Raw genomic sequence first — 72,089 nt, 5'->3', positions numbered from 1 at the left:
CGTTATATCGAACAACAACGCTATTTGTGTAAAATACTTCGTTCTTCGGGGTCATCTGCAGGCGACGTAAACTGACTTGAACAGGTGTCTAGAGGAAATGTGGTCTAGTGGTTTCGGAAATATAGGCAAGCGAATTGGCTGCACTGTATAAATGACCAAATACGCCCGAGTTGCATAGCACCTATGCAGAAGTGACTGTCCACGATCAATAAGAAAGGTATTTTTTTAAAAACCCGTAATAAAGCCGTAGCCAAGTTGTTTCTCTAAAACAAAAGTATGGACTGCCACTCGCCTAACAAGTGCTGCACGTGAACTGTTCAATCAAGCTCATTTCATGACTTGGCTCATTCTTTCATATAAATTAGTGGAAAAAAATCGCTGACCTTTAAATACCGGAAGAGTGCAACAACCAATGGAAATTCCTTAAAGCCAGCAAAGCTTTCTATGCTCATAAAATATTTTGTTAGAATTTTGAAAGGAATTTGTTTTTTTTTATGAGAAACTATTATTTTCCGTCATTTGTCATTGAAGAGGACAACGACGCAACGCGCGATATTTGCGTCCCCATACTTGACAAAGGAGCGATGTTGCATTCTCTGTTAAATTGAGCCCTAAGCCCCCCCCCTTCCCCCGCCTTCGCACAACAAAGGCTAAGGATAAAAGAAATGTTCACAGCATTCTCTTCCTGTAAAAGCGACAGTGAGGCCGCGTCCACATTTTCGTGTGAAAGCGAAGCATTTCTTCATATCGTCAAAGCGTTATCCCTCATGGTTAAGTTTCGGTTCATTCTTCACTTATATGAAGCCGTAGAATGTATGAGGTCGATATGAAGGTTGGGAACGATGAAACCAAAGCGCTTATTTTTAGATAGGATCCAAAGAGTGAATTTGTCTCCATTGTTGAAGCTTCGAGCTGTGCATGTGCTATACTCTACTTGCTACCCTATTCCCGTGATAGCTGGCAGTTATTCATTTCTCAGGGTTTCATAAAATGTCAAAGTTTTCGTTTCTTTGTTTACTTATACATGTTAGCACATAAAGGCCTGCGCATCATACTTGAAACATTGTTTTTTTTACCGGAATGTTCACATAAACCACGATATGCTAAGACGAAGTTGGTGGGAGCGTTCTTTATATCTAGAAGCGAAATTTTCATCTGTGTAACTCCGCAAACATATATAAATTAATAACTCTGTGCAAATTCAATATCACAAATTTGGAGATGGCACCCCTTAGAGCACCTAAAGCGACGAAGTTTGATTAAATATTTAGCAGTATAGATAAATTTCCATACAATGTTTCCGAGCGTAAAGTTCCTTTCACATATATTGGTTAATTTCAGTGATGTATATTAAACCAATTTTTCATACTTTAAATGTAATAATAATTACAGTTTGCTATGTTGCGACATCACTTTTTGTTGCTCAGTTACAGAGTAGCAAACACAATTACTTCGTTTTTCGAAACTTCTTACAATTTTTAATAAAAACTGCATACCAAAGTATGGAGTCCACTTCCCACTGCAACTTGATTTTAACACTTTCTTTTTATATCGTGACACCTCATCAAATTGGGTGGACTGATTTCTGAAAAAAAAAACAATTGCTCCATTCCCATTTATTTAGATGTTAGCCTCTGAGCTGAAGCTGCCTCTTGAAGCGACCATTTTCTAAATGTTCTCTGAACCATCCCTTCAGGCCACCTGAAATAAAATAAGCACGTATTACGGGGGCATATTGAGCATAGAGCTGTCAACGTCTCTATCAATTCTGCCGTCATGCGCATTGCAGGTCCTCCAAACCTGCATGTGAATTTAATGCCGACTTACATAATCACATGTTTCCAATAGAAAATGTTAGTGTCTGCTCGAGCCCGCGGCCATAAGAAACACGACCCAGCCGCATTACGGAAAACTGTCGCGTGTTCGAACAACAGAAACACAGAGAAAGGACGTAGCGCAAGTTACGTTCATAGAGTGGGGAGGTGGTTCTGTTGGAGCAGAAATGGGCATTAATCTGTGTAGTTTTTTTCTTAAACTTTATAGACACATTATACATCCAAAAAACTGCGTCAATCCTTCTTTGATGCAGTTACAAAAACTGGAATCGTACCGTACGTCTATTTATAAAAATGCTGGCTCTATCGTAGTCGAAAGTAGATGTAAGCATAAAATGGCTACCGGGAATGCAGATCGGTTAGATATGATACTAGAGACATTCTTAAAATGGGTGTAGTGCATGCTCGCAACAGCACCACCCCACCACACCACACCAAACCGCATCACGCCATACCGTGTACTGGTCGATACACTCTTCGTAAAGTCCTGCATACCGTCCTCCGTATAAGCGTTATGTTCTTGGCTCAGGCCAGAACACCGCATATGAGCGCCCTTTCAATCGAACTCATACGCCACAAAACGCGGCCGACTGGGTGCTCACGGCTGTATGCGGCCAAGGAACAAACGCAACGTTCATATGCGGCCCTGCAAATTTGGCGCCCAAAAAGCGCGCCAACGCGTTGAGAGAGTGCTACGAAGCAAAAACGCAAAAAGGGGTGAGACAGATCCTGTGAGGGAGAAAGATAAGCGAAAGGCAAAATGAGAGAACGAATAGACTAAGAAAGAAGTCTACGCTTCTGTGCGTTGCTATGATGGCGGAGGAGGAGATAAGACTACGCCAGCCGGGAAGGATCACCAACATGGCGTGAGCCGGCAGACTTGTCAATTGTCGGCGGCAATTATTATCATATCATTGAACTGGCGACGCTATGCGACGGTTTTCATGTTGTGATGTCATCTGCCCGCGCCGATGAACAATGTCGGAAATCTTAGTAATGTTCAATTCTACCGATGTTACCTTAAATTCCAAGGACCCGGTGCCACTTAGACAACTCGTGGTAGTGCGACGGCTACGTTGGACCGACGGCCATCTGCGCTGGATCCTCGCGCCCCGGGATTGCGTGCTGTACAGCTGCGAATCATTGTTAATTCCGTAGGTTGATTTTTGCTAACCATGCTACTAAATGCTTCATTTCTTCCATTATAGTATTATGAGCCAGCAGCTAAGAGTATCGATAATTTAAACATCCCAACGTGTAGTACCAATGCGGACACATGCAAGGAAGTTTTGGCGTGGGAACTAGCTATAACTGCAGGCGTAGTTTCTTTGCGGTTTCGTCAAATTGAATTATGGCTTGCCATATTTTTTCACACATGTCCTTTCCTTAAAATTTCATAAAGGCTTGTGTTTTATTGCGCCGGTGCTAATCGCCAGTAGCGTTGTAACCCTGCGAAAAACTTGCCCAAAATGGCTGTTGGTTGCAGTGTGCAAGGATCACGGTCTTTCGGAGCAGCACACGAAGAAACAGCTGTTATTTTGCCACCACTTTCGTGGGGGAAGGAGTAGGAAAATGACAAGTGTTTACATTATTGCTCACATGCGGATGATGTTGAAGCACCTGCACGCGCTCTAATATCATTACATGTAGACACACATTCAACAGCCCTCTCACTCATTCATGCTGATTTCACACGAGTGGGAAGTCACTGAGTTAGTTGAGCCGAGTGTAGAAGAACACAAGCACAACTGAATACCACTAATTGCAAGGGACATAAATGAGTGTCCCCGAGTGCCAGCTATGTGGACCATTAAATGTGACCTGCAAGTTTGAAGAAATATGAATGTGAAATCAACCTGCCCAAATAAATAAATAAAGCCCAAACACATTCAGTTGATATTGAAGAGGACAAGTATATGTGAGAGAAGTGGTTCTTGTGGGGAAAGGAGGAAAGGCTGGCACTATCTTCTACAACCCTTGCGGGAACACGGCTCAGCGCCAGCAGGGGGATGGATATGGGAGTGAAGGAGATAGAAGGAGGGAGAAAGAAAGAGAGTCGCCATGGCAGCAGCGGAGCAGCCCGGCCGGGAAGGCCCAGTGGCTTCGAACGGAGGAGTGGGAAGAGGATGTCTTACTGTCGTGAACATGGGAGCCCAAGGTGGGAGAACTCCTGCAGAAGTCGGCCGCGGTGCTGCAGGTGAGCAGGGCAGGCCAGCAGAAGGTGCTCCAGAGTCTCTGGGTCACCGCAGGAGGCACAGGCTGGTGAGGTGGCTTTCCCAAAGCGGTGCGTGTGAGCTGCCGTCCAGTAGCAGCCAACCTGCAGTCGCAGAAGCAACAAGAATACATCCTCTTCCCCAGTCGTAATCAGCTACCAGCCTTCCAAAGTGTCGTCGAGTATCTCGACTCGTTGGGGCTCTCGGCGAGACTAGGAAATTTCTTCCAAGAAGAATAGCCGTTACCGCCTGGGGCGTCCTGATCCGCCACAACTTCGATTTTGCTGGGCCACCTCCTATGTTCTAGCACCAGTCCACAAGTGTATGTGAAATGTGTTTGTGGAGAACGTGGAGACGTAACCAAGCATATTTTGCTCAGTTTAGTTCCTTGTTAAGAGCAATAGGTGCGTACGTCTATTGTCATGGCTTGAATACTTTGGTTACACTACTTATGCGCCCATTGTATTCAGATAAAGTAGGGGTGGACTTTGGTGCTAATATTGCCAGTGAAACTTCGAATAGAGAGCTCTCACTGGAAAGGTTCTACGCATTCGCATGTTGCTCGCAATCTCTTATGAGATATGCATATTTGAAGTGTGATATAGAATGCTCAGCTTTCGGTAGTAAATCATCGACACCTATTTTTATAATCTTGGCATGGATAGCTGGGCGTGTTGGTTGAGCATGATCTGATGTAAAAGGCACAAAGACGACACACACACACACACACACACACACACACACTTAGGGCGCCTTTTGTACTTCCAACAATGCTTAATCAGGAAAAAAACGTCAGGTAATGCGATTCCTTTTGCGACAATGACGTTTATGCTACACCCATGCACCTACGACGTGCCTCAATGATATTTTTATTCTCAATCACTAATCAATTTGTCACGGCTTCTGCCCCCAGTGTAGGTGTGAAAATTTGGCTTACATTTGCAATCTCAACAATGAATTGCGGGGCGGCCCACTCTCTCATTTCTAAAGTTGTTTTGATGTTGCCTAGGCCAATCATTCAGGTAGTGCTTGCTTTGGCCCACATACTTTCTACCCCCCGACAATGGAATTTCATAAACAACTCCTACCTGACAATCGACGTATTGATTTTCATTATTTGTGGCACAGGCCCGTGCCTTGCGAAAAAACGGGGTTCGTCTTTATTGAGAGCTTTGAAAGCTTGCAGGGGCCAGGAAACACCGTTTTTAAGTTAGCTCGCTTGGAGATTTTGGCTCGCTTGGCGATCTTGGCGAATGATGTGACATGTGGTGCATGTAAGGCATGACGGCTACCTTTCCTTTTTGACGAGGTGGCTCCTGGTCCAGTTGGCGGGTTCGCGTCTTCATCAGGATTTTTGTTCTGCTATAGAAACTAGCACAAGTTGTGGGTAACCTGCCTCTTCTAGTGATTAAATCTGCTTAAGAAAACTCTCCGCAGCTCAATACGGACAGGACTTCTTGAAAACGTGCAGCAGGCACATGTTATTGATGTAGTGTTTGACTAGGTTGACTAGATTAACTAGACCAGCTTGACTAGACTGCCCGTCGTTACCTTCGCGCCTTTCACATCAGATCAGTTTTATAACGCTGACACGGGCTTTTGGAGGAAGAAACAGGAAGATAGTTAGGCTAGCCAGCGTAAATAGAAGCGAACTACACTGTGCTGGGGAAATGATATAAAGGGAATGAAAGAAAACACGAGAGATGATATTTAAAGGAAAAGGAAAATAACGTGTGCACATCAATGCGATACAGGTCACTTTAGGTACAGTCCGCAAGTCAAGCAGCAGGGCAACGCTAGGGTGTTGAACACAGCCTCGACACTGGTTCTCTCCCGCAACAAGGTGCGCTATCACAGCTCACTGAGTTTGGTTTTCTAGCCACAACACTTTGAGGGCAGTCACATAAGCGATCTCGGATCGTTATCTCGCAGCCTCAGAAGTTTACTGTTAACATGGCGACCTGTTTAGTGCAAGATCACTAGTATATTGGCATAGAACCATTGCGCAAAACGTAGCCCTAACAGGGCCGAAGCGAAACAGCTTCTAAAATTGTACCAAAGTTTGTGTTTCCTTCAAGGTTTCCTTCAAGATCGCCTAGAACTCCAGCATTCATCAGCACAAATAACACTGAACATATATGAAGAATATATGATGTGTTTGTGATGACAAAGCACTGATGTCAAAATGAAACATGTATTCGAAAAGCCTATTTCTGTCTCATTGGCAATGTATGCATAAAAATTTCACTTGTATCTCTCTGCGTTCACCCAAACAGTGCGACAGGCATACGGAGTGTCCTTTCTATTACAAAAGATTTTTTATGTCGCTCGGCTCCTAGAAACGTTATTGAAATCAAATACATACATTTTCTTGCAGCACTTTCATTCTTTGTTTTTTCATGCTAGTCATGGAAAACAGTCTATTCATTAACTGCGAGCACTTCGATAAGCTCCTGATTAGATAAAGTATCTATAGAAAATGGAAGCTTACATTAAGTTTGGGACGTTTACATTTCATTAAGTTTGGGTTCTGTTGCTGATATTGTACTTATCTGCTGTTTTCATACTTTTAGTTAGTAAGAAAACTTTTGCTTTAACTAACGAGAAAGCGATGAACTGAGATGTCCTAATTTCGTTGGTCACATTTGCATGAAGTTAATGCAACTTCATGCTTTACGATTCATTCACGTTTTAAAAGCAATAGGCCCAAACACTGCATATCTGCCTTTGTATTTCCTGTCGCAATTTTCTTTTACTTTTGATAGTCAGAGCTTCGTATGTAAGTGGTCATTCTGCGTAAAGAACCAACAGTGAATCTATACAGCGCATTTTGTCGTGATTTGAATAAGCCTTTTCCTTTGAAAAATATGCTGTGTATCTAAATCTGCATAAACATGTCTGCCTGAATGAACAGCCTGCTTTCAGATGGCCTACACAGATAAAGTGGGCATTGCGCAAATGCATACTTCAGGTGGTAGGAGTATATCTTATACTTTTAATAACTGCCTATATAGGGTGCAGTCGATATAAAAACAGGCAGGGACATTGAACTAATGTACACGATACCTCAATTCAAATTCAATCTCTCGTTGAATATAAGCATGAAAGCGTGCAGTCCGTCTCACCTGCTTGCAACCACTTCCTGGCACGCCTTACATTTCCTGACACTCGGCACAATAGCGCCGTGCGCGCTTAATACAGCGCGTCGACTTTATTACAGTCTGCACCCATCTTTTTTTTATTTTTTTATATATATTGACCTAATTAAGATAATTTGAGCATGAATACGGCTCGTCCTCCGCACGGAAAACTGATTGCACTCCAGATAGCAGAAAGTTCTCATTACGTTGGTACTGAGCACACAAATGCAGAACGAGACAAAATAGGCAAATTGCGGTTATTCCAGGCTCATTTTGAGTAGGAGCGATCGAATTGCAAGACTAAGAAGGGTGCCGAAGACAGCTTCGATACGCCGGCAAAATCGCGCCTCGTGATACATTTTCAAACAGCTGAATCGTTCTTTTGAGCACAGTCGCCCCGGTAACCAGGTGGCTTTTGCGCTTCGGCACCGCTTGTAGCATTCTGATGGAAATTCAAAAAATGCTTGTCTCATCCTTTGTGGGGACGTGAAATATCCCCAGGTGGCCACAATTGTTCGGGAGCTCTTTATTACTGCTTCCCTCATAATTCACAGCAGTCTTGGTGTGCAAATTCCCAATATATATTTTTTTTACCACGCCTCGATTTCTTTCCTACGCCTCGACGCCACTATTCGCAACGTCTGGTGCGCCGGCAGGTAAACAGCTGAAAACAAACTAGCAGGTTCAGAGCAGCAATGAATGCTTCGGATATATGCAATACATTTACAGTAGGCTCACGAACGGAGACACTGACTCGCCTTGCTGCTTCAAAATAAACATTGAATCGATAAATGCAACGGCAGAGGCATAAAGGCACGGGTCGGGAGCATTTTTCTCGTACTCACAAAGGCTATATCTGTCAGTCCAACTTACGGGGCATCTCTTTTGCGGCCAGCGGAAGTGAATAGAGATATTTGCTGGTTCAACAAACTGACACGTGACGGCAAAATCGCGCCCGCTTATTCGAAGTCTCAGAATAGCGGAGCCTTATTGCCGTTATAACGTCGAGGCAGCGCATATTGGAAAAAAATATAGTTACCTATGGTTACAGTTGCGCAAGTTGGTGGCAGATCCTATTTCACAGAATATTGTGAGCGAGGTTGCAAGTTTCCCAGATAACGCCAAGTTATCGATTAAACAACGACTACAGTGAAGAATCCGCCGTATAGCGAATAAAGACAAAACATTTGAGAACAACATTCGCCTCGCAAAGCAGTTTTCCTTTTCGTGCAACTCCCATGCTCGCTCATTTTACCCTTTTTAGTCTTTCCGCCGCACATGACAGCTGTACAAAGCGCTAGTAGTCTACTGCTACTGATTTAAACGCATATCTAGTATCACCAAACACATAAGCATCGGCAACAATTAGCCAACCTACACGTATGCCACACACCATCGTCGACGGTGAATAATCGACATAAAACGGCAGATTGAGAAGCACCATTTATTTACAAATACAATTCGAATCCTCGGCGTCAGCGTAGTAATGTGGTGTAGAAGTTAGTGTTCGGCTGTCAAACGATATACCCAGGCTCAATTCCCAGTGTGTCCTTGTTTGTGTAATGTGCGTTACTGTGTTTGGGCGATGAGCGTTACCAATTCGTTGGTAACACACATCACACAAATAATTTGCTATAATGTGGTTCTAAAATATATGTATGAATCCTCGTGCAAGACTTCTCTGGCGGCAGCTGTCTATAAAAAAGTATTTCTTTTCATGAACATTGAACGCGTAATCTTGAGCCGCATATTTCCGCCTCCTAGTAAGCCGGACAGACTTGGTTTGACATACCGCTTAAATATTTGTCCGTATGCGCGACGTTTTCCGAGCGGCCCTTCTCTGCAACGGATGGGGTCGCGTGAATGTGGGCCGCATAAAATAGGCCGCACACGCAGTAGGCCGCTTGGAGTGAACTATTTATAAGCATTTATCTACTTTCCGCGTTATATGCGCTGCTTTAAGCCGGTATTGACCAGGAGTGCATGGACGCAATAGTTTCCTGTTACATACAGAACCTCGTTGCCAGCCCCCTCTTTGTCAAACAGCCATCCGCGGTGTGCCGGACGCTACCGGCTTGGACGCTGCAGGACGCTGCAGGACGCTACCGGCGCTGGCGTTGCGCCGGACGCGCCGCGGACCTCACGGACCGCTGGCGTTGAAAAGAACAAAGCCAACTCTCTCTCAGCGCCAAAAGCTGACAATCATGTGAATGGTGCCCTAGCTGTATCTGCCTTTTGAATGTCGTTATTGCAAATGGCAAATAAGGTTGCAGCGTACTAGAAGTTACAGCTTGAGTGATATTGTCCACAAACATTTGAAAGAACTCGGAAGTGATATTTTTGTAACGTCTTTGGGAAGTAACTGCAGCACGTAATGCAGTCTTGAATGGTTGCCCGGATGATCGCGTTTTGTTCTCGCCACTGGCGCGGGTGTTCTCATTTGATTTCCAAGTTAACGGCCGCGGTATTTGACAGAAGGCCAGTTGAAAGTCGCCGACAACTGTACCTAAAATTATTTCATGCTTATTTAATCGTCTAGCAAAATTATTTCCTAAACATATTAGTAGAACAGTGCAGCGCACACATCCTTTAGCGTATCATAAGTATTAGCAAATGATTTGTCAGGAACTTTGGAGTGAAAAGTCACATCTACAAATTTAGAAAGCTGCGCGAACCTGCTACCGCGGGATATATTTTGATGAATTTCAGAGAAAGTATTAATGGGTAGTTTTTGGTTATCTTCTGTAAAATTATGGATGAAGGCGCGATACTAAACAGCTTTATATCTCCATGTGCTGAACAATAGGTATTCTGTAGGTATTATTTTGCCTCATTTTATATACACGAAATGCAGACAGGAAGCAGCCTCCAGGTCTGTGATCTGGTCTGTGAACCTTTTGTTTGAGACATAACTTACTCCTGGTGCGGAAGAAAGTATTGAATACCGCATAAAGCTTTCGTAAGCGCGTAATAGAGTCCAGTGAGCCCTGCCAAAATCTATTTTTTTATTTATTTGGCACTTATGCCGTCTTAATTTTAAAGTGAGACGCCATTCAAACTTTTAATCAAATCCGAAGCACCAAATCTCGTCGGGCACTACACTTCAAGAATTCCCAGAAGCGAGGAACGACTTTCAAGTGGGAAAAAACGCGGTGCTTTACAATATGACGAACCATTCGCGGACCCTTTACTTCCATCGAAGGCTGTCGCAATTTTCCCTCGAGCGACAATTCGTGAAACAAGATTGCTCGACCATAGGATGAAGAGAAGTGCAAACTGTGTCGAACAAAATACGATCCCAGCAGCTTTTATTGGTTTTACTTTTTATCTTGTGCGCTTTTCAAGAAATATACACATAACCTGAATCTTTTCATTGAGGAAACTCGTAATATTAGAATAACTTCTAAAAGGGCGAGAACCGAAAGAGCATGCCGCATGAAACCGCATTAAGCGACACCGTCGCTGGGTTTTTTTAGAGAACAATCTGTGTAGCCAGAATAGCAGGGAGGAAAAGCAAAGAGGAAAAGTCTGTTGAAACATGAAGACTTTGCTACTAGATACCTTAAAAAAGCAATGAAACAATACAAAATAAGAAGATGAATGGTTTGGCACTGATGCACATAGATATCGAGCGTTAGAAACATTGATGAGAATTGAGGAGTTTTCCACATAGAATTTTACTTAGTACAGTAACATTCATGTATTTGTCATAGCTGTCAGTTCATTTAATATTTAAGTTTATCACGTACAAAAAATGCATTAGGCGTACAGGGTTCGAAGGTTCATTACCACGCCAAGTAGTCCTCTTAATGCCATTTTATCGAACATTGTCACATTTCTTTAATTTAAACAATGGCAGAACGTTAAATTTGCGGTCACTGTTTATTATATGTTGATGGGTGGCACGTTAGTGCCATGTGGAGTGGAATAGCCAAGTCGTGGTAGTCATTAGCATCACTACCACTACTCGTTGCAGCCTTGTGCTAGAAAAATTTATTGCTTCTGTATGCCTGAATACCTTGCGGCATATTTTCCCAAAACGTGGTCTGCCATTAGCATCCCTGTTCATTTTCTTTCCGTTTGTTTTGTTAAAAAGAATTACCGCCTGCTGCAATTCTTGTTACTCACAAACAATTTAAGCGAAGAGCTAAGGTTTTACTGGCCGAATTCACCATCTCATTATAATGGATGCCGTAGTAGCATGCTACAGATTAAATTTGGGCAGCCTGGGGTTCAGAACGTGTACGGAAGTTTAAGTACGCCACATGTTTCACGTTTCGTGCCCACGAAATTGCGACCGCCGTGAGCTGCGATGACTCACCCCATGAATGCTTTCTCGAAGCCAACTTTGTGGAATACCGTAGTAATTTTGCAATAAATTTGCAACTACTTCGCAGTTAAAACGACAACAACGCTGCGGAAGAGTACGGAAGTAATAAAAGAACGAGAACTGCTCGTACGAGAGGGCTGGACACCGCAGCGTGGGTGCCGCATTTACCAGCGTACTAACAGGCAGTGTTGTTAGAGCCACCTTGGCGATGTGCTATGGGCGTTTCAGTTCCAGCCAGGTGTTCACTGATGTCGCCCCTCCACAATGGCCTTCCTCGGTGTGCCCGTCGACGCATGGATCTTTCCAGATCTATACCTGCGACAACTTTCCGTCTTCGGCTGATCGACTTCATGCGGAGCCGTTTCGCTGATGCCAGCAGCTTTCTAGTGCCGCCGCTTGGGATAATTCAACTACAGGTTGCCTGGGTGCATGTCTGGACTAAGCCGTCTTTTTGTTTCTGCCAACCTTAGCCTCTTTGCCTCGTCTGGAATGGCTACCAAGGTCCATTAAAAAACGCCGCCAAGCTTGGAACAAAAAGCGTGCCAAAACTTATCTCCAAAGATATCAGTTAGTGACGCACGATTGGAGCGCGACTAGCTGAGGCGGGGACAAACACTGAAACTAGAAAACCTATGGGAAAAAATTTTTCGAAAATTCTTAACCAGAATACTGTCATAGGGGTAAATATTCCGCTTTAAGTAGTTTTGCTGTACTAAAACAAGAAATGTAACTTTTTTCTATTTCGAAATTTATTAGTTCGTTCTTGGTGACCCTTGCCAACAAGTGATTCTGGCGCAAGACTTGCCAAGGGTGTGCAAACCAGCTACTATGTCGCGCGGAATGGCGTTGGTCCCTTGAACGCGGCGGTTTCAACCGAGTTTTTTTTTATTTCCTTGCATGTTTGTTCGAAGTGTGACGTTCGCTCCCCTTCAAATTTTACGTGACCTAGCCCACTGCATTCATTCGTGAAAGGTATGAGTGCAGGTTTTTTTGTTTACGCGCAAGCTCACGCTGCGGTATCTGACGCGCTTTTCTCGTCGTGACGATAAATGAGGAACGCTCCGCAAAAAACCAATGCACTATGTTCGTTTACTGTCTGTAACACAGACTCTGAGTGTCCGACGGGCAGCAGAATTAAGAAGTCAAATGTTTCCTAAATGATATTGTGGGGCAATGTTGCCTTGTCTGATAAGTTCTGCGTATGAATAGATGGTGTCGCAAGGAATTACGAATTATTCTGTGAATAAGATCCGAATATTTTGCTATACATTACGACTGTCTGCTTGCCGTAGTACTTTTAAAGAATGGAAACATGTTTTGTTTGGCCAGTGATATTGGATGCATTATTCTAGAAGAATCAAAGACAAGTTGCTTTTGAAACCTCTGTGGCAGTGTCATTTATTTCCACCCTATTCGCTCACTTTCCTAAGGAAGCTACTCGAGCAACTGCCGGCAATGACAGCCTAAATATGTTCACATATACGAAATACACCACTCCTATAGTTAAATGTCATGCTGACGTTTGAGGCGAGGCAAATCGCAATCTCGTTTCAGGCTCTAAAGAAAATTAACGGCCGGCGTAGGGGTGGAAGTGCCGGACGCTAAAGAAATTCAAACATTCGCGCCAAGCAGGATAATATTTTGACGTCACTGCCATTTCCACTTGTGACATCACTTTTTTTTTGCTTGCTGTTATTTTCCCCCATGATACGTAGATGTCGACAGTTGCAACGAGCCGCCATTCTTTTTTTACATGTGGGCTCCTAAGAAAGCTTCGCTACCAATTTACCTATACCTTACAGCTACAGCTGTACAGAAGCGCCAGTCAGCAGCGATCCACTTGGGCCTCGACACCTTAGCAAGGATGTCGCACTTACTACCGCTGTTGTTACAGGTTAATTACCTGAAAGCAGCGCCTCTCTATTAGGTCTGGTAATTAATGCCTTATCGCGGCATCTTGCTCAGCGCAGTTGATTGATCTATTGAACCGAGGATTTCTTTTCTTTAATCGCTTGGGCTGTTGTTTATCAGGTCTACTGTTTATGCGTTCCGGCGATCTTGAAAGTAATGAAGCTCCCATGCACAAGGCAGAGGCAGACGTCATTCCTTAAGCCACGGGAAAAAAATCTAAACTTGAGACCGGCAGGCTAAATTAGTTGCCAAATTTATATTAATTAAGGCCACCTGTGCAGCCACCGAAAATAAAATTCACCTTTTGAAAGGCAGAAGTGCAGCTCTGAAAACCGGAGGCAGCAGATCCACACAGCAATCATCTGTAGCTGACACAACTATAACTAATTTGCGCAGTGCTACTAACCAGTTGTCTAACAATTTATCTAGATGTCATAGCACTGAAAATCGGATGCGACGCTGTGACCTTTTTTTTTCGGGGGGAGGGGGGGTGGAGATTGCAGACGCCCCAAACGAAGATTGGGTACCATCAGAAGAAAACATAAACGGTCTGCTCAAAAAGGTTCAAGTTACTGTGAAAAACAAACAATTGAACAAGTGCAAAGAATAGGAAGGTGCAGTGACAATAAACGAATGCACTAATAGCAAAATTGGCGTTTTCAAGGACAAAAAACTTATTCCGTCAGCAAGCAAATTCGAGGGAATGTCATTTCCTTTAAATGAAGATTTCTTCCACGTTACGCGGAAGCTAAAAGGCAGCTTATTGCATTCGGGAACACACAGAAAAGAAAGTTCAAACAAACGGTTGACAGGCTGCGCACACCCAACAAGTCGTATATAGTTGGTATCGCTGCTAACTCAGTTATTCCTTCCAGTAGATGGCTCAAGGGTAACACGCGGGAAAAAGCCATGACTGGTCCAACTCCAATCCTGCCTTTCCTCCGGTATCATTAATGTACACTAACATTCAAAGCCTTCTGCGTCAACACCACCAGCTTTCTTTCTTTCTTGAAGGCAGCAAAGCTGACATTGTAGCATTAACTGAAACTTTGTTGCATCGGAATATCTCCGATAAAAGAAATATTTGAGTCTGTTCACGACTATACCATTTACAGGTGTAACCGTAAAGATAAAAAAGGTGGCGGCGTCCTTCTAGGAGTACAAACATCACCTTGCGTCTTATGTAAGTACATTAAACTCTAACATGGAATTTTTTTCCGCTGCAAGCATGTCCTCATCCTCGCGAATATTTGTTATCGTCTGTTAGGGAGCTCCAAATTTTACTAATTCATGTATGAACGCGTTGAAGTTCAACATGGTTTCAGTGACGAAGCTTCACCTATCATATGCCATTTATGTTCTGGGAGACTTCAATTTCCATCTGATCGATTGGGTAAACCAACTTCATCGTGCAGTCCTTCAACCAAATTTATTAATTTAACCTTAATGTATTAACCTAGTTTAGGTTGTTTCGCAGCCTACATGGGGTAATATTACCTGAAAGCTGACCAAACTGTGTCTGCGAAGGTTTTAGTGATCATTACTTACTGCAATCAAGCCATAACGTACCCTCATCTTGTACAGATTTTACTCTAAAAAATACGCGATTGACCTAAGGCTAATTACAACGTTTGAATTCCAGTTTAGATGTATTCGTTTCTCACTTCTCTCGCTTTCATTTCATAGTCGGTCAGCTGAAGAGAACTGGATACTCTTAATGAATACTATGAATGAATTGGTTCACCAGTACGTCACTCTCATTAAATAACTAAACTCTGACCCACTGTTCACCACATCACCTACGCTTGCTGCGAAACAAGAAGAAATGCTTGCGCACACAAGGCCGTCTGGACACATACAAGGGAAGCTTAAAAATTGCCTTTTCTGCCCTGTCTTCAGCTCAAGATAAATAATTTACTCATGACTGCCGTCTCTTCTGAAATATAATCCCAGAAAGCTGAGGCACATTGCAAGCCCAGATAAGACTGCGATCATATTTCTTTACAAAACAACAATAACACTCCCCTTTGAGACATTCACAGTGCTTCTATTTTGAATGCTCACTTTTCTTCTATATTTGCCACAGACGATCATTACGATATACCCCATGTACTGCAACAAAACTACCAATATTTGTTACCTACATAAAGAACAGTTGAAGGTGTCGCATGCCTGATAAATAACCTCAGGCTAACCACACAATGTGGCGTCGAAAACATTATTTCTAAAATTTTCAACAACAGCGACATAGTGTGTAGTAAGATTCTGTCTCACATCTTTAGGTAATCATTAGAGACTATCGTGCTGCCCTTCGACTGGAAGATAGCAAAGGTTACACCTATATTTAGGATAGATACTAAATGCGCACCGGGAGGATACCGCTCAATATCATTAACATCTATATCCTGCAAACTGCTAGAGCAAGTAATTGCATGAAGTGCCTTTAGCGACCACGAAGCCAACAATTTTTTCTTTACTAACCAACAGGGGTTTCAGAGAAACTCCTCATTCAAAATATTCGAATTCACTGATTTACGCACTAAAATGGAACACGATCTACACATTGATTGTGCTTTCCTAGATTTATCGAAAACGTTCTACCTTGTTGCACATTGCTGTTTGATTTTGAAATAATCTTACCTTGCATTAGGTTTTCTTACACTAATATGTATTTGTAATTTCTTAACTACGGGTCAGAATTTGTCAACAGCTAGAATTCTGTCGTCTCTCACACGTTGCTTCAGGTGTACCACAAAGCAGCGTTCTTGGGCTGTTACTATTTCTAATGTACATTAGTGACTTACCGAATAATATTTGCTCGCGCGTGTGCATTTTTGCGCACAACTGCACTTTTTAACGTTTCATCAAGGGAGCGGATGATCACACAATCCTCGAAAATAATCCAGAATTTATTTGTCTGTGGTGTAACACTTGGATAATGAAGCTAAGCGCTTCCAAATAAAAAAAATATCTTTTTGGTGCAAGTGCTCGAACACGACGAAAAACAACATTTGTTCATCTATTGCATAGATATCTAACAGCTGTTTGCAAGCATTGAAACAGACTAATAGAGCAGACAATTCACACTTAGTAAGATATATAATATGAAGTACACAATGAACACGAATGTTCGTAGATGTCAGTCTTGCTGAACAATAAGAAAATTTCAAGGTAACACAGTGCAAAGGATACAACACTGACACATTAAAGACCTGTGGATTAACAAGAGACTAAACATTAAGGATTGTAAGAGAATTTTATAACTTGTGCATAGCCTTGAAGTAAAAAATTACTGGAGGATAAATTATTGAGATATAACATGATATAATAACGACGTGATCGGACACCGCAGCCTGTGTAGCAAAGAGGTATCACGTAACCTTCGATAGGGCTGAGGTTGCGAGCAGGAATGTAAAAAAATCCTGCAGTTATTTCTTTAAAACTGTGCTTTAATACAGTTTCGAATAACAATGAATTTAAAATGAAAAACCGAAGCATTTCAAGGAAGTGTGAGCTCCGATAAAATATCCTAAATAAAGAGCGTTCTGCTCATCATCATCATCATCAGCCTGGTTACGCCCACTGCCGGGCAAAGGCCTCTCCCATACTTCTCCAACTACCCCGGTCATGTACTAATTGTGGCCATGTAGTCCCTGCAAACTTCTTAATGTCATCCGCCCACCTAACCTTCGGCCACCCCCTGCTACGTTTCCCTTCCCTTGGAATCCAGTCCGTAACCCTTAATGACCATCGGTTATCTTCACTCCTCATTGCATGTCCTGCCCATGCCCATTTCTTTTTCTTGATTTCAACTAAGATGTTATTAACTCGCGTTTGTTCCCTAACCAAATCTGCTTTTTCCTTATCCCTTAACGTTACACCCATCATTCTTCTTTCCATAGCTCGTTGCGTCGTCCTCAATTGAAGCAGAACCCTTTTCGTCAGCGTCCATGTTTCTGCCCAATACGTGAGTACTGCTAAGACACAGCTGTTATAGACTTATCTCTTGAGGGATAGTGGCAACCTGCTGTTCATGATTTTAGAATGCCTGCCAAAAGCACCCCAGCCCATTCTTATTCTTCTGGTTATTTCAGTCTCATGATCCGGATCCGCGGTCACTACCTGCCCTAAGTAGATGTATTCCCTTACCACTTCCAGTGCTTCGCTACCTATCGTAAACTGCTGTTCTCTTCCGAGACTGTTAAACAATACTTTAGTTTTCTGCTGATTAATTTTCAGACCCACCCTTCTGCTTTGCCTCTCCAGGTCAGTGAGCATGCATTGCAATTGGTCTCCTGAGTTACTAAGCAAGGCAATATCATCAGCGAATCGCAAGTTGCTAAGGTATTCTCCATCAACTTTTATCCCCAATTCTTCCCACTCCAGGCCTCTGAATACCTCCTGTAAACATGCTGTGAATAGCATTGGAGATATCGTATCTGCCTGTCTGACGCCTTTCTTTATAGGGATTTTGTTGCTTTCTTTGTGGAGGACTACGGTGGCTGTGGAGCCGCTATAAATATCTTTCAGTATATTTACATATGGCTCATCTACACCGTGATTCCGTAATGCATACATGACTGCTGAGGTTTCGACTGAATCAAACCCTTTTTCGTAATCAATGAAAGCTATATATAAGGGTTGATTATATTCCGTACATTTGTCTATCACCTGATTGATAGTGTGAATATGGTCTATTGTTGAGTAGCCTTTACAGAATCCTGCCTGGTCCTTTGGTTGACAGAAGTCTAAGGTGTTCCTGACTGTATTTGCGATTATCTTAGTAAATGCTTTGTAGGCAACGGACAGTAAGCTGACCGGTCTATAATTTTTCAAGTCTTTGGCGTCCCCTTTCTTATGGATGAGGATTATGTTAGCGTTCTTCCTAGATTCCGGCCCGCTCGAGGTTATGAGGCATTGTGTATATAGGGTGGCCAGTCTTTCTAGAACAATGTTCCTACCATCTTTCAACAAATCTGCTCTTACCTGATCCTCCCCCAGCTACCTTCCTCCTTTGCATAACTGCCAAGTTGTTCTTTACTTCTTTCGGCATTACTTGTGGGATTTCAAATTCCTCTAGACTATTTTCTCTCACGTTATCGTCGTGGGTAATGCTGGTACTGTATAAATCTCTATAGAACACTCCAGCCACCTGAACTATCTGATTCCTATTAGTAACGATATTGCCGGCTGTGTCTCTTAACGCACACATCTGATTCTTGCCTATTCCTAGTTTCTTCTTCACTGCTTTTAGGCTTCCTCCGTTCCTGAGAGCATGTTCAATTCTATTCATAGTATAGTTCCTTATGTCAGCTGTCTTACGCTTGTTGATTAACTGAGAAAGTTCTGCCAGGTATATTCTAGCTGTAGTGTTAGAGGCTTTCATACATTGGCATTTCTTGATCAGATCTTTCGTCTGCTGCGATAGCTTACTGGTATCCTGTCTAACGGAGTTACCACAGAATTCTATTGCACACTCCTTAATGATGCCCATAAGGTTGTCGTTCATTGCTTCAACGCTAAGGTCCTCTTCCTGAGTTAAAGCCGATTACCTGTTCTGTAGCTTGATCCGGAATTCCTCTAGTTTCCCTCTTACCGCTAACTTATTGATTGGCTTCTGATATACCAGTTTATTCCGTTCCCTCCTCAATTCTAGGCTAATTCGATTTCTTACCATCCTATGGTCACTGCACCGCACCTTGCCGAGCACGTCCACATCTTGTATGATGCCAGGGTTAGCGCAGAGTATGAAGTCTATTTCATTTCTAGTCTTGCCATTTGGGCTTTTCCATGTCCACTTTCGGCTAACCCGCTTGCGGAAGAAGGTATTCATTATCCGCAAATTATTCTGTTCTGCAAATTCTACTAATAACTCTCCCCTGCTATTCCTAGAGCCTATGCCATATTCCGCCACTGACTTGTCTCCAGCCTGCTTCTTGCCTACCTTGGCATTGAAGTCGCCCATCAGTATGGTGTGTTTTGTTTTCACTCTACCCATCGCCGATTCCACGTCTTCATAGAAGCTTTCGACTTCCTGGTCATCATGACTGGATGTCGGGGCGTAGACCTGTACAACCTTCAATTTGTACCTTTTATTAAGTTTCACCGCAAGACCTGTCACCCTCTCGTTAATGCTATAGAATTCCTGTATGTTATCCTTCATAATCAGGAATCCGACTCCAAGTTCTCGTCTCTCCGCTAAGCCCCGATGGCACAGCACGTGTGCGCTTTTTAGCAATGTATATGCTTCTTTTGTCCTCCTAACCTCACTGCGCCCTATTATATCCCATTTACTACCCTCTAATTTCTCCAATAACACTGCTAGACTCGCCTCACTAGATAAAGTTCTAACGTTAAACGTTGTCAGGTTCAAATTCCAATAAGGAACGTAAAATAGAATTCAGTGTGTTCAGCTATCTAAGTGAACACTCACCAGAGATTGTTCTTCCGCATCAGAGAAAACACATGGCAGGAACAATTGTTTTGTCAAGAAGTGAAACATTGCCAGATCTAATATCGTAAACTGAGTTCTCTACGATGTTTAGGAAGAACATGTGCTAAATGTGAATTCCAAGAGAATTGACTCTGAAAAAAAATAAACACAAGTATTTTATCGTGGAGGTATATTCAACAGGGTTGCCGGAACATGAAGAAAAGGAGGAAGAGTGAAGGAGAATAAGTAACCTAAGTTTACCAATTTTAAATGGTTTTAAAAGCAGATTATTTTTTCCGTTGAGGTGGTCACGGGTACTACATTTAATTCCCGCCAGTCCGTCAAATGAATGGGTACATTTTGAATGACAAAGATGACGTCTGAAATTTGGTCTTCACCGCGTAAACTGAAAGTATCATGTGCTTATAGCAATACGTAAGTGGAAATAGCACTGGAAAGGTCATTAACAAAAGCACAATACAGCAACATCCTAAGTATTGAACCTCGTGGTTCACCGGCTTTTGCCAAGCAAATACGACTTTGGTGTTCTCTTATGGAAGAAAACATGGTCTGCCTTTGAGGAGGCTTTCCAGAGGCCTCAGAAATTGTCCGCGGAGACATGACAATAAAAGCATACAGTTTTCAGTAATATATATGGAAGGGCTACAGAATCGAATTGCACAATGAAAGTTCACAGGGCACAGCACGTGAAAGTGTCGCACAGTACTCGTTCCTATTGCTTATGCTTTCTGTGAAGAATAATATTCGCGCTATATATACTGGAGTACTATGATTTTACAGATAGCACTCTTCTAAGTATTGCTTGCCATTTTATTTAATTTTGCTTACCACTCCTCTCTAAATCTCGATGGGGGCGAAATGCGAAAACACCCGTGTACTTAGATTTAGGTGCACGTTAAGTACCCCAGGTGGTAAAAATTTCCGGAGTCGTCCACTACGGCGCGCCTCATAACCAGAAAGTGGTTTCGGCACGTAAAACCAACGAATTTAATTTTTTTTCCTCTCTAAATCGCCCCTTGGGCTAAAATGACCTACCTAAAACAAGCAAGAAAACATTGCAACTGGCATGCTCCTTTTTTCATGAGCTCGCTCCAGCTACCACACAGCTATAGCGTAAACGTGCCTTGGATTTGTGATTTGGCAATCGAGAGCAATTCGCCTCCACAGCTGCTCTTCTTGTGTCGAATGGCGTCGTTGACATTATCAGATGGCTTCCCTCCTTAGTCGGGAACTCTCTAAGAGATTACAGCGTCGTCTCGGCTGCTGAATCAGTGAAGCAAAGAGGATTACCGAGCTATAGGGTTTTCCCAAAGGCGGTGGCAACGTTCCAGATTCAACTCACGCACGTCATCCTATCTTCACTGTAACTTCCGCGCCTGCGAAGGAAAGTCCCTAATCCGAGTTGGCGAGCATTCGGCGCCGAGAGAACCACAAACCTGCAATTGCGAGACTATCTCCTCTGGCTTACGTGCCACCGAATTCAGAGACGCATTTACGACATTGAGACAGCAACGAAAGTCTATGGTTTCCCACTTGCCCTTCTTGGGTATGCGAAAAATGGCTACTTTAGCACTATATCATTTGCCGTTATACTTCTTGCGTATATACGTGTATCTCATGGGGACAAAAGCCAAAAGATGGGTAGTTGCATTATTTTCGTGAATTGTGCATTGACGGTTAATCGTTCTCTTACGTTGAAGCAACCACGACATATCGTAGCAATACGCGCTAGCGCTTAATATTGTGCCAGCTTCTTGAAAAAGTGGCACAGCACTCCAAAGAAAAAGACAAAAGTGATGCATGAGCAAGAAGATAGTCGCAGAGTCCCATCCAGTTTGCAGCTTTACACAGGTGAAAAAATATACAAGAGTATTGAGGCAAGCGAGTTTGAAACTTTCTATTTCGGCGCTGTGCAAAAAAGAAAAAAAACTATAAAGTTAGACATTGAAAAGCAAGATACATGATTGCAGCAGCCAACAGATAGATGCGAATTATGTAGTAGGGTTTGTGTCCTCCAATCGCCCAAAATTTGAACTGCAGAAAAGCGTGAGCGAGTTAAAAATAATATCGCGTTTTTTGATTGCTTAACGAAACTAAGGTAAAGTAGCCAAAATAGCTTTGCTAGTACAGCCCACTCACATATCTAATACCCATAGAAGAATTGTATATTTCCAGAGCATAAAATTGGCTTGCTTGTCGTAGCCAAGGACATATTGACTACGACAAGCACTGTATGATAATAAGGTTTTGGTTGAGCATGCCTGAAGAACGCGATTACACAGCCTAGTAGTGCTCTAGAGCTTCTCAAATAAAACAAAAAAATATCCGATCAGTAAGCAGTAAGTGTGAGTGAAATGCGTTAGCATAACTTCGGAACTCTATCTCGGATTCACAATCTAAAACGCGTTCGCCACGCTGCAAGTGTAATTCAGGAGCTCATTGGACACATGTCCTGCCTCTTCGACGAGTGTAGTGAAACAGATGCTAGTCCTGAAGAGTCCGTCAGTATATATATATATATATATATATATATATATATATATATATATATAGGTTGTGCTTCCTATCATGCCTAGTGTTTTTAAAAAGTATGAGCCATTCTATAGCAAGATATCCAAGTCCACATTGTTTGCAGCCGCGAGTAAATTCTTTTCGTTGACGCCATTCAAGTTTCAAGTTACTATTAAATTGAAATTCGCTACGTTTTATTTACTGCTATGAATTGCATACTGTCAAAGAAGAATTTGTAGAAACTGGAAAGAACCGGCATGTTTTCAGCCAGGTACTTTTTGGCCGTTGATTGTTTTTGTTTGACTAAAAAAGAAAGCACGCGAAAAATGAATCATATCACGCGACTAACCCTCCGCCCGCGTGAAAAAGCAGCTCCCTCCAACAAGCTCCGCAGGAGTTAGTGCGAAATCTGTCGCACCGCTGCCGTGACAACCCGACAGCTTGGTATTGCAAAGGGACGAGCGCCGGCACCTCTGCTGTTTTGTAGCTTGTTTGAGGCCGGGTGTTGCTTTTTCATGATGGCGGGTTGTTGGTCATGTTATATTTTTCATTTTTCGCAGGCTTTTTTTGTTAGGCTCGAAAATAAACGGGCGAGAAGTACCTGACTAAAAACATACTACGTTCATTCTTCTTTCAATTTTCTAACAAAATTTATTTGGCTCCACATCTGGAACGATAACTTAAAATTTCGAAATTACAAGTATGAACTTGTACAACATAAATTCGTCTAGTTCAAAATCGCGATGCATGGTAGCTGGGAAACGCTATGTCTTCTATCTATCTATCTATCTATCTATCTATCTATCTATCTATCTATCTATCTATCTATCTATCTATCTATCTATCTATCTATCTATCTATCTATCTATCTGTCTGTCTGTCTGTCTGTCTGTCTGTCTGTCTGTCTGTCTGTCTGTCTGTCTGTCTGTCTGTCTGTCTGTCTGTCTGTCTGTCTGTCTGTCTGTCTGTCTGTCTGTCTGTCTGTCTATCTATCTATCTATCTATCTATCTATCTATCTATGCATAGTTAAATGCTATTCTAAGTTATACCACTATATCTTTATGTCTACCACGTGACCAGATTTGCACACTTCGCACACCTACACTTTCCGCCACTTTGACACTCCTAATGCTAACGCATTAAGAAAAAAAGTTGCACTTTAGCCCTAAAGCAAAAGTATCATTTGCGGTAGAAAAGTATTTCACAGCAATACGAAGTAAGGAAAGCAGTTGCATCAGTGGCATTCACGTACTCGCTAAATTAGCAAGCACGGTGGCAGACGCGCACAGGCAAACATAAACACGCCTCATTGAATGACCGCGAACACTCGCTGTCAAAACGCTGGCGTAAGAGTGGCAGCAGCCATGAGCGAATTGAGCTTCGTGGAGCCTGTCGCTTCAAGGCGAACTAAACAGTAAGAACACAGAGCACACGAAGCTATCAGCCGTGGGCGCACCTATACCACAGATATGTTAGCTGCTCTACCCCGCGTGTGAACGGGAATTGCGTCGATGTGCCAGTTTCATTAGTGGCGCCTGGAAGCTCATACCTCTGAGAAGAAAGGAAAAGCTAAACCCAGCTTCCATGGTAACCGTTTTGCTCATGTGTAGGGGCATGAGGCCATCCAGCTTGTTTGCTACGCTCTCGACAAGCGCTCGATTTTCTCGGCAAGCGCAAGTGGACACGAACACGACTTACGTTTCCGTTTGCAACCTATTTGGCTTAAGCAGCTGTCACTTTCAGCCTCTTTCTTCTTGCAATGACAGTGCGTACTTGCATGTGACGTTGGACACGTATTAAGGGCTGGTATTGCATCCATGTTTCTTAAAGGTTTACCTTATTTCGTCCGAAATACGCGAGCTAGCAGGCCGTAGCCCGCCGTTATTGCGCTTAGGCAGGACACTAATGGGCCTAAAATGCGCTTTATTTCGCGTTTTTATTGGCAACTTTTCCACTCCAACAAATACAGAAGACCAAACAACACTGCAGTGCTGAGTATCTCGGACCTACGGTACAAACTGCAAATTCTAAACGAGCATTAGTAAATTACGTAAGAACGCATCTTATACCTTGTGAAAATTAGAATTCCTTCATTCCGTCTGCAGGTGACAATGCTACAAAAGCAAATCGTTTGCCGCAAAGGTGGGCTTGATTGTTTCCGAAAAAAATCATGAGTAGGCAAGATCAGTTAAAAGCAGGAAGACAGAACGTATCGCATAACCCGACACAAACGAGGCAGGGATCCGTGCCGGGGCTGTAACCTGGAAAAATGGTGACAATAAGGTATATGCTTACACAGAGCAATATTGCTGGAACAAATATCACCATTCCATCCAGAAAACAGCGATTTCAATTCGTGTAGATCTATCCTGAACATATTTGGTTGTGGGATGCTAGAGATGTGGGTCAAGATGTTAATATCCCAATTAAGTTCTAATTTTAACTGCTACTCAATAGAAGTAACGAGTTTGACAATTCTGTTTGCTGCACAGTTGTCTGAAAAGACCAGTTATCAGTTTATTACAGCTAATTTATCTTAATCAATGAATTTGTCATTCGCTTGTAAAGGAGGCACTGATGGGATTATTCCAGTTTTTACCAGCTCACTGTCTTCCTCTTCCTGCTGAATGCCATTGCAGGAAGACTAGCTTCCAATAGTTGCAACCATTTGCTACTTTAGTAGAATTTGTGTTGCACAGGGGGAACAAAATGTTGCTGGGACGCTGGAGCAGGTGGCACGCCAACCGCCTAAGTAAGCACCTTTTACGCGCTGGGCGACAGTGCGACTTGCTGGGAAAGTAAATTTCCTCGTTCTCAGCAAAATGAGCACGGCTGGTTAGTTCCCAGTTAGAAAACTCGAACACCGCGCATCGCAAATGCATATGTAACAAAGAGGCAAAAACAATCAAGCTGTCTGTTTGTCTGTTTGACGACGCACAAAATTGTTCGCTTCAGAAAACAAACAGCGAGCAGCGCACTAGCAAACGAAGGAGAAAAAGCAGCGCTTGCCGTGCAGTTTTGTGCCGGCACAGTGCTTTTTCAATAGGCTTCCGCATGTCTCGAAGCTCCAGTCGGTTTGCAATGTCGAACCAACCACTGAAACCACTCTTTTACTGAAACACCTCGTCTGTGCAGCCCAGCATCCAACAACTTCAACAAACATAAATTATCGATTTTTGTTCCTCAAGAGAACGGCGAGCAGTCACCGCGATACGGCGACGCGCTATTCCGGTCGGCTGGTCATCTGGCACTCACTTGACTCAGAAGCTGCTGGTGATGGCTAGCTTCAATGTTTCTACACATCACCGACAAATGTGGCTTGCCCGTAGACAATTCCATTCACCTTATAGCCGTTTGAATAACGTTAGCGGCCGTTCGTTCCCAACGGCTGCATAAAAAACGTCCTAAACTTTGTCCCCGAAGCGGAAACACGTCGCCTTGATGTCCATCGCCGTGTAGGCTCACCAGAATGCCTTGCGGTCTTTCTTCTCTTTCCTTTACGTTGTTGGAACACTCCGCAGCTAATACCCCCCACTATGGCCAATGCAGGAACGAAATTTTGTATCGCACAGTAGATAGCAAGATGTGCACATGTGCAGATGGCCCCAAGAGCAGACGAACAAAACAACATCCGAAGCGATAACAGCCAAAGCGCCTCCCACTGGCGCAATGAATGCAGCGACTAAACACAAATAAGCTACCCATAGAAGCAAAAATAGCAGCAAACAAACTTCAATTCCACACAGAATAATGGAATTTTATTTTTTCATCCATGGGCTCGAAAGATGGAGCCAAGTGTTCGAAATGTATTTCATTGGGGTTTGCCCACCAAAAACATGATGACAAATTTCCAGAACCGAAACAAGCCAAGCTATCCACCCTTGGCCTAGTATCTGTCGGGATCGTAGATCGCGTTCAAGATAGGGCACGGCTATATGTGCTAAAACGAAACGTTTTTAAGCACAAGTGTGTTCATGAACGAAAACTGGCTGAGGTTTAACTCTTGTAAACCTAGTTATCAGCAGCGAAAGGTCGGTTCGGCTTGGTTTTGCAAACAATGTACGTAATGCTTCAATAAAGTTAGGCCAGTCTCTCGCACGTTACACACGCTTCTGAATAGGTTTTCCGTGAAGTCGCGGTGAAATCCGGCCGTCACCGTCGAGCTTGCCGCCAGCTGAAGGGTGTGGTTCGTCAAACGTTCTTTGTGGGGGCCGCGGCTTGTGTTCACCGCGTTGTCTCCTTCTCCTTGTTATTCGTGTTGCTGAACTTGGTAATCGCGCTTGGTAATCCTCGCTAACCTGGCTTCTCTTTTGCTCCGGCATTTCAGCAGGCAACTTTGCCTTTGCTTGAGATTTCGCAATCTGCCGTCTAGCTATATCTATCTACTGGATGATTGGATTCAACCTGTACCTTGCACTGAACCGCATGCACAGACGGCCCAGCCAGCGCGCCATCCATGGCGAGACTGAGCGACCAAGCGTTAGCGAAGCAGCTGGTAAAGTAATCCAACGGTATCCGTGCGCGGGCGATCGTCGCTAGACGCCGGGTTCGTCGGAGCGCGTTGGCCGCGGCCACTTATATTGGCTGCACCCGCGCGTCAAACTATCGGTAGAACGCTGTTGTACTCGCCAGTGTGAAGTAACGTGTGTGTGTGACCTCACACTATGTCGGAATATATTTAGCCCTTGAACCATCGCCTAGTCTCGAGCAGGGGCCTAGCCTGGGGCGGTGGTGGCTTATGGAGCTTCAGCTCCTCCCACACCCCCCTCCATATTTTTTTCGTGCTGTCATGCCCCCTGGGCACCGGACATCAACGTGGATTTTGCCTGGAACGCCTTTTACACGGTCGAAAAGACTTTTCGGCGCGAACATTGCGAACTCGGGATCGATATCGTGGCAACGTCCAAGCACCTGGAGTCAGATAGCGGAAGGCGCCCCATCCGAGCACAAAGTTTCAAAATGATAGCGAGTGGGTTCATAGCGACATCTCGCGGAGGCCGCGGAATTGAAGCGCATGAATTTCAATTGCCAACCTTTATGGGTATAAACTTCTCATAAGCTTTTGATACGAAACATGCGTTGAGAGTTCCTAAGCCGTACTTAAGATTTTCAATTCCCGAACCTTGTGGGTTTAATTCTCATAAACATTTGACGCTAACGGTGTACTGACGTTTTAGAAGTCGTACATCGGACCATACAATGGGACAAGTCAAATCACTATCAGACAACTTGACGAAGTACGCGGCGAGGTCCGATGAGACGAAGTGTTGTGATGGTTCATTTGTGCTGTCATGTCGCAGCAAAAAAAAAAAAAAATCAACATTTTTTTCACCTGCACCAAAGCGTCCATGTCAAGACACCAAAGGCAGCAAAGGTAACAACGTCCTTATTTATTTTCTTATTATTTCACTTTTAGTCGCGAGCAATACATTGAGCCTCTTCAGTTTTACCGTTCTCGTTACCCGCGAGCTGGAAGAACCAGCCAAAGCACGTACGTTTTTCTCGAGTAGCCCCGACCACCGCGCGTGGCATTTCGGTATGCGTTCGTTTATTAAAGCGAATGCTTTACTGGTCGCGACCTTGCGATTTCAGCGTGGCGGTGCTCTGAGGAGGCACATGATGTCACAACGCCCGCCGCCTCGCCGCGCATATTTCTCTCTCTCGCTCCCTAGTAACTACTGCGCATGCGCCACTAGTAGCACCGATCCACAGGTGTTCCGCCGCTGCGCAGCGCCGCGCCTTTCCGCTGCCGCCGTTTGATATGACGTCAAATCGCGTTCCTCGTCGTTGCACTCACCTCCGCTCGCTTCGCCAGCTGCGTCGCATGCCTGGCATTCTATTGTGGCCAACAACCTTTCCTTTGAGCTTTTTTTCTTATTTCTGTGCCCCCGCCCTACAAAAATATACATGGTTGCAGCGCAACAAATTGTCTCATGGTGAATACCTTAATAATATAGCCAATGATTTAGTCGTGATCAATATTTAGTTCAGTTACATGAAAACATTTCTAGAAAGCTTTTTTTACTTTTCTCATCCAACGTTACTTCAAAAGCTGCGACACCTTAAAGAAACGTAATTAGTAATTAGTAGCTGGTTCATTCTTAACTGCCACTATTGTCGACCAGAGCTAATTGGGTCATTTAAGCGGTAATGTGTGAGAGTTCTTGCTTTTCCATGTAATTTTACTCTTGAAGTGCTCTATCGCTCGTATGTAACATTATTTGTATTCACATGTTTTGTTTTAATATATTTTCTTTATTTTTGATAATTCATATGGGCCGAACTCCTAGCCTAGGGTGTACCGATAATGTATTCAAATAAATAAGACACGTTAGAAATGGCTACTCTCTTAGTCTAAGTGGGCCAGCTGGAATGCGCCATGTAAGGCAGTCTGCAGAGACAAAATGGCTCATTAATTTTTTTTTAAAGCCGGGTGGAATCAAGCCCACGTCACAAGGGGTCCAAGTACAGCTACCGGTCGCATTAGGAGGAAGCGCCACAAATGCACTCGGTAGGTGCCGCTCTTCAATGGACTTCTTGCCAACTTGGGTATCTGTATGTGTCACTGGGTTTGAGGCAAGCAAGGCACTGATTCTCAGCGTTGACCGGCACCGGCGCGCCACGCTCTTCCCCTCGCAGACCAGGCGCGGACTTCCAAGCAGTGCCAAAAGATGGCGCAACGTCTCCGGAAAGAAGCCCCAGAGCGGAACCCAGCTGCCGCATAACGCTTCACAGGCTTGGCCACCCTCCGGCGCAGGATGCATTTGGAAGGCTTCGTAGTGGCGCGCTTGATGCGAAGCACGAAATACGAGTCCCTACTGCAGTACACACATCATACATAACTCGTTTCATTGGTGACAATACGTTCTATCGCTTTATTGCTTCTATGCTAAGCGTATTACCATAGAGTCATCGTGAGGTAGTTTCTGCTGAATTTGGTAACCGAAGCTTGCCTTCGCGAACCTCACCGGGTTTCCATGACCATGGGTGCTGTGGCGAGGCTATTCTGTTGCTTTCCTACTTGGCCGACCATTCACAGCTGAGGACGCGCGAACGACGTAACCGCCTCTGGGCTTTTTGCACCAACAGATCACTTACGGCTCCGCGCATCTACGGTGGCGGCGGTCGTGCGGAAAAAAAACAAAGAACCAGAAACACGCCAGCACGCCCCGCCATAGAACCAGGCGTAATTAATGTGCCTCCAAGGTGTTCTCCAATTTCGGTGCCAAAACACCACTGTGACTGCCGCGGATACATGTGGTCAACCGTTATATTGCACACATACATTTGGTTTACGACACATCGCGTTAGCCTATCTACAATGCCCGGACAAAGCCTTTCGTGTCACTTTATGGGATATTCAGTAAACACAAACTTGTGTTTCGACTGTATATGCAGTCACACAAAGCTCTAGTGTATGTAGATTCCAACTCGCTGGAAATTGTGCTTTTTTTTCTTGTTTCCCAACATGATCTATCGACCTATATTCATGACCAAAGAATGTCGACCAATGTTTGTGAACCAAACTCATAATAGTACCTAGCTAACGGAATTTCCTCGTGGCGCACGTTATAAAGTCTGTCTCTTGCATATCTTGCAATTTTCGCATATCCAACCCACTCGATGGCAACGGGGACGACATTAGGCAGTTTTAGAATAGCGTTTGCAACCAAACGTAAACGCATTACGTAGGTAAGGAAACAGCGTTGTGTTCACTACGAATACCACGGACGTTATCGGGTTTCTACGGGTTTGGTGCAGTATGATAACCTACGCTCTCTGGTGACCTTAACATTGGTAATGTATACGCACGCTAATAAATAGCGTTGTCGAAACTTGAATCATCCATGGCTCCCCCTTCAGCGTGAATAGTCATGATACCTACGTTATCACTCTTGTTGGACACCAGTAACTATTGAAATGAGCCTTCGGTTCCTTTAAAATCTCCTGACACTTTAGATATGAGTGCATGGTGCTTCCAGTTTTGGAGACAGTTCGGAAATTGCAGCATCCGTACGCGTAATCAGACGCGTCCGCAAGACCAGATGATTGCTAATTGATTATCATGGATTAGATGCGTATGGCACGAAGCACCAGACGGCGCCCTGTCTTGTAATTTATCAAGTACGTTTGCGTCCCCGCGCCTTAAACTAATAGTAGTGAAAGGACATGCACTATAACGTCCAACAAGTGTGCTTACGTTTAGCGTACGCTAGGCGACAAACGTTATTGTAAAACTGTCTATTGTAGGCGGTGCCGAGGATGCCAGCGACGCATTCGATAAAGAAATTTTCACGTAGTTCAGTCAAAACTGCAGCCAGTGGCATCGACTAGCGAGGCTTTGTCACCGAGCAAATAGGAAATAAAGTTTCATGACACTCAATGCTTATTGTTTTTGTTAAAGATATGGCTTGTCTCTTATTCAAATTCATATTTTTAATGTCTAGGTGACTTCTACATATAAGGGCCAACCTATATTCTTACTCGACCTATCTTCGAGTAAATAGGCTATGTGTCGCTTGGGCAGACGTGGGCAGTCCAGCAAGCCCCTCAGGCGGCGTTGAGGCAGGGCCTTGACGTTCTCCCGTGGGAGACCTGAGGCCGGGTCGCGTTAAACCTTGCCGGACATACAAGAAAGTTGTATCCATCCATCCATACTTAGAGTACTCGGTATGTACCATTGCGCCGCTTTTGAATTAACCTGTGTGATTTTGAACTCGGGTCACTCAGTATGAGCCAGTGTCGCCAGTGGCGCTCTTCTGCAAACCTTCGTGACGCCTACTTGGATAGCTGTGTTCCGCTTGGTATGTGCCGCTTTGTGTACGAGAAAAAAAATTAAATGTATTCATTTCATTGGCGGAATCGAACCCGCGTCGTATACATTGTAAGAAACGTCTCTAATGCATATTAGAACATGCGCCAAGCGCATACTTATCAGCGGCGCACTGAATAACTCAGCGTGTCCAGAGGGACGCGACAGAGAGGAGCCCGGCTGGCATATGCACCTCATACATGTCGCGTCTCTGTGGCGGAAATACGATATGGTGCTACTTGCTTCGTTACTCATCGCATTAATTTCGACATTGATTCCTAGATGAAGTTCGGCCCCATTTACTTTAGGGGCGATTGAAATCTCTTTACAAGAATAAGGGTTTTTAAGCGCATTCTTCCAATGCAATATTTTTGCCGTGTTGAATTTTGGAAAATGCCAGATTGTTCGGAAATGGCGCACAATCTATAGCTTCATACATAATGCATTGTGGGCTCGCGCTATTCTATGCCCACACCATTATATACTGTGCTTTCAAAACTACAAGTTTTCGCCTATATTTGAAAGCAGAGAACGTTCAAAAAAGCTGCTGTGAGCTTTTAAGACCTCTCAGTCAGTTCACGGGACATCGGAGCTGGGAAGTTTCAAATTTGTTATCGAATAGAACGTGATCCTCTATGCCCGAGAGAATAACCTTTTCATCCCAGTTCAATAGAAGACAACCGTGTTGTAATATGTAAGCAAGGCGGGCTCGTGAGCCTTTCTTGCATTCGTGGGCATATATTACTGTGGTACATGCTGCACGTATTGAATATGAGAGCATGATACATGGTTTAATACAATATATTTTGCTTAACTTACCCTTTCCTGTGAGAAGTGCGTGCAACTATCTAAAGAGCTTTCTTTACCTACTCTCCCGTTTGTGGCGGGGATGTTGCCTGCTTTTAGGTTGGTTGGTATATCAGTGGTAATATTCGTGGACATGCATATCAAATTTTGTATGCGTAGTGCCAGTAAGTGTACCTTGGTTCTGCCTAATTAAAAACTTACCCAACGGACAACGTAAACATAATATTTTAGATAACTGTTATCACTATAAGACACTTATTTTTTGATGTATCAGCAATAAATTTACCGGATTCTTCAATTATGTCGACTTTCTTTTTATTTAGCCAATCGGTATGTGCTACTGGTTTCGTGCTCATTCTGGGCCACTCCTCTAGAATAGACGCGTGCCGTTTGCAAGGAGAAATGCAATTTCCTCAAACAGAGCTAGGTGTGCAACGTACTGCTCTGTCCATACAACTGTCATCACTATTATTCCTTCGTATAACATCATACGTCACATTCTTCCTGATGGCAGATGTATACTATGGTGTACATTACTTATTTTTATCGTGTGTTTTCATTTTGGTATAGCTTTCGAGTGGCGTAGATATTTAATAAAAATTGCAAGAGACCTAATCGTGACATTCCCCATCCATGATGATAAGCATTCCACGATATAGACGTTCCAGACCAGGACGAATTTTCTTCAACTGCGAAGATCTTCTTTCGAGGAAGCCGTATGAGTTTCCTTTGTAGCAATTAGCTATGTTTGGGTGGGCGTCTCATTTTACCTTAATATTGAATTTACGAGATAACACAGCAACACAATGCTTATAATGAAATAACAGTAAACCCTGCTAACTCGAAGACGTAAAAGAGAAATAAAATTTGTGCATTTGTGCAGTGTCAAGAGAAGCCAAATAACGAAAATAAAAGCCCTCTGGACACGCAAGTACCATATGAAGCGTGTACAAAATGGAGCTAGTAATATTTAGGTTACTATCGCGCGCATCGCGTCGGAGACGATGGGGTCTACGGTCAATTGCGCTACTGGTATCGTGGAAAGACGGAATGCTTGGTACAGTGTCATGACAAATCCTAATGATACATTTGAAACCAGTTATCTGAAGTTATTGACTGAACTAAACTTGCATAAAGTGGCGGTCAAAAGCGAAAATAATCTTCTTGGCGTCATTCTCGATAGCAAACTTACATTTTTTCCACACATCAAGAATTTAAATATAAAATGCCTCACATCGATAAATGTGATAAGGATCCTGTCTCATTGTTCCTGGGAAACTCACACGCAATGTCTGCTATCACTCTTCAATAGCCTTGTGAGGTCTCAAATTGACTATGGCAGCATAGTATTTCCGCCAGCGTGTAAAACAACGTCAAGAATGCTCGACCACACATACAGTTTAGGCATTCGGCTGGCCACTGGCGCTTTTCAGACCCGCCCTGCTCATTGTCTCTAAGCAGAGTCTAATCAATGGCCCTTGCATTATCAGAGAACGTACTTAAGAATCGCATATGCCCTGAACATAATATTTGAGATGTAACACCTGCACAGACCACAAATGAATGACCGAGCAGCGGAACAGCTCTACGCGAATAGGTCATCACTAGCTCAGCCGTTTCCTTTGGCTGTCACAACTGTTGCCGAAAAATTTGGGCCAGTTTTTATGATCTGCACAGAACTGGACCTAGTAATCTCAGTGTTCCTCGGTGCCTCCGCGCAGTTCTGTGTGACATCTCTTTTAAAGCGCTTGACAAGAAAAACGTGCCACGCTAGGCTGTTATGCAACACTTCTTATCATTGAAAGACAAGTACAACGCGACGTCCTCTTTTACGGACGCACCAAAGACGGGTAATGCTGTCTCATGTGCTGCACAGAGTCACTGCTGTATATTTCAAAAACGCTCAATAAAAACCGCAGCATATCCACTGCCGAAGGATGTGGTATTCTACTAGCTGTGGATCATATACGACAACATAGCACACAAAAAGCTATGATCTACACATATGCACTAAGGGTCGTAACTGCATTAGCCGGGGGAAATCTGGGGACCTAACCCTGGTTTTAATCACCAGCTGAAATCCATTTGTGATGCTTACAATGAACTTTCCCTCGTGGTGTGCTCGGTACCGGAGCATTGCGGCATAACAGGAAACGAGGTGGCAGATCAGAATGCTACAGAAGATGGTCTACGTGGTGACATTGAAGTTACTATGGTCCCTAGTCGAGATATCAAACCTTACGTCCGTAACCGGCTATGCCGGCACTGGCAGCACCAGTAGCATAAAGAAACAGAAAACAAATTACAAGAAATAAAACCACAACTGGACAATTTTTTTTTTCAGTGAGAAGTCACAGGTCTAACAGAAATCACACTGTGCATACTATGTATCGGACACGTACGCAACGCACATTTACCTATTAACAGGCATACAACCACCCACAGGCGCAAACATGGGGAGAACTCACAGTCTCGCACATCTTAAATGAATGACCAAGACTTTACCAAGCAAGAGTACAGCATTTTCAAGAACTTTACACACGTAATATACCATCTCACATTGCATTACTTTTATCCCCATGGCCTATGCTTAGCGTCAGCAGCGGTTTTAAATACTTTGTCAATGTCAATTTAATTAAAGAATGCATACATCAACCCAAACCGCCATGCTCCATCCCAAACGTGAGGAGCCTGAAGTGTTATATGCTTCGAGGTCTGGCGCTTTTTCGCATGGTAAAAGTACTTTGCTGACGGACCAGGAGTGTAAATTGATCCAGGAGTGTAAATTTTTGGGCTAGTTTGTTCGTTGCATCAATTGAAGTCATAGCGCTGGATCTTGACATGGGGGGACGTCCTGTCGTCTGTCATGTTCGTGTCAAGATAAAGCGCTATGACTTCAATTGATACGACATTGATAGTTTATAATCACTGAAAACTACAAATAATCTGTATAACACATACGTAGCATATAACATAAGTGATCGCTCATAGTCACGAAAATCTCTAACCCACAGACAGTTTAAATATCTGATATAACATTAACAACATTGTTTAACTAGGCCTTTTATATATTTATCACTAGGAAATATGTGGCCGTTTATATAGCGCACTTCAACATGCTTACCATTCCGGTCTAATTCAACATATCCATAGACTTGGCGTTCTTTGGCCAAATATGTACTTGCGCCATTAAAAGCCATAAATTATTATTATCCGAACATAACTTTCAGAACCCCAAAAATCTGACGCTGCTTCTTTCTGAATTTTATTGAGTTCTGCAAAATTTAAATTCGAACACGGATTCAACGACAGATCTCAGTTGTCACGGCTTTAGCAGGCGTTCCACGATTGACGCGGCTTTCACGCCTCACAGTCGCACGAACGCGAAGGGAGCGTCCTTATCAAGCCGCGATCTCACTGAAACGCTGCCGGCTCGCATGCTGACTTCTTTTGTGCGTGGCACATGGGCTGATCACGCCGGCTCCATTTGCGATCGTCTTGCCCTGGGACGCTATTAATGCGCTGTGACCACATTGGCTACGTTTAAATGAGCCTGACACGAGCGGGCCGTTTCATAAAGCGGGCTGACCGAGCCCGACGTCACCGCGTTCGCATGAACTCGCTTCAGTCGATTCTGTCTGGACAATGACGACGCACAGCGCAGCGCCGAGACATCAACGCGTTCGAACTGGCCTTCTGGTTCTCGCTACCGTCTGCAACAGGTATACTAAGGCGAAAGCATTATGCGGACTATTGCGCTTAAATCCGCCGGCGTCGGGGTGACCGAATGATGGTACCAGAAATGGCCGCAGTGCAAAGAGTAGAAACACGTAAAAAAATGTTCGCACTGACGTCAAATTTTTCAGGGAGGGTTCTGTAAGCTACTAAATGATGGATTCGAAAAGAAAAGTTAGTGCATTTCGGTATGCATCGCAATCGAATGCGTGCCTCCGGAGTGCGAGACGAGCACGCTTCCCCGAAGCCACGGTGGCTCTATGGTTCCGGCTGACTAAAGGTGTGCCTAGTGCGTGCGTCATGGGGCACGAGATGGCGCCGTGTAATATGTCTGTAAAATGAGCGCGTGCACAATGTTCCGAGGTCTACGAACGGACAAATGCTTTCGCATTCCCATACGTAAGCAATTTAGTGTTTCTGTCGAATTCTAAAGCGAAGTTGTCTTTGCCTCTTTCTTCGACTTTCCGCTACTGCCGCTGCTTTTTCATAGATCATATCGCTACGATGAGGTTTCACTGCACAAGGGTTGTCTTCTGCCTGGTCGTGATGCTCTTCGTGCTGCGAGCGCATAACTCGCGACGTCACAATGGTCCCGCGCGAGTGTTCGCGCTGGCGTGCACGACCCGTGCTTGTTTACATGACGCTGCAAACTAGTTGGGCTGGCACAAGCAGTCCGGCTGACTCAGCATGACTCGATCGTTCCCTCAATCTCACCGGTTAAGACTGATCCACACGACGGACCAAATTGCTCTTTTGGACCGCGGTCCGCGCATCACGTGATAGGACGTCACCAGTTCGCGCGTACCGCCGAACTGGTGACGCGGTACGCACGACCGCGTCACCACACAGACCGTCACACAGACCGCGGCCCTCGCGGTCCAACAAATCGCCGAGGCTTTTCCCGCTTCCGCTTTGGCGGCGGACCGCATGCAAACCGCAGCGATTTTGGCGCAGCCAACGAATGTTCTCCGGCAACAGAGTGTCTTCAGCAATCTAGTTTTCGGCTCAGCAAAAGCAAGTCAAGCCAGCCGTTTCATGTCCGCCGTTCCGCCTACACGTGCGCGCAGCAGATATATTTTTTAAACACCGTCTCTTCTTCGAGTGACGAGGAGGTTTTTCATTTTGTATACCTCGTTGAGCCGTTCCCGGCTTTGTGGGACTCGAGCAGGAATGATAATGATAACACTCTGGCCGAGGGTGTAGCTGGTCGGTCTGCTGTGCCGTCTGCTACGGCTGTCCGCCGTGTGAATGTGCTCTGCGCCGGACTGGACCGCGCCGGGCCGTGACGTCGCGTCACGTGACCGAACGGCCTGCGGCCTTGGTCCGTCGTGTGGATCGGCCTTTAGCGTTCACATGAACTCGACAGGCATATTCGAGCCATACAACTCGACTCGACCCGCGTGAGACGGGTTCGTGTTAATTCCATCATTGATGCGTTACTGACAGCGTCCTAAATGAGAGTGGAGAAAAAAGTTGCTGTTTCACCCGAAAGGTCAAGCATCGATTGCGACAGCAAATTAGTGAACAGCTATAAGAAGTAAGCACAGTAGTTTTATCGGCCGTATTAACTTTTAAACAGAGGGACAATAAATTAACAAGTAAGGTGTCGTGCGTGCACAAACACGAACATATCGCACTCGATTACTGCGGACGCTGGCTCTCAAAACGCTGGCGTGAGGAAACGCGGCAGCAGCAACAAGCGAAGTGACATTTGTGCAGTCTGTCGCTTTAACCCAAAGCGAGCGTAGGAGCCGCCGACGCACCTAGATTATACCCACAATAGCCGTCCGCCCTCCATGTTTCGTCCTAGATGCCAGCGCTCGTTTCTCCCCTGCCGGAACGATGTCACCTCCAACGGGTGTATGTTTCCGCCGCTTCCCTTCAAGGTCAAGCCCGCGTGCAGTTCGCGATGCGCGCGAAACGTCTCTTGTTTGTGACGGCGCCTCTTCAGATGATTAGAAATTATTATTGTGTTGTTCACGGTCACGGCAGCAATGTAAACACGAAATGGTTGATGCCACCAGTGAAATTCTGCCGATTCACAATGGCACGAAAAAAGCAGACGACAGACATGGATTACTGCGGAGCGTCGAACGAAGTAAACAACTGGCAAATGAAGCGATCTGGTTCAGTGATCGCTCGTGAGATTTTCACATCTAATTTACATGAATGTGATGATTAATGGGTACACAGTCCTTTTTTTCATGTAAAAGCTTGTTCGACCAGCGCTTGTCCTGTCTTCTTTCTGGTGTTTCGTTTTTGTGTGCGCTGCCAAAGAATGGGAACCACTTCTGTTGCGTGCGCTAGCAGTGGCCAAAGTTCACGCGTGCCGAGAAATTGAATATGTGCACGATGTATTGAACATGACCAGAGTCGATTCCTGTGTCACCACTGAACCCATCGATCGAGTTACTTGACGATACACGCCCGTGCATTGGTCACGCCGGCATTGCTGAAGCAGAAATCATTACTAATACTTTCAACTTCCGTCTCTTGAGCACTGTTTAAAAATGGCCGAGCTATTTACATTGCTGCCTCTATACTATACAGTAGGGGACGTAGTAGTTAAAGTTGTGTGCGCATGTCGTACTGGTGCTATGCGGCGATATATATTGTTTATTACCGCACAGAGCCGATGGAAGTCCGTTGTGGCCATCAGAGACAGCACGGATTTGTAGCAAAGATTCTGTGGCAGACTGCCAAAATGGCTTTAGCTAACACGAATCCTATGTGCCGACGATTTTTCCGGCGTCACATACGATGTCGTTTCCGATTTTCTGCTCAGTGTCACTTATATGGGTAAGCAGATGCTACCCTTTCGCCGCTTTGCAGCCATCAAAATAACCGTCAAGCGTACCGATCTTCTCAAAGGCAAATAGAAGCGTCTACATCGTCCTTCGAATAAAACGTCCACGTACACAGACTTAGGCGCACACCACGCGCGGCACGAAACATACCGAACACGCGCAGCGCAAGAGGCAATCAAGGCGGTGTGAACGAGAGATGGGAGAGGCGTACACCCGCTAGTTAAATGTTTCCCCGCATGCGGTGCTCTCACGCCCATGCGTCCGCGGCGCTCGGCGGTGCCGCTCTTGTCTATACAGAGGGCTCTCAAGAAACGGCCGCGCGACTGCGCTCAGCATAGAGTTACTATACGGTCTCGAGAGGACAAGCTACCCATAGGGCCCATGCATTGAAATCGGGAACCGCAAGAGCTCCGCTATGTAGCTACGCGCTGGGGTTGCCAACTCCTGAGACGCTTGCTAGACTTGGTGACTAGTAATTTTTAATCTGGCAACCAAAAGCGTCTAGCAGTTAGCAGCGTAGCCCACGTAGCAGCGTCTAGCTTGTAGTGTGGAGATGTGGTGTGCGTGCAGCCGTGTCTTTGGGCTTTATAAGTTGGTTCTTTATTCTATGTTGCGGGATGGTGAAGGTGTGGTCGATGGTGGTCATGCGGGTGGCAGTTATACAACCGAAGGATGATCCTGTTGAAGTTTCCGGTGGTATGCGGTTTCCAGTGGTCACGCCTGTTGCAAGAGTGTAACTCGACGAAGTTACGAGTTAGAAGCTCGAAGCTGTGGCCAGATCCCTCGTTGGCGTTCGGTAATTCTCTTCGCACGGGTGTGGTATGCTGCAGAACTCCAGGGCACCCAAGCGACAGTGGGGGGAATCAAAGCTGAAAGCAGAACGGTATATAGGTTGGGGCCGCCGAGGCAGGTGTGTGCCAGGAAGTGTTCGCACGGACAGCTTCCCTGGCACGCGCAGCGGTGCCTCGAAAGGTCAAGGCACTTTAAAGCAACCTGCGCCAATGATCTTTCTTTTGTCGCGATGCAGAGTCCACGATTAGCAAGTATAATATGGAAGGCATCCGGCGCAGTTGAGAATGCGAGTCGTGGCATATGTGGTTCGCGTCGCCGGGCGTATGTAGCAATATCAGAGTTGTATGAACTTTATGCATAATACGCTGTCTTACGATACCTTAAAGGAATGCGTCTAGAGAAAGGTGTTGGTACGTTTTTTCTTATCGCCCTAATCCTATACCCCCTGCTACAAACACACACACAAACACCCTTTTTTTCTATATGCATACATACAATTCCTTCCCATGACGGATTGACCAGTTCAAGTTGGCAACTTGTCAATGACTGTCATAGGAATTACTGTAATAAATACAATTCCACGATCGGATTGTTTACTTTTATTTTTTATTGACACAATGAAAACTACATAGAACCTTATTTTGTAAATGTGAGGGAAGTATAGGCCTTTGTCGAATGTGGATATCACAAGCTTAACCCAGTGTGCAATACGCAGACAAAGCAGCTGCTACAAGATGAACTGCAGCATTGAGGGCTGCGCAACACATAGGTAATTGAAGGTGAAAAATATAGGGGAAAGCTTCAAAATGCACTCTGTAGCACTGCAAAATATCACATATATTGTATGTGCACACTAAATGTTAAAAAAAACCATGAATCAGTGTCCAATTTGCCTTCAAGTTTATTGTCAAGTTCAAGTTTACTGAAGTTTATTATGAGCATATATACAAAAGGGATCTGCTGACACACCCGCAGTCAAGGTGGCTGTTCGAGGTGTGCTGGCTGCCCCAGCGTCAGAAAAAAAGGAAATTGGGGGAATGTCAACAGCAGTTCCATTGCTTCTTGTTTCTGACCTGCACATGCCTCCGTGGCATCCTTGTTGGCGGAGCCTGCACAGGTGACATGGTTGACGAGGCGTAGGAGTCAACCAAGAGAAAGCGTATCGTTTACATGGAAAAGTGCCTGTTCACATTGCCTGTCGCTTTCCCTCAAACATTTCCTTGGCGACTAGGTTGACAAACCCGAAGTCAAGGTGGCTGTTCGAGGTGTGTTGGGAGCCTAAACGTAAGAAAAAGGAAGACATCGGATAAATGTCAATACCATTGCTATTGCTTCTTGCCTCTTACCTGCATTTGCCTCCACGGCCTCTCGGCTTGCAGAGTCTGCATGAGGGAGCTGCTGTGGCTAGGCGTAGACATTGTCTAAGCAAAAAGAAAAGCCACTCAAATGAGGAACTATGGAAATAAATCTCGTTCTTGTGTCGGCTTCTTACACTGTTCTTGCCTTAAAATTTTCAAAGATAGTGACCAGAATACACCAGCACTTTGACTGCTTTTGCTTTTTACCTGCAGGTGTTACTGTGAGATGCTTATTACGGCCGCTTGCAGCATTTTAACACTTGGTGGAGGCATTTGAAGTGGTAGCCTTGTCTGCATGAATATTTTGAATTTCTTAATGCAGTGGTAACTATCACTATTCGAGCTAGACCCCCCACATCTATGCGCCAAGCGCCATAGCTCAAAATTGCAATTTTCCTTTAGTGTTTCACAAGTAGTCTGATATGTCCAGATTAAAGGTGATTCGTTTCTTTTAATTAATCCCAGTGTGGAGAGAGCATCATTAAATTGTTTTTTTTTTATTGTTGTGTGGCTTGTTTTCTTTTCTTTATTTGTTTCTGAATTCATCAAGCAGCAGTCTCATGATGGTAAAGTGACTCGTATAATGACCATTATCAGCTTTTGTTTTGCAGAAAAAGAACGCATTTTCTGACCCATTGTCTGCTATGCCATTAATCGCATAATTTTTGAGAGTATTCTACCTCTATTGACTTGCCTGACCTCCAATAAAGAGTCTTGCATTTTCAAATACCATTCTTTCCTTAAGATCATTCGACACTTCTCATAATTTCTGTACCTTAGGCTTCTGATACTATATATTCATCATTTTTGCTTGATGTTTGAGTTTAAAAATATCTTCTTTAATTTAGATCCTATATTTTACTTTTGGAATGAACAGAAGGGCTTTCTATTGCATATCTGCATAACAGGGAAACATGTTTCATTCAACATATGGAAAATACAATAGAATATTGATGAATGCAGCTTGCAGGTGTGATTTGACTGAATGAGCCATGAATGTAACCCCACTTGGTAAATTAAAGCACATATAAGTGTGATGTACAATATATCTTACATTAATGCGGTGGGTCCTCTTATACAGCAAAATAATCGGTGCGCGGTAAAAAGATATTTTGCATACCCCTTGTACACACTGATATAAGGAAAATTAGCTATAGCTCTCCACATGATGTAGTTATTTTAACTGCAAGTAAACAATAAAAATGTGTCCCAGCTGCTTAGTGGTATTTGAGATTATGTCCATATTGCATGTGTGCCTGTTGTATAAAACTATGGAATTTTGAAAATGCTTGTAGGGATCTCATGTGCACATCGGCAGTTTATGGATACATGTGAAAGACTCAGCTCCAAGTGGAAGGGAACGGTCCCACAGCCCCGGAGTCGGTAATGCAAATATATTCGCTGCATACATTTGTGACCAGGAAAGATATGCCACATGAAATGGCATGCAACGAAGTGTTGAAAATATTGCACAGTTAATAAAACTCCTACGCTATTTATATGCGGGTTCATGCACTTGATTTAGTCCATATTCGGCACTCGCCTCTTGACTTCTTCCTGGCACAGAAGCATCAGGCTGTTTTTCTGCTGTGGCCTTTGTAGAAGCATGATTGTTGAAAGTGCTACAATTAAACAGATTCTGACTTGCTTGAAGATTCAACAGTACAATTACGGTTTGCTGGTACATCTCTCCAGCAATTTCCTATTGAAGGAAAACCTGGAAATAAAAACACCGCTCCTCATGGAAAAAAATTGTCTGCTGTGACGCTTCTCAAACGATTGTGATGCATTACAAGAGCTGTCTACTCGCGTGATGTTCTGAACAAGAAGATACATTCATTTACTTACATGTGAAGGTATACGCCAGCGCACTTCGGGGCTTGGGTGGCACAAAAGGCACAAATGTGCCATAGTGTCCGATGTCGTCGCGGGATCAGACGTCAAACCTAAACTGCACGATACTACAACGCATCCCCCCCAAAAAAACAGAGATTCGAAACCGAAATTCGCGCCGTGCTTTATTGCATGAATGCGCACATCTTGACTTACATAAGTCACGCGCTTAGCAAGCGCTTTCTGTAAACCTAATATTACCGTGTCACCTTCATAAAGCCATCAGGTATGCATTTTTAAATGACAAAGCATAAGGTGACCTGTACTTGTTTTCAGCACTTTCAATAGTAACTGCGCTGGCCACATTGACCAGTAGCAACGGTGCAGCGTCCTAGCGGTTGCTACTCTTCTGGGCCAGCTTTTCCTCGACAGTTGGTCATACTAACCCTATGGGGCTCAGGCGCGACATGCGCCGTTGAAGCCGGTGCAAGCCGCCACGCCCTCTCTCTCCCTTCCCCGCCGATACTCGCAGCGTTGGGGGCCTCGCGTACGTCGGAAGGCGGCGCGCTTTGTGCGTGCTTTCGTCTTTTTCGGCGGGCGAGTTTCAGCAGCGATCGTCGGCTCCCCTCGCACGCCTTCACCAGCACATACAGCGTAGTGCGCGTAGCGACGGTGTTATCGCCCTTGAACTTTATACGGAGCCTTACGGAGACACCGACGCCGATGGCGAAAATGCGCATGGAGTGTCCACATAATTGATATCGCCATAAACGTCCCTATGGCAGCTGACCGCTGCCGCGTGAGGCCACAACAAAGTGACAGCTAGCAGCCTAGTACCTTCGCACGAGCAGCGATACATGCAAAGCAGGCGGAAATACAAGCCGGGAGCGCGGCACGGTCCGGCATACGACTCGGATAGCGAGAGTGCAAGCGACGCTGTCGACCCTGCTCCGTCGCCTTCTTCCTGCGATTTTTAAAGTTGAACTTTCGTGACATCAGCAGGGGGACGCGGAAGCATTTTTGAGGTAAGAGGTGAAAATCACATAGGTTGAAACGATGGATGAAAAGAATCTATACATACTTGTCCGATAGTACGAGATAGTACGAGATAAAGTTAAAAATGTTTACTGTCAATACAGTTGTACGCATCGCCATTGGCTGCGTACCGTTTATTGCGCATTTCACAGGATCTTCTTTCGTAAGCAAATACGGCCATACTCCGCACACAACTTTCATACTAAACCAACTCACAAATATAAATTATTCAGTTGTACGCCCAAGAAAGCATTTACGGGATCCGTACAGCCCTACTTCTACCCCAGCTAATATCCACACAGCAATGACTCGTACTTGTGGTCAGCGCGAAAGTGACACGAACAAACACAACAGAAAGAAACACAACAACACGGCGCTGTTTCTTCGGAGTGTTTGTTCCTTGTTTCCACGTTGCTTTTGCGCTGTTGCTAAAGGTACGATGAATCGTAACCAACTTGCCCACTTTGCTATCTCGCTTCAGCAATCACACGCAGTTTTGAAAAGAAAGGCATTTTTAGCATCAACCGCCGGTTCTGCATTGGTTAGTGACCAAACTTTTTGTATAATATGTGTGAGTAGTAGAGAAAAGGTATCATGACAAGACCGAGGGCTGAAAAAAAAATAGCGTAGAAAAAGCAACATGTCGAAAAGTGCTTCGAAGACCACAGTTTTGAGGTGGAGCAGTGGCAGCGACTCCCAATGTTCCAGTTTTTTTTTTCAGTTTAGATTATCAGAAAGGTTATAGAGATTAACATTCACTACATTCTTTCGATCTAGGCGTTCTGAAAGTTAGCGGCCGCTCCAGTTCAGCTTTGGAGGTGGCAGCGCTTGCATTTCCCGCTGACGGCTGCAAAGAAATCTTACGAGCGTAATATAGAGACAATCGTAATTTAGGTATTAGATATTTGTGTGTAATGAGGCTATCATGAAACCAATATAACACCGCGAACAGCTGCTTCAATAGTTGTATAATCATATACGCTCACAGCAAAGCGGCGCGGATTGGCCGCGGAGGCGTCCGCCTCTTCTTCGGTTCATCTAGCGCAAGCCATCGAACACTGCGCGTAGTGCCACCGCGTCTCCAGCCGCCGCGCAATTGTTATTTGCCGTGAGAGATTATTCGCTGCGTGAGGCTTTGATGTACGTATGTGCTGTTGAAGAAGCGTGGTGATCAATACGGCCAAGATAGATAGGGAGGGGGAGGCAGGCGCACCCCCTCCCCCATTTTTTTTTACTTTGATACGCCAGTAGTTAAAGTTAATAAATCTTTCAGGTAGACAATCTATCTGTAGCATGTGTAAAAAGATAATCCGTGGGCGCAATTTGTTACCTGGATGTGCACTCGAAGGAGTACACAGCCAGGTAACATAGAGTGCCCACACAGGTTATATAGTGCGCACATATATATATATATATATATATATATATATATATATATATATATATATATATATATATATATATATATATATATATATATATATATAAGCCAGATATATAAATTAAGTAGATGATTTCTCAAACTGAAGGCGAAGCGGAGCATCTGAAAGACGCCTGCTATGAGAACCCTCTTAAACATTCAATCAACTATATTTGATAGCCTAGCTGGTACAAAACTTTCATGAAATTCTTGCATATTATGTTAAATACTGCAGATCCCTGCATCTGACTTGCTACTGGGGAATAGCAATTTGAAAAAGTAAGAAATACTTTATATATTAAGAGAATGCATAACATAAATAATCATGTATACACCATCCCATTTCATGGCATGCTCAATTTTCCGCACAATATAGCCACAATTAGTGCCGGTGAGCATGTCTAGTGTGAGGAAGGCAAATAGTGCCTCTTCCCTGAATCTACCAGTGACTAACACAGAGCACAGATAGATCTGACTGTACAATTTGCAAAAGATGCTCACTGCGCACATTCTGTTACCTACATGTGCACTCAAGTGCACATGTAGGTAACATATATAGAGTGCATGCACCATATATATATAGATGAATGCTCTATGTTACCTACGTGTGCACTGAAGTGCACACCTAGGTAACATCTCGCCGTAAACACAAAGGGAACATCCTACAATAATTATAATAAGGGCTGTTTTCTTGGGGCAAATGAAAGGATAAGTCAAGATTCAGTACTTACAATGAATCTGCAGAGTGTATCAATGGCTGTCACACTGTGCAGATATATCTGCCTGTATTATATGTACAGACAGTTGTTATGTGCACTCTTTGTCACCAACATGTGAACTCACGTGTACACTCAGGTAACATTTAGTGCACACCCAGTTAACATCCTGCCATAAACATAAAGGACACATCCTAGAGGCATAATACAGGTGACTTCCTCGAGGTATACGTTAGGATGAGTAAACATGTGGTACACACAAAGTTGGCGTACCGGCGGTCACACAAAGGACAAGGAATCATAAAGGTCACGTAGGGCACAAGAAGGAAACATAAAGGAAACATAAAGGCAATGCCCATTTTCATAGGGGTTCGCACAAACCAAAAGATGTGCACTGCTCTGCATATTTCCTTATCCGTTTTACCAAACAAGTAGACACGCAGAGGTGCGGTTAGCCATTTAAATGGTGACTTTCTCTGATCTTTATGACAAACAAAATCCTATGTTTGTGGTTAGTGTCTCACTCTCACTTTCAACATGCCTACCTTTAGCCAGTTCTCGACTTTATACTTCCCTCGACTGGTTCCTTTAGAGAAGTTGTTGAATGTGGGAACGAAAAGAGCTGGCCGGCAAAACAGAATCGATTTTCAATAAAACGGGAAATATGAACCAGGTAGAATGGCCCTTGCAGCTGTCGCGATGAGGGAAACGGGAGCCTGATCCAGGGAAACTTGTGGAAAGCCTAGCGATGAATCAAGGCGGAAGAAAGGAACCCCTTTCAGTTCTTTCGTCTTACGGCGACGGTAGAAACCCACGAGGGATAGGCATGCTTTTCTCTTGTGTGTTTTGCTTGGACAATACGGCATTGAACCCCCGATGTTCCCCTTTTATCCAGACCCCTCTGCACCCTCCAAGTAGCCTTCCTTGAGGGAATGGGGTAGCTCTCGCGATAAATGCCATGGCCTAGTTTGCTAGTTTATTAGATGGTCGTCCACTGTTGCCATGCTGTGAGGCAACGTCTGCCCTCGAGCTTGAATGGCACCTGCGAAAGCGTCTGAACGTGCGTCCGTCGCTATGTTTCGATGTTGTTTTTTTCATGACCTCGGGAGGTGGCAAGCTGGCGTATGAAGTTGTTGTGTTAGATGTAGATGTCATACGAGCATCTACTTGTTAACTGAATTGCGACGCCGACTTGAAATGGCATTTATATTTAAAAATCCTATCAGGTTGTGGATTTTGGCGAACTGGTAATTTACATCCGAATTGCAAAAGCACCCTACAGACAAGAAACAAATACTGCGTACACGACACTATGTTCAGCTTACATTTGCTGCGATATTCTCAGAATCTACTACACTGAGGAACCAAAGCTAAAGTATCAGACAGATAAGGTATATTCTTCTTGATGTGTCGCTAGAACGCATATGCAAGCAAAGAGCCCAAACGTAGTTTTCTGCACAGGAATCCACAGCCTCGGTGTAAGGAATCGACACATTAGCTAGTACAATGGCGTCAAAGGCACCTAGGATTTGGCCACGAAAGAGCACGCCTAAATAAGGACGCACATATACCATAACGAGCGACCAAGTAAAGTTTTTCTGGATCTTCTACTAATGAAAACTAACTTGCTTTGTAAATACACAATGGTAACACATATATTAGAATGGAACTCGAGAGGCCTGATAAATGATGTCGATACACCCATTACAACCCAAGGTGTTCTGTGCTCAAGAGACACTTCGCCTTCCTGAAAAAAGACCGACCTTCCTGTGACAGTATGTTTCATATAGAAAAATCGACGACGCAAATGTTACCTCTTCCGGCGATGTTGCAAGAGCTGTGGAGAAGACTGATGCATGTCTACTTTTTACTTTTCGGACACCCCTCGATGGGGTGTGACTATGAGCAACTCTTTTTGAGGTTTTCATTAACATGTACTCCATATCTAAATGCTGCCGAATTATCAACACAAGAAAACTTATTTGTAGGACCTCATTCATCAGCTCTCAGGAGGCTATGTACTATTAAGTATTAGTACGTATATTACGTAGTATTACGCATAATTCTTATTATGTATTACGTAGTTATATCTACGAGTAATAATGTCCATAGCAGTCTCTTGGTAGCATTGTGAAGCTACATGAGAGGTAGGCTGATCAGCTACGTAGCACCTTATATTGGGCGGTGCATAGCGCACCGACAGCGGGCGCCCGCATGAGAAGAAAATAAAGACGGCGCCTGGCCGTGGCACGCGAAGCCACGGCTCGCAGTTCTATTTTGGCGTCGATTCTTTCTGAGGCGCCTGAGGCACAATCCTACAAGGGGTGAGCTTGGACGTACACCATGACTGCTCCGTCCGAGCACTCCTCAAAACAGGACGCACGCCCTGCGGACGTGTGTCCCGAATGTGAAGCACCTAAATCGCCTAAACCACCGTAAGCACCTTCACCTAAATGTGAAGTAGGCAGCCGTAATGCTACTACATGACGTCCACATGGATCGCTTACACAGTCATGCACTCCAGTTCAGCTGCTACAGTATTTCTCTCAGTCAAATCTACAGTGATAAAATTCAAGATAGTACACTTGATGTGAGCGACAGCTGTCGAATTTGGAGCTCTGTGTGCAGCAGTTAAATTGATTGATCAGCAAACGCCCCAGAAATGGGCCATATTCTGCGATTACAAAACCGCCCTCCAGAGTTTTCTCACGGCATTACGCCGTGGATCCCACGAATGACTTGTCACGGACACACGAGAAATTTTCCATTGGGCTGTTGAAAAGCTTACGACATCCTATTTCAATCGTTGCCCACCCTTGGAAACGAGCCCGCAGGCACAGCCACTCGATGTTCACATACCAGTGCCGACGGCATCGCTATCCCGATGTCAAGAACAGACGCAGCGGGAAAGCTCCGTGCACTTGCTCGCGAGCTTGCGTTGGCCCAATGCAATCCGGCAGAAAGTACAAACTAGCTTCTTTGTTCCCTGGATCCTGACCTCAAGCTCCGCTTTCAACATGGCTTGCCACTACGGTAGGTAACTCTAATTTGTCGCCTATGGCTTCGCGGAGCTTTTACCAATGCATACTCCTACTTCATCGGAATGGCCACAAGTCCAGATTTTGAAGTTTTTGGATGCAAAGAGACAACAGAGCAATTTCTGTGCGATGGTCCTCGTTTCAATGCACAAAGTACTCAGCACCACGGTCGGCAAGACGGACAAACGACCCCTAATGGAAGCCAGAATTCTTTGACCCTGGTGCCAGTCGATGTCGGCACCAACTGCTTTAAAATCGCTAGTGTTATTTTTAAAAGAAACAGGACTCATTGAGAAACAATATAAGGGGGGAGGGTGTCATGCGTTCCCTTTCTTCTCCTTTTGTTTTGTTATGTATTCTGATTTTACCTATCGCCGTGTACAGAGTAGGCGATCAGACACTTGTTAAGCTCTCCGCATTTCACCTCCCTTGTTTACACTTCCTTCCTTCCTAACCCTGCGAAAGAGCGCTTCACGCAAATTCAATCAACATGCAGAGAGAGAACCAAGAAATTACTTGTACACATAGTGCGTAACGTCACCTATTCTGCATGTTTGAGAAATTGTAGATTAACAATCACTTCCCCGTAAGGTTCAACATAATAACGCAACACGACTGACCGTATGTTGCTCGATAGATACTTGCATCGAATGACAGCAAGAGGTTAAATAACATCAGCCTATTTCTTATTAAATCGCGTAACGAAATTTAGTATAGATGCCGCAGTAGTACTTATGCAGCTTTCATTAGGGGTACAACAAATATATTAAATCGACAATGAGTTCACTTAAAACAACTTGTTCCCTGGTGGAACACAAACAGGCGCGAAAGGAACAGAATAAAGGTAATGGCACCGCGCGTCCACACGCAAACGCTGGAATCATATCTAACTAAACGCATCAAATTTCAGAGTAGTTGGACGCGCCGACAAGAAAGGCAAGTTTCAGCAGATTTTTCTCCGCTATAAATGCCAAAACATAAGAGATGAAAGTGAGGAATGTGATAACTATGCGAAATGGGCAGCAAGAATATCGTATGCCGCTAGTGAATAACCAAAGGAACATTTTAGAATAAAACCGGACGCACTTGGGGAAGAAATGGTGCTGGTTTCTGTCCATATCCGCAATCTCGAGTCATACCTTTTCCACAAGGAAATCGCAGAACAAAGTGCATTGGACCGAAAATGAACACATAACCAGCTATATACCCGTCTTGTCAACATTGCCGAACTGTGAACATCCTGCATGTGTGCAAGAGCGCTGCACCAGGAAACGATTAAGGCTTATACAACATGGCCTAAAACCTCCCTACGAGCACGTCTTCGCTTTACAATACCATTTAGCCTCCCAGCTAGATGAGGACAGCCTATTTGTCCCAGTTTTTTAAGCAAGCGATCAATCTTGTCTTGCCCCGCAGGGGCGTCTGCGTCCGCAGGCGTTTGGTGTGTTGCGACACCACGTACCCGAGCACACGAGGGTTGGACCCTCCCCCGTGTAGCCGTGCGCGGCTTAGCCGTGTCTGGGGAAAGGGGGATCCTGGGGGTTGAGCTGATGCTGGGTGTTTGGACCTTTAAGGCCCCCCGGCGGAGGCAACACACCCCTTTGGCCTCTGCTTCACATAGACGGCACCCCCGGACTGACCCACCCGGGGGAAATCGGTAGTTGCCTTTTCCTGTCTCTCTCTCCCTCCAGCCTTCGTCTTTCTCTTGCTTTCCACCTTTCCTGTCTCCTTCTCATTTCTTTATTACTTCCGACCTTCCTGGCAGCAAGGGTTAACCTTGTGTGAGCAGCCAACCTTGGTTATATCATATTTGGTTATAGCTGTAGCGTACAGCTGGCGCTTGTAGGCCCTGTTTTACAGGCCCTGCAGCGTCCCCTTGTTGGGCTCCATGGTGGGTGGCTGGCGCTACTGCCGAAAAATACACTCCCACTTATGGCTAGTTCTTTCCCTCCACTATCTGATCGCTCCCTGAAAAGGGGGCGCACCGAAGATATCTTTGAATTTTTTGGACGCCAAAAAGACACTTTCCCGCGATTCCATGTAATCCATTCTGAAAAACAAGGAAAACAAGCACGAACAATCTCACCTTTTGTTGTTTCAAAAACTCTAACTCAGGCATTTGGACCAGGATATAAAGCATCAAAGATGGCTAGCGGTGATCTCCTTTTGGAGCACCGCGACAAAAAACAACACGAGAAACTGCCTAACCTTCTATCATTTGGAGATGTCCCAGTCACAGTTACCCCGCACCGCACGATGAACACCACCCGTGGTGTAGTTTCGGATGATGACCTGATGGAACTTACGGACGCTGAACTATTAGAAGGCTGGAGTGATCAAAACGTAATCAATGTTAAGAGAATTCTACTAAGGCGCGATGGAGAAGAAATCAAAACAAAACATCTAATTCTCACCTTTGGTACAAGTGTGCTCCCTGAGAGTATTGAGGCAGGATACGTAAAGCTTCGGGTCAGACCATATGTCCCAAACCCTCTGAGATGTTTTAAATGCCAGCGATTTGGCCACAGCTCATCGAACTGCCGCGGCCGCCAAACCTGTGCAAAATGCAGTGCTCATGAGCACTCCGCTGAATCGTGTGAAAACACTCTCCACTGTTTGAACTGTGATGGGGAGCACGCCGCGTACTCGCGGTCGTGCCCATCTTGGAAAAAAGAGACAGAGATTGTAACGATCAAAGTAAAAGAAAATATCAGTTTCAAAGAAGCACGCAGGCGGGTATCCTTCCTGCCAAAGCACACCTTTGCCGATGTGGCGCGTCAGGGGGCAGCGCCACAACGGTCTCCGGCGGCTGTCCGACCCACACCCAGTGAGGCGGCAGTGACGCCATCCGCCCCCCCGGCGGCTGCAGCTGACGCTGCTACGCCAACACAGCAGACGGGGCTATCCAACCCGACGGTGGGCGCAGCCGAGGCTGCCCCAACCTCCCAGGCCCCTTCCAGCGCTGGCAACAGCCGGCGCAGCCAAATTCCTCAGGGAGCCCCATCGACCTCCGGGCTGGTGGGCGCAGGGGTCTCGCCTTCCGAGGTGAGACTCTCTCGAAAAACTTCTCGCTCTCAAGAGCGCGTGTCCGGCGCCTCGCATGAGGCAATGGACACAACACCTATCCCCACGGCGCTCCAAGCGCCTAAGGAGCGGCGAGGCTCCCTCGAACGCTCCAAAAAAGGCAGAACCCCGGTTACAGGGCCTCGCAAGAGCTCTGTAATCTAAGACATCACTTCCGTTTCCGTAAACACAGCACAAATTCACTTTAAATATGGATACACAAATCATACAATGGAATGTCAGAGGTCTTCTGAGAAACCTTGATGATTTGCAGGAACTCATCCACAAACATAATCCAAGAGTGCTGTGTTTACAGGAAACACATTTAAAATCCAAACACACAAACTTTCTCCGTACGTATGATACGCTTCGCAAAGATCGCGATGATACCGTCGCATCATCCGGTGGTGTTGCGATTCTCACTCATAAAAGTATAGCCTGTCAACATTTACAGCTACGAACGGCCCTTGAAGCAGTGGCGGTTCGAATAGTTTTGCTAAACAAACTTATCACTATTTGCTCGATTTATATACCCCCACACTACAAACTAAGCAAGCATGAATTTCAGTCCTTCATAGATGAATTGCCAGAACCTTACGTTGTACTTGGGGATTGCAATGCGCACAACAGCCTGTGGGGCGACTCTCGTATAGATGCGCGAGGTCGTCTTGTTGAACAGTTCCTCTTCTCTTCTGGTGCATGCCTGCTGAATAAGACGGCACCCACATATTATTCTCTCGCCAACAGAACATTTTCATCAATTGACCTCAGCCTAGTTTCCCCGTGTATACTGCCTGAACTCGAATGGGAAGCTATGAACAATCCTTACGGGAGCAACCACTTCCCCATACTGATAAAAACATCTAAAGAAAACGAATATCCTCCACAAGCTCCTAGGTGGAAGATAGACACAGCCGACTGGCAGAAATTTCGACCTCTCTCTAGCATCTCATGGGCTGACCTGTCTTCTTTAGAAATTGATGCTGCTGTGGATTATCTTACAGCATTCATAATAGATGCCGCATCAAAATGCATATCCGAAGTAAGTGGTTTGGCATGCAAACCACGCGTACCGTGGTGGAACAGCGAATGTCGGACCGCCCGTAAGAATCAGAACAAGGCGTGGGGGTTGCTGCGAGCTTCTCCCACCGCTGAGAATCTTGTCAACTTTAAATAAATAAAATCCCAAGGTAGGAGAACCCGCCGGCAGGCCAGAAGAGAAAGCTGGCACATGTTTTTATCCAGTATTAACTCGTTTAGAGATGAGGCCAAAGCCTGGAACAGGATTAATAGGATTAGAGGGCGACAAACATATTCACTCCCTCTAGTAAATACACAGGGCGATACACTGAAAGACCAGGCCGACTCACTTGGGGAGCACTTTGAGAGTGTATCAAGCTCAAATCATTATTCGCAATGCTTCCTAAAATATAAACAAATAGAAGAATGCAAGCCACTCATCAATAAATGCCGACAGAATGAACCGTACAATTGCCCTTTTAGTGCTGCCGAGTTGAAAGCTGCCTTGAGCGCATGCAAAAGCTCTGCACCGGGATCCGATAGAATCATGTATGAAATGCTCAAAAACTTACACAATGACACGCAAGTAACACTACTTACACTTTTCAACACTATCTGGGACGCAGGGTACCTTCCAACGGCATGGAAAGAAGCCATTGTGGTCCCTGTTTTGAAACAAGGGAAAGACCCTTCTTCAGTGGCAAGTTACCGCCCGATAGCCCTTACAAGCTGCATGTGTAAGGTATTTGAAAAAATGATAAATCGGCGACTCATCCATTTCCTTGAACAAAGCAAAATGCTCGATCCTTTGCAGTGTGGCTTCCGAGAAGGGCGCTGCACAACCGACCATCTTGTACGTATTGAAGGACATATTCGTGACGCGTTTGTACACAAACAGTTCTTCTTATCGATATTCCTCGATATGGAGAAGGCGTGCGATACGACCTGGCGCTACGGAATCTTGACAGATTTGTCAGAAATGGGCATTCACGGTAATATGCTAAACGTAATAAAAAGCTACTTGTCCAATCGTACCTTCCGGGTGAAAGTAGGCAATGTGCTGTCACGTCCTTTTGCACAAGAAACCGGTGTACCCCAGGGTGGCGTGCTCAGTTGCACACTCTCTATTGTTAAGATGACAACACTTCGTGCTTCCTTACCACCGGCCATTTTGTATTCCGTCTATGTGGACGACATTCAAATAGGTTTCAAATCCTGTAACCTCGCAGTCTGCGAGAGACAGGTACAGCATGGTTTGAACAAGGTGTCAGGGTGGGCAGAGAAAAATGGATTCAAAATCAATCCTCATAAGAGTTCTTGTGTTTTGTTTACAAGGAAGAGAGGCCTGGTTCCAGATCCCTGCTTAGAAGTGTGTGGACAACAGATACCTGTAAACAAAGAGCACAAATTTCTAGGTGTTATACTTGACAATAGACTCACTTTCGTCCCACACATTAAACAACTCAAAGAAAAGTGTCTGAAAACAATGAACTTAATGAAACTTCTATCCCAGACTGCGTGGGGTAGTGACAGGAAGTGCCTAATGAATCTGTATAAGAGCCTCATCCGGTCACGATTAGATTATGGTGCCGTGGTATATAACTCTGCGCCCCGAGCACGCTAAAAATGCTAGACGCTGTTCACCATCTAGGTATCCGCTTAGCTACGGGCGCTTTCAGAACAAGCCCAATTGAAAGCTTATATGCCGAATCCAATGAATGGTCTCTCCACCTACAGAGATCATACATCAGCGTTACATATTTCCTTAAAGTACGCTCCAATCCTGAACATCCATGTTTTGATACAGTTACCGATATGACGTGCGCTACACTTTGCAGCATCCGTCCCTCCATAAGACAGCCTTTTTCGCTGCGTGTGAAGGAGCTTAGCAATGAAATGCATGTCCCACTCCTCGAGCATCGCTTAAGGCACACAATCAAGCTCTTACCTCAATGGGAGTGGCAGGTGATACAATGTGACATATCCTTTATAAAAGTTACAAAGCACGCTCCTGAGGCCGAAATCAGAATGCATTTCCGGGAACTTCAGTACAAACACTCCTGCGCTGATTTCTACACAGACGCTTCGAAGTCAAATGCCGGGGTATCCTATGCAGCCGTCGGCCCATCCTTCTCGGAATCCGATGTACTGCATCCGGAAACAAGCATCTTTACGGCCGAGGCCTACGCATTACTCTCTGCCGTGAAGCATATAAGAAGATCAAAACTTTCAAAAGCAGCGATCTATACAGACTCTCTAAGCGTCGTGAAGGCCTTAAAGTCACTCTACAAACATAAAAATCCCGTATTCAATGAACTGTATTCGGCATTATGTAAAGCGTACTCATCTAACCAGAATATCATAATATGCTGGGTCCCTGGCCATAGGGGAATCGAAGGTAACGTTCTCGCGGACGAGATGACCACGTCGCAAGCTGTTAACCCTACCGCTGATGTGCCTGTCACAGACCTGAGGCCTTTCGTACGAAATAAACTGCGAAGTCACTGGCAGTGCACGTGGGACGCGCAAACAAATAACAAACTGCACGTTATAAAGCCCAGGTTAGGTTTTTGGCCCTCCCCAACAAAATCTCGGCGAACAGAAGTCCTATTCTGTCGCCTCAGAATAGGACACACATTTGGGACCCACAACTTTTTACTCACGGGAAACGATCCTCCAACCTGTGGTAGATGCGGTGAGAGGCTGACCGTCCTCCATGTCCTCTCGGAGTGTCGGAAAGCCGAACCTGAAAGAAAGAAACATTTTCCGCTAGCATACCGTTATTACATCCCTCTGCACCCGGCTATGTTTCTTGGTCATGAGCCACTTTTTATCACCAAGGCAGTCCTCGACTTCTTAAAAGATGTAGTTCTACACGTCATAAGCCCATTAAATTCGTAGAGCATCCTCGCTCCAGAGGATGCCGCTGCGATAATTGTTTTAAATAGCACATGCCTCCAGGCCCTTGTGTTTCAAGGGCTCTAAGGAGGCATTAGTGCTCAAGCATATCTTATATAACCTGATATATCTTTAGACATCATATCATTCTTTTTAATTGTCTTATTTTTCATAGTACACTTCATAAGTCATCGCCATAATCTTATTATACAGATTTTACGCACTTTAGCGCTACCATTTTTAAGGCCCCTCTACAGCCACGGCACACCAACTTCATAGTACTCATGATTTCACTGCAAACAAATTAACACGGATATGGCGCTCTTTGGCCATATCTGGCCCTTGCGCCACTAAACCACACACATCATCATCATCAATCTTGTCTTGACTGAGAATTTATAGACCTATGTGGTGTTCAAAAGTTGTCTTTCTAGGCTATTCGAAAAGAAAATAATAATGCCGGTCTTTAAGATTTTCTTGAGTCCAACAAAATTATTGGAACATAACAGTGTACCAGTCATGCGTTCTCAGCAGGAGCTACCCTGCCCGGCTTACGTCTATATAGGCAACAGGATGATGTACGCCGATCCCAGTGATAGCGTGGTGATGGACATCAACAAGCCACCAACAAGAAACGCGATGCAGACTGGAAACATGTCTAGGCTCGCGGAGGCCAAATCTAAGTGAGAAAAATTGAAAGCAGTCGCGCAATAAAAATTTCAAGCGTAGTTGATGCGGCTAAAGTAATCTGAAACCTCAAACACTCGTCATGGATCATCGTGGATTGTCACAGACTTGTCGCACTACGTCCACTTATGAGTGCTTTTAGCACTCTTACATGCACGTAGCACGTATTTTCACGTATGAGTGCTAAAAGCTCTAATACGTGAAAATAGTTTAACATTTTTTTCACTTGAACTGCCGGTTAGTCCACAATAAAACTGACGAGCTGCAGTACGTTTTAGACGGCTTCAATTTCAATTTTGACGTTACCATGTTCAGCGAGACTTGGTATGACCGTTAATTAAAGTATATTGTATAACAAAACAATACGCATTTCAGGCAAAACAGATTGGGCGCAGAGGGGGTGGAGTGTCACTGCACGTTCTGAACACACGGAAGATTACGGAAAACAAGAAATTTACGTATTCTAGCTCTGGCAAGGAAATGTTAACAGACGAAGTCACGCACATTGTATTTTTCTATACTGTTCCGTGCACCGGATGGTGACATAAAAAATGCGTTTACGTTTGTGAGGGTCTCCTATATTTATTACCATTCATGTACGAGTTGTGTCACCGTGACATAAATAATTTGTATCATTGTTGCATGCTTAGAGTTTTCCTAATCTTATAGAGTCCCGGAAGTGTGTGACATGCTCCAGTTTCACAACCACAGATATGGTAATCACTGATGCTTTTCTACGTGCAGCCCCCATCAAACTCCTACCAGTAATCGTTTGCAATATCAACGAATTCCTGAATTTGTTTTAGACTGCTTCCTAACTGTAGTCACTGCATTTAAGTGGTGTGACGTGTTGTCTTTGAACGACGTAGATGACTCGCATGATGCACTAAAAGCAAAAAAGTAAGTTTTGCTCGAAGCGTGAGGCATCGAATGAAATAGAAGATCAGTGCACAGCAACACAAAGTAAGGGTAGTTGTTTTAATGGCCGTATAAAGTTGTAAACATAGGCTGTCTAACTAAGCAAGCATGGCGTCACACGCGCTCAGGAATGCATGAACACGTCTAACTCGATGACCGCGGAAACTCGCTGTCAAAAGGCTGGATTGAGGAATCACGGCAGCTGCAGCGAGCAAAGTCGCGCTTCATAACGCATCAGCGCGAACTAAGCAGCGAAAAGACAGTGCGCGGCGGTCTATGTCCCCGTCGCAGATGGCTTTCATGATACACCGGCCCGAGCGGGCTTCTGCCCCGGGCGTCCAGATTAGAACGCGCATCCTCCCTGGACTCCTCAGGGAACATTGAGGGCCACGGAAGACGGGGCGCTTGTCCCTACTCCTCTCTTGCGGGCGCGAGATTGAGCTGGGATCGGTGGCTCACCCTCGCAGGCTTTCGCTCGCACATACCGCACTTGGCACGCGGTGACGGCTTTGTCACCATTGCACATTATACTGAACCTGACGGCGATGGCTATGGCAGAAATGCGCCTGGAGTGTCCATATAAATGCTACCGAAATAAAGATCAAACCTATGTATGACAATTGATTTCGCTTAAAAGCACTCAAAAGCAAAAAGGCATGGAAGAGTAGCATCATGCGCGAAACAATGCGCAAAATAGAAACCAAAGATAAACTGTTCACTCAGTTTTTTCTTTAAATCTGGAGGACTTTCAATGTTGATTACATACAAAAATGTCCCAACCAGTTAAACTGGAAGCTGAGAGCAGCTAATATGCAGTATATTAAGAAGGCATTTTCACATTAACCTAAGAAAAGTGCGCACAACCACGGGGGCTATGTAAATAAAATTGTATGTTGCAGTTTATGAATACTCTTACGTCGCTTAGGAAGGATACGCTTGCACTAGGCAGAGAAGACATCTCTAATGAATTTAATAAATGTCTTCATTATTATTGCTGAAGAGCAGTGTCGTTAAACACTCTAAAAAGTTTACACCCTTTGGGTTGTATTTTGTCCCCAAATATTACTCGTCATCTGTCTTATCCGCATTTCCTTTCTTTAACACTGCGAGCCCGGTACTTCCTAGTCACGAACGGCTTGCGCGTTATTAGCTTGACACAGCATTCTCGACCGGAAAGTAGCGAGCGCCGAGTTTTCAAGAGAGGAAACGCAATCAAGGAACATGACGATTATTTTTTGGGGAGCAGATAAGCCCCAAAGGGTGTAAGCTGTTTTAGAGCGTAGCACCAGCACATATTACATCCATCACGACCTGGGTGTTTAACATTCGGTTTTTTTATGTTTACGAGACGGAAAATGTGATTAAACCTTGTATTCGAATCCCTCAAGTAATGCTGATGACAAAGGCTGATCTGAATGCAAAGCGTTTTGGTACGCTCTCGACATGTTAGCCGCACTGTTGATGCGCGGTTATAAACCTGCTCTTTGCAAAGCAGTTTTTGCAAAAGAACTGCTAGTGACGAAAATTACTCTCAATCATAAAGTGGATAAAGTATCAAACATGTCTTTCTACCAATCACGATTCCGACATTGCTATCAAAAAGCCTAGAAAAAGTGACATATATAAAAATAAACAAGTTCTTAATGCAGCATGTGCTTATCTGATTGTTAATTCGGTTACCGACAGAAAAAGTCTAGAGAAGCTGAATTGACGATGCAAAAGGACATAATTAATGGATTTCAAGAAAAGCAATTACTACTCGGGATATATTGTACGCAGACTTTCAAAGATATTTCATGTCCTCAATCAGGACCTACTAATACGAAAACTTAATCACTATCGAATAAGAGGGAACAGTTTCGTAGTATTGGAATCCTACATGAAACACCGAAAATATATGGGTGTTCGCTACCATGCATTTTATATACTTGTGCGCAAACAATACGGTGTACCACTGGGAAGCATTCTACGGCTTCTACTGTTCCTTCTGTACATTAATGATATATTACGGCGAGGCTGTTTATGGCTAGGATGCCATTCATTGGATTTGTGCTTCAATAAAAACTGTCATCAAAAGCAATCGCCCATCCTTCTCATGATGCAGACGATATATATATATATATATATAACAGTCAATCATGAAATCATAGGAACCGGCACACAAGTAGCGCAACCAATAGAAGCACGTAGGAAAAATGCATAACATGCTTTCACGGACGTTTTCGCCGGGGTTCTGCCTTGATGCGGCCTCTTGATGCAGGCTGGACCGTGGCCGAAATGTCATTAAAATCCTGGGTGCTTCTGTTCTTATACATATATATATATATATATATATATATATATATATATATATATATATATATATATATGGAGTGGCTATGGTGTTGAGCTCCTGAGCACGAGGACGCGCGCTCGTATCCCGGACACGGCAGGCCCATTTCGATGGGGGTGAAATGCGAAAACACCTCTGTATTTAGGTTTAGGTGCACGTTCAAGAAACCCAAGGGGTCGAAATTGCCGGAGCCATCCACTATGGCGTGCCTCATTATAAGGAATGGTTCTGGCACGTAAAACCCCATAATTTATATATATATATATATATATATATATATATATATATATATATATATATTTAGTGTGAGTAACGCATATACAGGCGTCCACGCGCATGTACATGAAGAAATCCAGGAGTGCAGATTTTTAGGCTAGTTGGTTAGTTGCATCAATGGCAGTCATAGCGCTGAATTGAATTGACACGGACAAGAAACACGAAAGGACGTGGAGCACGTCCGGTAGTCTTCATTGCACGTGTCAATCCAGGGCTAAGAGTTCAATTGATGTATTTAAAGAAGTATGAGAGCGTACCTTTCGTCACGATTACCACCGATGAAGACAATAAATGTTTCGTACCTTTGTTCACAATTCTGTGTCACCTCTGCGACGTGTGCAAAACAGCTTCTTTTTCCGTCTTTTTTCCATCTTTTTCCGGACTCCGTTGCACTGAATATTACAGCGCGCGCCGATGACTTCCCCATGAAAATTTCAGGTCAAACCTAACGAAACATATTTAATAGAGGCAATTATCTTTTGAAATATTTGCAGCAATGGGCGCTCAAGAAGCGCTTAAACACTCTTACAAATAAAACTAAAGGCATTTTGTTAATACAGAAAAACAGATATTTTGCTGTAACTTTGATTTGTTTTAGGGAATAGTAAAATTGCGATCGCACCAGCCGTAAAAGCCTAGACGTCGTTTTTACTAATTCGTTTAGTGAAGATGCGCATGTCTATAGCGTAAGGTTAAGAATAAACATAATAAGCGGTATTTTAGAGGTAGACACGTACTTCTTCAACAGGTAAATTGTCGTATATATAATGCATATGTACTAATAATTATTTCGTACTGCTTTACTATATGGGGCAAAAGAACAAAGCAAAACGAACAAAAAATTCTTGTCGCTCAAAAACGAGCAATACATCTAATCGCAAATCTACCATGGCACACTCACTAAGTTGTACTTCAGTGCTCTTCACGTCCTCAAAGTCGCCGAGCTGTACCCTTACAAGTTGTTTTCATCTACGAAATCGCAGTCACGGACTCTGGTTCTTATACAAACTTAAGTGTTCCACACCTGCTTACAATACCCGACATTCTGTCCAATGGTATCGACCTTTTGTCGCACTACAATCGCCAGCAGTCTTCATCATATGTTTTACCTAAATACCTTAACAATTTTAAAGAAATTAACATTTCTGTTGAACGAATCCCAAGGGTCATGGTGATTAACCACATTGACATGTTTGAAAACGTTCAGTAATCATATATCTCATCTGTTTCTTTCTGATGAGTGTTGTAAAAGTCATTACCTTATCTATCTGTCCAAATGCTTATCTTATTGGCCCCACTGATACTAGTACGTTTCAGCAGAAGTGGCTGTGTTTCATAAGTTCTTTATATCGTATCTACTTTGCTTCTACTTCCGAGTGGTGAAATTAAGTTGGCTTCAGTGAATTCTAATAAAACAATCTAATAAAACAATCATTGATGTTGCTGTTCTCTGTTTTGTGTATACAACGCATACGTCTAAGTGACATGGGATCTACGGTCGTCGGGCGTTTCTCAAGCTGCAGAAAACAGCTTCTTGCTCGGCGTCCGCTCTTTGTGATGTTGAAACTGTACTACAAAGAGAAGTAAACCTGTATTGTATGTTGCATTGTAGATATAGACACAACAGAAGAAGCCAACAAACACCGACACCAAGGACAACATACGGGAAATTACTTGTGCTTAATAAATGAAATAAAGAAACGATAAAATAATGGAAATTAAAGAGGATGAAAAAACAACTTGCCGCAGGTGGGAACCGAACCCACAACCTTCGCATTTCGCGTGCGAAATGCGAGGGTTGACCCCCTTTGTTGACCCCCTCGATTGACCCCCTTTCTTCTCGTTTATTGTAGATATAGATTATCTCTTAACTCGGGCTTAACCTGCTTCACAACACAATAGTTATGACAAAACAAATTTATCAACGTCAATATCCTCAACAACTTCATGTATCGCTAACTTTACGTCGATTAATTATTCAAATTCTCTGGTAACCCGTGAAGTACGACATATTGCGCTAGGGGAATAAGAGCAATTTGATACTTCACAGAGCGTTGCGGCCAACCATCTCACGCTCTTTATGCAGGATGCATTCGCATTTGGGGGAGAAGCCATTCATAGAACAAAGTTCCTAAGAGTTCTCAATGTGGTTAACCCTTTTAACGCACTCATATTGCAACAATGTATCAAGTTATATCCTCCAGCCCTGCTCAAGAATCTCATTACATCAGAATTCTTTCCATTCCAGTATCATATCTGCGCTGGCGAAGCCAGGCAAGTTGGCATAAAGGAATCTGACAGGCCAGAAAAAAGTGAGTGTGACGTGCGGGCGAGACGTTTGGCGAGAGGAATTTCCGTCTCGCTCGCGCATCTACTTATGCAGTCGTGGTTTCCCAGCGTGGGTTTTCGGCGAACAGAGAGGATATACGTCTTCGCTTCCTTCGTCCGCCTGACGGTTCTATTCTGCGGTAAGAAGTGACATCGTGATGTGCTGTCGGAGGCGGACTTGTGTAAGGCATTGTTCATGGTATACTTTGTGGAACACATTTCGGAACTTCCTGACTGCACGTCTTTCGTTCGCGTTATTTCTCCAACCACAGGGGACATCGCATGACATCGCGCTTCTTTCACAAGAGACACCAGCTTTTCAATGCTTCATGTTGATAACGCTTCATTATGTGCGTAAATTCATATGATAGAATACTGAGAGAACATCTGCTCCAGCCTAATAAAGATCATCGCTCCCTGCAAAATTAGAGTGTTTAGTTGTTTAACAGCCATTATTAAATGAAAAACGAAGTGGCCAAATTCTTCGTTGAAAACATCCTGTTGCGAAATAGCGCCCCAAAAGTCCTCATCACCGACAGAGGAACGGCCTTTACAGCGCAGCTCACTCGAGCCATTCTGCAATCCAGCCAGACAAGCCACAGGAGGACAACTGCCTACTACCCGCAGACGAGTGATCTTACCGAAGGCCTGAATAAACCCTCGCCGACATGCTATAGCAATGTATGTCGACGTCGGACACAAAGTCTGGAATGTTGCCCTGCCGTACGTAACCTTCGCTTACAGCACGGTGGTGCAAGAAATCACACAGATCACGCTGTTCAAGCTGGTTTATGGTAGAAACCCGACGACGACTCTCGATGCTAAGATTCCCCACGTCACCGACGAAGAATCTTGACGTCGCCACCTACCTACAGCGCGCTGAAGAAGCCCGACAGCTCGCCCGCCTACGGATCAAGAACCAGCACAGGGCCGACAAACAACACTACAACCTTCGACGACCCTACGTCGAGTACCAGACCGGCGACTGTGTTTGGCTTTGTACCCCAAAACACCAACGAGGACTTAGCTAGAAGTATTTATTCCCCTATTTCGGACCCTCCAAGATCTTTCGACGCATTGACGCACTCGACTATGAGGTCATACTCGACGGCATTTCGCTAACACAACGGCGCCACTCACGACCTGAAATAGTTGTGCGGCTTAAGCCGTTCTACCCGCGCTAACGGACTTTGGGACCTTGCGTAGCTGTCCCTTGGACTTTTTTGGGACTTTCTTTCATTGGACTTTGTTGCTTTGAGAAATGCCATCTTGTGTTTCGCTGTCATGTCATGTTTGTAGCATCGGGACAATGCTTTTTGAGAGGGGGGCCTTGACGCGTGGACTTTCTTTTTCAAAAAGTTTATTCGGACAACGTAAGGTATAGTTGCCTAGGGCGCAGACCAAAAGGCAAGTGGATGCCTGAGAAGGAGTCTGCACCCTTCTTGCTCCCATTCGAGAGCACAAGGCACTGAGCGCATAAAGTAAACACTAAACGAGATGGAAATACAGAGTGGTATGTTAACATTGAGACCGGAGTTATTTCTTGTTTACCCTTTTTGTTTATCTTTTCAGGATGAGCGCTTTTCATCGGAAGTTTCTCGAATGTTATCGATGGTTGTGTTGTCACCGAAGCTTGTGTAATCTGATTGCATGGGCGACGTGAATTGTGTAGAACTTTCTGGAAGACACGCGGGCACCATCGATCACTCTGGAACCGTCGGTGACTTGTGTATAAAAGCCGACGCGCTTGACCGCCAGACCAGATTTTCGGCGATCGCCGACTGTATTCACCGCTAGTGTTGTTCTTTGAATGTAGCCTGTATTTCATGACACAGGTTCGCCCAACAAAACTCTGCTTTCGTCATTCACAGTTTTGCTTCTTTCTTCAGTGTCACTACTATATGACAATATTGCCGCTCCTACAGTAACACCTGTACAATGGAAGAGGTCAAGATTCTACTTACGCATCATAACGCACACGCTGAAATAGTCACAAGGTTGTATTATAAAGGTTATGAAGGAACAAAGGTGCAGTTTATGCAAGATGCATCCCATTAAGCTTGACTTTTGAAGAGACCATAGAATTGTACCTGGACAATTCACGTCTGAAGACGAGTCTTATTTCTTTTTTATTACCCGCAGTGAGGTAGCACCGTGGCTTCTTCACACTTCCGAACTGGAAAACAAGCTGCAAGAAAATTCTTCCTGAAGTACAAACTGTTTCTCTCTAACCTTCTATGACACGATGCGCCAGCCTGCTTTTTTCGATTGAAGCCAAGGGTATGTGCTCCGAGTGCGCGAAGCGATTCCATGTGATTACATGGTCTAGAGAAATTGGGATCTGTAAGCGCCGCTAGAATTAGCACAATAATATACGAACGCTTTCACTTCAGATGAAGTAACAATCGGCAGTCAGTGACATTGCATTGCTATTTGCCCCTATTTGGTCCTGTTGAAAATTATTCAGGTTACGAAAAGAGTTGGAGATTGCGTAGTTTTCGCGACCGCCTTTCCCTGAAATCTAACTTACCATTCCATGAAGAAGTGCCCTGCTGCTGTTTTCCATCGTGTCGCTTGCATAGCACACACACTAACTGCGCCGCCCTCTGCTAGCAGATCCCATTTACAGTTTCTCGCATTATTTTGATCCCTGCACAATTTCTTAATTTTTCTGTTGCAATGCTAGTTGACCCTCTGTTTGTCAACTTTCGTAGTCAATGCTGCGTTGGCGCGGGCGCATGCCGATGGCAATTTATTCTCAAATCCTTTAACACTGTTCTCCACACATAATTTCAATAAATTCACGTGGCTATGTAGAAGTGGTATATGTTCCCAAGAGTTCGTCATCAGAACGGGTGGAGAGTATCTGCAGTCATCAACTAGCACATTTTATCTCTTTTGAACTGCATGTATGTACTGATTGCTTTCCCTTCTTCCCCCTTCTTTGCATTATGAACAAGCCAAAATCACGGGAATAATTGAGCCAGTCGAAAGGCAAATATCGAAGGTGAAGTGTCACTGAATTTGGAGACACACAAGAAATCGTAAGAGTATAAGACACAGCAATCTTTAAGAAAGGTTTCATTGCGGATAAAAGAAAATCTGTGTGTCCTACTTATGGTTGCGGGTCATCACCTGCTGCGTGGCCCTTTTTAAGGAGTCCATGGAGGTAAAAATTGTGCGCAGACGGCGAACTTATGAATTACGCAATTCACACAATTAGTATACTATAGTTTTCGCCAAGCAGGCGTTGTCATACTTGTTGTAAGTATGATTGAAGTGGTAATTGCGCCGAACACAAACACATTAGTACGGCATCCTTACTTTATTCATTTTAAGTAGTTGTATTCATTTATGAGCAACATACAGGTCTTCGGGAAGACATTGGCTAAGGAAGAAAATATTGTTACATCAATATAAAATAAGCGTTATTTATCACGGCAAAGAAAAAACATTAAGGTTACAAAATCTTCGCACGCACAGCTTAGCAAAGTGCAGCATCAACATAGTCAATACAAAAAGTACGATCTAATGTACGCAGTGTAAAAAAGTACGCACTGTAATGTATCAGTCAAATTCACACAAAGGTCATCACATGAAAGAGTAGGTGAAAAAGGGGGAAACTATTGTATCAATTGCCTAATTACAGCAATGCAGAGTAGAAAAAATGAAGAGAGGAAGTGAAACCAGACAACCAAAATTAAAGTCGTGTCTGCACGATTACCTACGTGCTTTTTGGCGCAAGGGCCAGGGATAGCCAATAGTTAAGCTAAAACCTCAGAGACAATGAATGGCTTGTAAAGCCACACGTTATTTGTTTAAAAATCACTATTATATTTAATCATAGCATACGAAGCCAACAAACACTGACACCAAGGACAACATAGGGAAAATTACTTGTGCTTGATGAATGAAATAAACAAACGATAAATAATGGAAATTAAAGTGGATGAAAAAACAACTTACCGCTGGTGGGAACCGAACCCACAACATTCGCATTTCGCGTGCGATGCTCTACCAATTGAGCTACCGCGGCGCTGCTTTCCCTTCTACTTTCTTGGGTATTTATGTGTCCTACAGTAGAACACTGGGAGTGTTAGCCAGCGCCACCACTCACAGACCTTGGCGGCGGACGTGGAACGTCTTTTGTGCCGCAGGCGTCACGAGAACGTGATCTTTTTGGGTGAAGGCACCCGGTCAATAAACCCACATATGCTACCTGAAGGCATCAGTGTTGCCGGATTCGAGACCCTCGTTATGTAATCAATAAGAAGAAAGGAGGTTAACCGAGGGGCCCGATTTTTATTAGTCATAGCATAAGAAGCCAATAAACACTGACACCAAGGACAACGTAGGGGAAATTACTTGTGCTTGATAAACGAAATAAAGAAACGATAAATTAATGGAAATTAAAGTGGACGAAAAAACAACTTGCCGCAGGTGGGAAGCAAACCCACAACCTTCGCATTTAAGTACTACAATATCAATGTATAATAATTTTGAAAAGTACTGAAACAATAAAGGCACTATAGAGAACAAGATGACTAAGATGGCAAATTGATCGAGGTAGAGCTGAAAAATCGCCTGTGATGTATCGTGTGGAAAATATTCCTCAACACGTGGAGCAGTGGCAATTCGCTCGTTGAAATCTCGCGCGGTCTGTCTTACGGCAGCTCGGGGGGCACTGGAGCCCTGGGATCACAGCGCCATCCACTGGAGGACAAGCGCGTGCGCCAAATTACTTTTCTTTTTTTTTTTGCTGGGGAGCATGTCAAATTGGACGACTGGAGCAAAGCTTGCCAGCGCGGCCAATCTCGGAGCGCATTTCCGCGCGCGCATATCTGCGGACGATATCTCGGTGCAGTCGTGTAGCGAAGAAGCTTTCCGGGCATAGGAGACAACACAAAGCAAATACCGAACCTACTGAACCGCAGCTGGACACACGTGTTGGCTGAAAGCCAGGCGACGACTATTGAGATAGGAGTGAGCTAGCAGTGCTCAATGCCGGCCAAAGCCATGGCGAAAGCTTGGTTGAGCCTGTGCTCGGAAGCTTCCGACTGCGGCCTAGGAGCGTGTTTGCGCAAGCTCTCGCCGGCTTAGCTTCGCTCTTCCGACAAAGGCTGAGCACTCAAATACTCTTTCACGGTGTATATTTGCGTACGGTCCGCGATGTCTAAGTGTTAGCTGAAGAACATAAGCATACATTGTGTGCGGCTCGTATACTTGTGATGATGAGAGTGCTATGAAACATATTCATAATTTACGTACCAGATAAGAAAGAGGCGAGGACAGGCTGTACGTCCCTGCAATATTGCTGAAGGATAGGCAGCGGCCTCCGTTCTTCGATGTTGTGCATTACTGGTTTTCCGCTCGATGCTTTAGTAATCAATGCGTATCAGCCGGTAAAGAGCCGCTGTAAGGCACTAATTATTTTCTTTACCAATATGTCACTCTTATAGCATGGCCTAAGCCTAGCTCTTGTATGGTGCAAAAGTATGCGATATCTTTCACTGAGTTGAACGGAGCCATATTGGTTCAGTATTTAAGAATTGATACATTTTGTTTCGACCAGTCAATCCGTAAATTAGTTGGAGCCTTGAAAACGCTGTTTCCCAAGACGGGAACGCTTGATTTGCGGACTCTTTAACGCACATATGTATTTAGACGCTTCTCATCATTTCTTTACCTTTCCGACTGTGGTTTTAATTTTCTGGAATCGTGACATGCTCTCGCTCCCATTTGACTTCAAAACTTCAAATTCCCTAATGCCTCAGAAATGACACTGGCTGCCTGCCAATGGACGTGTTTACACACCCTTCTATTCATTTTTGACGTTCTCCGTGAAGTGACATGAAGTGCTATTATGTAAAGACAGTTCAGAAATATCGTTTATTTACCTTTCTACCACAAGTGCTGCGTACATCTGCAAAGGACTGCGTCAAACTAGTGTACCCTTGCAATTTTTGAGTGGGTTGCCGTATGTGCCCGTGAATCCTTACCGCGGACCATTACAAGCGAACTCTCGAAGCTAGAACATCGACTGTATACACTAGAAAGAACAAACCCATAAGTTGTGACAAATTGAATGTCTCGAGAATATGGAACTATACCTGTTTCATCAATAATGCAGAACATCGAACCATACAACAAGGTTTCTCGTTGCATTCGAAGTCATCGGAAGTCTGACAATATTGTCACGCGGTCGTGACGTCAACGAACACAGTAGCAATAGCGTGAAAGGCAAAACTAGCTTTTATTGGGCGAACCTGTGCCCACAAAACAGGCTACACTTAAAGCACAAGGAGACTGGCGAAAACAGTCATCAATCGTCGAAAATCTGATCAACGGGTCAAGAGCGTCGGCTTTTGTCCATGAACCGTCGAATCTACCAGGCTAATAGCTGGGACCCGCGTGCCTTCCACAAAGTTCTACATTATTCGCGTCGCGCACACATGTATTCAGTAGAAGGATCGACATTTGGGCGAGTTGGTACTGGTTGAACATCTTGAAGGGGCAGCGCAGAAAGACGATGACAGAAGGCAGGAACACACAGGACAGCGCTGAATTCACAACTAACTTTATTCGAAGGCATACATACACTTATACGAAGGCATATACACTGCCGTGTTTTTTGCCTGCGCACTGATAATGACACCATGGATGGGAGAGCACATGGCTATGGGTTGTGTATATAAGTGTATGTATGCCTTCGAATAAAGTTAGTTGTGAGTTCAGCGCTGTCCTGTGTGTTCCTGCCTTCTGTCATCGTCTTTTTGCACTGCCCCTTCAAGATGTTCAACATGTATTCAGTTTACACAAGGTTCGGTCACAGACAGCGGATGGAACCATCGATAACATTCTAGAAACTTCCAATACATACAGGCGCGCCCTGCGCTTGCGATGACATTTGCTAGGTGGTAAAATGTGTCGCCCGATAAAGACAAGTACACGTGTCAATAACCCGCTCCTAAAAAAAGCATCGACATGATGCTGCAAACAAACGAAAGTAATAAAGAAAAGCACTCGCAGCCAAGAAACCAAAAATAAAGAAGTTCGTCAGCGTGCGTAAAAGGGCCTCAGACGCACTACGTGGACCAATTCAGATCATGCCCGGCGCCGCTGTGACTGCGAAGTGCGGGCTGGCACGACCTCATAGTCCAGTTCGCCAACACGTCGGATGATCTTGTAGGGTCCTAAATAACGTCGCAATAGTTTCTCACTCAGTCCTCGTCGACGTATTGGGGTCAAAAACCAAACACGGTCACCGGGCTGGTACTCGACCAAGCGTCGTCGGAGGTTGTAGTGTCGGCAGTCGGTACGCTGCTGGTTCTTGATCCGTAGGCGGGCGAGCTCTCGGGCTTCTTCGGCGGGCTGGAGATAGGTAGCGACGTCAAGATTCTCCTTGTCAGTGACGTGCGGCAGCATGGCGTGGAGCGTCGTCGTCGGGTTGCTGCCGTAAACCAGCTTAAACGGCGTGATCTGTGTTGTTTCTTGCACCGCCGTGTTGTAAGCGAAGGTTACGTACGGCAGGACGGCATCCCAGGTGTTGCGTTCGACGTCGACGTACATTGCTAGAATGTAGGGGAGGGTTTTATTCAGGCGCTCCGTAAGGCCATTCGTCTGTGGATGGTAGGCAGTTGTCCTCCTGTGCCTTGTCTGAGTGTACTGAATAATGGCTTGGGTGAGCTCCGTTGTAAAGGCCCTTCCTCGGTCGCTGATGAGGACTTCTGGGGCGCGATGTCGCAGCAGAATGCTTTCGACGAAAAATTTTGCCACTTCGGCTACGCTGGCTTTCGGCAGGGCTTTAGTTTCAGCGAAGCGGGTGAGATAGTCCGTCGCCACGATCCACTTATTTCCGGATTTTGACGTCGGGAACGGTCCCAACACGTCCATCCCGATCTGCTGAAAAGATCCGCAAGGAGGCTTGATCGGCTGTAGGTAGATGGGCCTTGTGGGTGGTGTCTTGTGCCACTGACAGTCTCGGCATGTCTTGACGTAAAGGGCAACTTCGGCGGTTAGGCGCGGCCAGTAATAGCTTTCTTGTATCCTCAATAGCGTAAGGGAGATGCCGAGGTGTCCGGTGGTCGGATCGTCATGTAGGGTGCCCAGTACTTCTGGACGCAGCGCCGACGGAACAACAAGAAGTTAGTTGGCGCGGACTGGTGAGAAGTTCTTCTTCACGAGTAGATTGTTTTCAAGCGTGAAGGAAGATAACGCGCGCTTAAATGCCCTTCCAAATATTCGACGGTGCCTTTTAGCTCCGGGTCTGCCCATTGCTGTTCAGCGAAGTCTTCCGTGCTTATCATTCCAAGGAAGATGTCGTCATCTTGCGGCGGCGGATTAATGGGGGCGCGTGTTGGCGATCGACATAGGAGTGTTTTCGTGCCGACTTGTAGTTTACAGTGATGTCGTATTCTTGTAGTCTGAGGCTCCACCGCGCCAGTCGTCCTGAAGGATCCTTTATATTCGCTAGCCAACACAACGCGTGATGGTCGCTGACGACTTTGAAGGGCCTGCCATAAAGATAAGGTCCAAATTTATCTGTAGCCCAAACGATGGCGAGGCATTCCTTTTCGGTCGTAGAATAGTTGCCTTCCGTTTTTGACAGCGACCGGCTAGCTTAACCTACCACCTGTTTGACTCCGTTTCTCGTCTGGACTAGAGCGGCTCCAAGGCCTAGGCTACTGGCGTCAGTATGGATTTCTGTATCGGCGTACTCGTCGAAGTGCGCAAGTACCGGCGGTGACTGCATGCGTCGTTTGAGTCCTTGAAATGCGTCGGCCTGCGGCGTTTCCAACTTGAACTCAACATCATGTATAGTTAGACGTGTCAACGGCTCAGCGATGCGTGAAAAGTCCTTGACAAAGCGCCTGTAGTAGGCACACATGCCAAGGAATCTAGGCACTGCCTTCTTGTCGATGGGTTGCGGGAACTGTGCGATGACAGCTGTCTTCGGCGGGTCTGTACGGACACCAGATTTACAGATTACGTGGCCTAGGAACAGAAGCTCATCGTAAGCGAAGCGGCATTTTTCCGGCTTCTGAGTAAGCCCTGATGACTTGATGGCCTCTAGTACTGTCGCAAGCCGCCTGAGGTGATCGTCGAATTTTCCGACGAAGACGAGGACGTCATCCAAGTAAACGAGACAGGTCTGCCACTTCAATCCTGCTAAAACCGTGTCCATGACATGCTGGAACGTTGCAGGCGCCAAGCACACTCCGAAATGCATAACCTTGAACTCGTAGAGGCCGTCTGGTGTGATCAACTCAGACTACAGAATTCTGGTGGACACAGCTGCTGCTACTCCTCCGGTCCAGACTCCCGCGCAGAAAGGAAAAAACGCAACTTGTCACAGCTGGTTTCCAGGTACTCGGTGACGTCAGGCTTCCTGACGAAGTTGCTGCTTTGTTAAAGAATGGGCCGAAGTATAGCACGGAACCAAGAATTCCTGCACATGAGCTACTGGCTTTGAACAGGCGCATTGCAAGGAAAGCAGAACCTGAGGACCAGGAGCGGTGCCTCCTCGATGGGGTGGACTGCCTTCGTAGGACCGTCACCGGGAGCGCGCCACCTTCGACAGCTGTGATCAAAAGGACAGTATCTTTCTTTAGAGACAATGAACTTCGGCTGTTACTGAGTGACAAAGAGGGCGGTTTTGTAATAGCCCCGTCTGTGGTCTTCAACAAAAAAGCCATTGAGGCTGTCAACAAGAACTTCATTCTGGCAAATGAGAAAGCTCAAAAGGTAAAACGCAAAGCCATTTCTTTGTTGGAAAATATAGGCCTCACCAAGATTGTGAAAAATGTAAAACAATGTAAG

Source organism: Dermacentor variabilis, chromosome 10, assembly GCF_050947875.1.
Source record: "Dermacentor variabilis isolate Ectoservices chromosome 10, ASM5094787v1, whole genome shotgun sequence".
In the NCBI taxonomy this organism is placed as follows: Eukaryota; Metazoa; Arthropoda; class Arachnida; order Ixodida; family Ixodidae; genus Dermacentor; species Dermacentor variabilis.
This window is presented reverse-complemented; position numbering follows the sequence as displayed.